At 43.8% G+C, this 67,213-nt stretch overlaps 2 protein-coding genes across 2 annotated transcripts in view; both read left to right on the plus strand.

The window, feature by feature from the left end:
* LOC104014113 (myosin-1B) overlaps positions 1–3,738 on the plus strand; it is a 20,012-nt gene extending 16,274 nt beyond the window's left edge. Inside the window, exons 31-38 of the mRNA XM_087751345.1 lie at positions 78–202; positions 408–716; positions 817–1,020; positions 1,942–2,067; positions 2,163–2,333; positions 2,420–2,524; positions 2,796–2,891; positions 3,585–3,738. Of these exons, the coding sequence (XP_087607471.1) occupies positions 78–202; positions 408–716; positions 817–1,020; positions 1,942–2,067; positions 2,163–2,333; positions 2,420–2,524; positions 2,796–2,891; positions 3,585–3,737 (1,289 nt within the window). The 3' untranslated portion in view covers position 3,738. The remainder of the gene's footprint in view (positions 1–77; positions 203–407; positions 717–816; positions 1,021–1,941; positions 2,068–2,162; positions 2,334–2,419; positions 2,525–2,795; positions 2,892–3,584) is intronic.
* A 21,816-nt stretch (positions 3,739–25,554) lies between these two features.
* Positions 25,555–60,154, plus strand: LOC104018848 (myosin-4). The gene is made up of 39 exons (XM_087750438.1): positions 25,555–25,758; positions 25,856–25,999; positions 26,093–26,249; positions 26,828–26,855; positions 26,942–27,053; positions 29,815–29,907; positions 30,004–30,067; positions 30,157–30,255; positions 30,352–30,455; positions 30,650–30,788; positions 31,201–31,319; positions 31,420–31,569; positions 31,647–31,817; positions 33,815–34,124; positions 35,590–35,663; positions 36,215–36,302; positions 38,410–38,527; positions 39,967–40,090; positions 40,947–41,083; positions 42,393–42,648; positions 44,540–44,782; positions 46,478–46,654; positions 47,340–47,485; positions 47,572–47,662; positions 48,450–48,839; positions 48,931–49,057; positions 49,476–49,594; positions 50,304–50,500; positions 51,010–51,193; positions 52,111–52,276; positions 53,071–53,195; positions 55,122–55,430; positions 55,517–55,720; positions 55,805–55,930; positions 57,093–57,263; positions 58,862–58,966; positions 59,046–59,141; positions 59,592–59,726; positions 60,092–60,154. Exons 1-39 carry the CDS (start codon positions 25,555–25,557, stop codon positions 60,104–60,106), a joined length of 5,817 nt encoding a protein of 1,938 aa, XP_087606564.1. The 3' UTR covers positions 60,107–60,154.
* The last annotated feature ends 7,059 nt before the right edge of the window (positions 60,155–67,213 follow it).

Here is a 67,213-nt window from a genome sequence, read left to right on the forward strand (position 1 = left end):
GCCTTTTACGTTGGTGTGGCAGGGCCCTTCCCATTCTGCTCTGTGCCTGACCATGCCCTTGGTCTTTGTTCCCACAGAGGAGATTTCTGACCTCACGGAGCAGATTGCTGAGGGAGGAAAGGCGATTCATGAGCTGGAGAAAGTCAAGAAGCAGATGGAGCAGGAGAAATCTGAACTCCAAGCCTCTCTAGAGGAAGCTGAGGTACACAGAATTATTTATTGCTCTCTTACACCACTTGGATCTCTCTCTCATTATTCAGTGTTGTGATGTCATTCTCACACACAACAAGAAAACAGTGTTTGTATTAAAGTGTAGAGATATTATCTAAACATGGCACTCCTTTTTATTCAGAGCTTCAGGTTCAACACTTGTCACATAAAAAGTATTCTAATTTATTCTTGTCCAGGCCTCCCTGGAACACGAAGAGGGGAAGATCCTGCGCCTCCAGCTTGAGCTCAACCAGGTGAAGTCTGAGATTGACAGGAAGATAGCAGAGAAAGATGAGGAGATCGACCAGATGAAGAGAAACCACCTCAGAATTGTGGAGTCGATGCAGAGCACCCTGGATGCTGAGATCAGGAGCAGGAATGAAGCCCTGCGGCTGAAGAAGAAGATGGAGGGAGACCTGAATGAAATGGAGATCCAGCTGAGCCATGCCAACCGCGTGGCTGCAGAGGCACAAAAGAACCTGAGAAACACACAGGGAGTGCTCAAGGTCCATTAAACTAAAGTTGCTACAGAGAAATATCTTAGCTGATATTTTTAGTGCCAAACAGCTTTGAATCTGCTTATAATTTTTTTCAATGGCTCTACAGGATACCCAGCTACACTTGGACGATGCTCTAAGGACACAGGAGGACCTGAAGGAGCAGGTGGCCATGGTGGAGCGCAGAGCAAACCTGCTGCAGGCTGAAATTGAGGAGCTACGGGCAGCACTAGAACAAACAGAGAGGTGTAGAAAGGTGGCTGAGCAGGAACTGATGGATACAAGTGAGCGAGTGCAGCTGCTCCATACCCAGGTGAGGTCACTTGGTGAGAAATGGCACTCTTGGTAAGTAGGACAATGCTTGTATGCTTAATTCCAGTTACCATTGCAGGCTCGACTTCAAAGACAAGAGTTTTCTTGTCTGAAGTAATCATCATGATACTAAAAGCGATCTTTGCTGAAATAGTGTGTACAATGGCTGTGTTCCCAGCTTGCATTCAATGAAACCGATGCTTCTTCTCATGCATCTTAACATAATCTCCAGAGGAAAGATACTTAGTTACAGGGATCAGATTTTTCAGTCACACATGCCAAATGGTCTGCCATGTGAGTAGTCAGGCACTGAAACTCTGAGACAACAGCAACATTCATTCTTTGCTCAGTTGGAATGTAGCACTATGAAATCCTCATATTCCTTCAAAATGTGCTTGTCCACTCTAGCAAAAAAGTGGAGATGAACTCCTGATGTAGCCCAGGTCAAGTAGACTTTGACAAGAGCTACATGTCATAACAGTTATCCAGCAGTTAAGTGCTGAAATCTATAGAAAGTGTTTGGTTTCAAATGCTGAAAAGATTCTGGAAGGAATCCATCCTATCCAGATTACAAATTTTTCTCTTTTCAGTTGATGAGAGTGGATTACTCTTCCCTAATTATGTTGAAGAGAAAGCATTTCACTCACTTCCCTCACTCTATTTTTTTTCCATTTTTTTCCTGTGCCAGCCTGTGTGGATGAGATGTGGCACAGATTATATTTCTAAGTACTCTTTTTCAAATTAATAAAATTAATTGTTGTAGAAAAAACAAAGCATTGTTCCCCAGTGATAAGAAATTTTACAGAAAAATCTGTGGTATTGATTTTTCACATAATTATGTCTGAAATGATGTCAAATCCTGTAACGTTCTTGATTTGAAAAAATGAGCTAACAAAAAGAAACCTCTGATGCTTCTCAACAGAACACCAGCTTGATCAACACCAAGAAGAAGCTGGAAACAGACATTGCCCAAATTCAAAGTGAAATGGAGGATACGATCCAGGAAGCCCGCAATGCTGAAGAGAAGGCCAAGAAGGCCATCACAGATGTGAGTTGGAAGCTTCTTCCATTACTGATGGTGGGTGTATTCTCCCCCAAAATGTCTGCAGCCCCAAAATGGCTTTGACCCTTTGCTCTCATCAGGCAGCCATGATGGCAGAAGAGCTGAAGAAGGAGCAGGACACCAGCGCCCACCTGGAGAGGATGAAGAAGAACCTGGACCAGACCGTGAAGGACCTGCAGCACCGTCTGGATGAGGCTGAGCAGTTGGCACTGAAGGGAGGCAAGAAGCAAATCCAGAAGCTGGAAGCAAGAGTGCGTAGGGCTGCTATTTGTGCATGAGTGAACATGTCACATAAGCAGCCAGCAGAGAAGCTCCAAAGATGGGCTTTTCATTGCAGGTGCGGGAGCTGGAAGGGGAGGTTGATGCTGAGCAGAAGCGCAGCGCTGAAGCCGTGAAGGGTGTGCGCAAGTACGAGAGGAGGGTGAAGGAACTGACCTACCAGGTAAGGCAGGAGGCCTCCTTGGGCTGACACACCCTTCTTGCAGGAAACCAAAATGTAACCGTTAGGGATTTCTTTCTGTCCTGAGTCACACAGTTAAAAGCGAGAAGACTGAGAGCATCAGAAGAAATTATCTTTCTGGTCTTGTTAGGAATATCCAGCTTATCATCACCTCTGTCTTACTGGACAGCAATGGTCTATAATCTGTTTCATATAGAGGGCACTTAAAGAGGAGGGGCAAAGAGGTGCTTCTATTTCTTGTCCTTCTCTTTAGTCTGAAGAAGACAGGAAGAACGTTCTCAGGCTCCAGGACCTGGTGGACAAGCTTCAAATGAAAGTGAAATCGTACAAGAGACAAGCTGAGGAGGCTGTAAGTATTACTGTGTGCAGAGTCAGTCTCCATCCAGGTGGAGGTGGAATTCTGTGTTCATGTTTTCCTCTGCGTAGCTATGTTCGAACCCTTAACTTTTTTTCTCACTGTGCACTCAGGAATGCACAGCTGAACAGTTGTTCTGTCTGAACAGCTCAGGGGTCTAGAGGGATGTCGAATACATTTTTTGTGAGCATTATTGCATCACTGGGAAAAGCAGTGAAGGTTCAGGTCAACATTGTGGGAGTAGACAGCCACACAGGCTTAACTTCTACAAGAAACCCCCACATCTGCTTTCTTTCACTTTCTTTATTTCATATTTCTGCCTAGGAGAAAAAAAAATTACCTTCAAAAATTGTAATACATAATTTTATAGCAGTAAATAAATTGAAAATGATTTAATGGAAGTAACTGTAATTATATATAATCAATCAAAAATTACAAAGTGCATTAGCAATTCATATCCAGAGAGGATTCCTGGTATAGCTTATTAACCATCTAAACTTTTATCATTTAAGCTATTTCTTTGGATTCTCCCTAGAAGTATTAGAAAGAATTACATACTAACTCACAGTCTTCTTGGTTTTTTTTCATGATGTAAGGGCAAAATACCACAGCATGTCCAGTGTGGTGTTACAGTAGAAACATTATTAAACATTTTAAAACCTCTTTTATCTCTCTTCCTATCCCCAGGAGGAGCTGGCCAATGTCAATCTCACAAAGTTTCGCAAGATCCAGCACGAGCTGGAGGAAGCCGAGGAGCGGGCTGACATTGCAGAGTCGCAGATCAACAAGCTCCGAGCAAAGAGCCGTGAAATCGGCAAGAAGGCAGAAAGTGAAGAGTAAATGCCTCCAGTGGTGCGAAATGAAAGAGAATTGCACAAAATGTGAAATTCTATCGCTTTGTTTTTGTAATCACTGCTTAGTCCTTCATCAATCTCTAGATAATTAATGCCTAGATAATAAAAATTGTAGAGATTTTCCCATGGAAATAATGAGAAGTTTACTGTTGTATTTTAATCATTATCCTGAATTCTTATAAGGTTCACATTTTTCCTTACTTACTTAAATTCATTCCATTAAAAGTCTTGCTTCAGGTATTTTGAAAGTGTTTCAGCCACTGTTAAAGTGGTCTAATCAGATATCCTGCTTCTCACCACAGAATTTCATCTAAGACTTCCTTAAGGGAGAAAATCATTATTTCTTTGCAACAGAATGTAATTATCCCTTACAAATTCTGCTTTAGGAAAACAATAGATTTTAACTCAAAGGTTCTGCCCAAAGAATAAGAATGTATTGCTTCTTCCAGTAATCCAGTCTAATCATTGATTATTCTATTAAATCATGTGTCTTATTTCAAGAAGATCTTTTTTCAGGTTAAACTTCTTCAGTCCTTCAAGCCACTTTGAAACACAGGGGACATTTAAACCTAAAATGAGATCTACTTTTAACTTTGGTTCATGAAAGTGATGTGCAAACCAACATTCCAAGGGCAGCACAACCAGCTACCTCATATAGTCGTCCACTGTTTATATTCTGTTCCCCAAAGTCTGCTGAATCTTCTAAGCGGGTCAGGCAGCCACTTAGCTCCTATGTATTCCCCAGGATAATTCAGAGAACTTTGCCTAGGTTGGCCTCACTCAAAATGTGGGTTTTCATTCTTTGTAGGTATCAGGATACATCAGAGAATCCATGGTCACCTCTTTGAAAACAAGGTGAAATAGGTGCCACTTTCTCTGTCATAACCCAGTACTTAGAGCACTTGTCCTTCCGCAGTCTGAAGGAATTTTTTTTCTCAGGATTGTGTCATATTCCACCTGGAAATAAGATAATTGGAGAAGCCAAATCAACCATTCCTATTGAAAATGTCCTGCTATGTCTTCAGGAATAAAAAATAATTATCTACAATGAAAAATGTCAAAACATTCTCTGTAGGATAATAGAGAAAATACTCATCTGGGAAAAGGATGTCTGCATTCCATGGAGGATCAAGGAGCCAGTGAGTGCTGGGAGTTCTTCAAGAATGTTCTCTTGGAAGCACAAAATCAGTTTATCCCCTATAAAAGAAAGGGAAGTAAGCGGAGCAAGAGGCCCCCTTGGCTCAAACATGAGCTCCTGGGTCTGCTTAAAACCAAAAGGCATGCGTACCAGAGATGGAGAAGTGGAAGATTGTCCACTGAGAACTACAAGGGCATTGCCAGAGTGTGCAGAGATGCAGTTAGAAAGGCAAAAGCTCAACTTGAATTTAAACTGGCTAGAGACGTCAAAAATAACAAGAAAGGGTTCTTCCGGTATGTCAGTTGCAAGCAGAAACAGAAGGAAAACATAGGCCCACTGTTAAACACTAGAGGTGAATCAGTCACCAACAATGCTGAAAAGGCAGAGGTTCTCAACACTTTCTTCACCCCTGTCTTTACCAACACTGTTGGATCCCAGGAGTTGGGAATGAAAATCCAGGAGGATCCAAACATAGACCCACCATCAGTGAAGAAAGAGTTAGTATGTGAATTATTACAGGAGCTTGACCCCTACAAATCGATGGGCCCTGACACCATCCGCCCGAGGTGTTGGCTGATGTCATTGCGGGGCTACTCTCTATAATCTTCGAGAAGTTGTGGAGATTGGGGGATGTCCCAGAGGACTGGAGGAAGGCAAATGTTATCCCTATCTACAAGAAGGGCTCAAGGGAGGATCCGGGTAACTATAGGCCCATCAGTTTTACTTCAATCCCCAGGAAAGTTATGGAACGGATCCTCCTGGGGGCCATCACAAGTCAAATGAAGCATGCGATTGGGAAAAGCCAACACAGCTTCACCAGGGGCAGATCATGCCTGACAAATCTGGTGGCCTTCTATGATAAAGTGACCTGCTCGGTTGACATGGAGCAAGCAGTCAACGTTGTCTACTTGGACTTCTCCAAGGCTTCCCCACGGCCTCCTCCTGGAGAAATTGATGCATTATGGCCTAGACAAGTGGTCTGTGCAGTGGGTGACGAATTGGCTGATGGGCCGTACCCAAAGGGTGGTGGTAAATAGCTCTTTTTCAAACTGACAACCACAAGTGGGGTCCACCAGGGATCGATACTGGGCTCAACACTATTCAATATCTTCATAAGTGATCTGGATAATGGGATCAAATGTAGCCTGATGAATTTTGCAGATGACACCAAATTGAGTGGGGAAGTAGACACTCTGGAAGGGAGAGCCACCCTGCAGGAAGATCTGGACAGGCTGGAAGAGTGGGCTAACAAGAACCTTATGAAGTTTAACAAAGACAAGTGTAAGGTCTTGCACCTGGGAAAACATAGTCCAGGAGTGCAGCTCAGACTGGGATCCACCTGGCTGGAGAGCAGCTCCTTGGAAAGGGACCTGGGGGTCCTGGTGGACAGGAAGCTCAATATGAGTGAGCAGTGTGTGGCTGCAGCCAAGAAGGCCAATAGGAGGCTGGGTTGCATCAAAAAGGGCATCACCAGCAGAGATATTATCCCACTCTACTCAGTGCTTGTCAGGCCACACCTGGAATATTGTGTACAGTTCTGGTCCCCGCTATACAAAAAAGATGTGGACAGGCTGGAGGGGGTCCAGAGAAGGGCCACCAAGATGATCAAGGGTCTGGGCATCCTGCCACATGAGGATAGGCTGAGAGAGCTGGGCTTGTGCAGCCTTGAGAAAAGGAGGCTTATAGGTGATCTCATCACCATGTACCAATACTTAAAGGGGAGCTACAAAGAAGACGGAGACTCCCTTTTTACAAGGAGTCACATGGTGAGGACAAGGGGTAACGGGTACAAGTTACTCCCAGGGAGATTCCAATTGGACACGAGAGGTAAATTTTTCACTATGAGAACAATCAATCATTGGAATAATCTCCCCAGGGAAGTGGTTGACTCCACTATGCTGAACACATTTAAGACTCAGCTGGACATGGTGCTGGGCCATCTCATCTAGATTGTGCTAGAAAGGTTGGACCAGATGATCCTTGAGGTCCCTTCCAACCTGGTATTCTATGATTCTATGATTCTATGATTTGATAGACCCATCAGCACTACTGAATGCCTGGCAATTCAGTAGTGTTACATGGGCCTGTCCAACTCCTTTTTTGATTGGTATGATGAACCTCATGACTTGTCAGAGTTCCCAAGCACCAAGGAAATTCAATATTAACTTCATTTTGAGTTGGACCGGATCCTAAAACTTTCTTCTTCATCTCTCCCATCTTCTCAGATCTCATATCTTCTTCCTTTCATACCCCAGTGTTAACTGGACAATGAGACTGTGGTGCTATCCTCTGTGTTTTGAAAAAGTCGAAAGCAGAAGGCTATGATAAACAACACTGTAGTTGCTTTCCTCACAGTAGACTTCTGTTTATAGTTTCTTCATTTGGCTTCTTCTGAGTGATCTAGCCCACAACGCATCTGCCATTTGGCATTGAGACACCCTTGTCTCAGACCAATGTTACAGTCATTGTACTTCTCAGTGAACACAGGTTAGACTAAACAATATTGCAGGTCTCAGAACTGATCATCATTCTAAATGGTTTGCCAGTCATTCACAACCCTCCCATTTCCTCTTAAAAAAAATAAAGTTATTAAGCTTCCTAACTGTGGAGTGTTTAGGAAAAGATAGAATTATGACTGGTGTTCAGTCTGCCACAGTCACTTCTGATTATGTATTAGGTTACATAACCTTTAGTTGTTTTCCACAGGTCTGATTCTTAATTTAAGAGACATGAAAGACAGCATTCGGTGACTGAGAGCTATTCAGTAACTTTTCCCCTTTGTTTTCTGTTTAACGAGTATTATTCAAACCAGGCTTGAAAATGAAAATACTAAATTCCTCATATGCTTGCCAAGGTTATGAGATACATGTGTGAAAGATTACATAATAATGTATTTACTGTATGCAATTTATGCATCCATATATATCTCTCTATATATAAACACATACATATATACATGTGTATATATACATACACATATACACACACACACACATATATAAAGTTTCCACAGATATTTTTCCAGCAGCAATCCAGTAACATGAAGGTGTATGTTACTGTTTCATCACTGATATGCAATCAAGGTCAAAAGTAGTCACTATTTTTAGCATTCAATTTCAAGGCTTTGATAAGCATTTTACAGCTTTACGGGACAGCTTCCCGACTGCAGTCCTAGTTGAGTGCCACCATGTCTCCAAACCCATTCCCAGAGGCACACGTCAGACACCTGAGAAATGAAGTCTGTGGCATCGATTGCCACTAAGCTCCTTTTGGAGGAAGAAAAAAGATGACAAATCAGCATGCAGCCTTCATACTATGTAGATAGCCCTATTTTCATGTATGCCACAGAAACAAAAAGAGTAGAAAGCCTCCTTGCTTAGAAACCCCCTTCCCTGCCAAAGAACTGTTCACAGATACAAATATTATATAGTAGCTACCTTCTCTGAAAATAACTTTGCTTGCTTTCCAGTGTAAAGACAGGATTTTGCTTTTACACAGGCTCTTTCCTATCTACTTTGCAGTGTATGCACAGGATGAAACCCTGGATTACAAAACATGGGCTGCAAAAGCCCTCCAAACTCTGCGATCTGTATCAGTTCATTACAGAAACCAAAGCTGACAGGTCCATTTTATCAACCTAACAGGGCAACTCAGCCATGAGGGCGAGTTTCTAAGCCCGCTGGCAGCAGCAGATGACATTATTCCTGTGGGACAGACAACACCTCATCACGCATGGGTATCAGGTCCCTCCCTCCGCGAGACATGTCGTACTACAGCCCGTGCCTGCCAGCTGCCTGCGGCCCAACCCCGCTGCTGTGGTCACCGGGCTGTGCAATGCTGTGGCAAGTACAGCAAACCTCTTCTGACTGTGGAGTGCTGCAGGTCGTATGTACACTTCAGCCGACCATTGCAGTCTGTCCTGTCTTGTTATTAAACTCCTTTCTAGGTCTCTCCTGGGTGCAGGTTCCCTACTCAGTGTGTATGGGGTGTGAGTGCAGCATCTGGAGTCAGACCATGGGCTGGAGGGCCCACGTGTCCATGATGCAACAACTGGACCAAGTGCAGGTGTGTAAGCATGTGTATTTGCTAGTGAAGATCAAGCCAGACCAGCTGGTGAGCAGGTGAGATGGCCTGGGAGCAAGGGGTGAGTGGGTCTCTAAGGGCCAGCCCCAGGTGTGAGAGTGTTCGTATCTTGAGGGGCAAGAGAGTGGGGTTGTCAGCTGCGGGACCAAGGAAGTCCCAGTCAGCTGCATGTGGAGGGGGGGACAGTCTGTACCAGCAACTGGAGTGGGGCTGCAGCGTTAGGGGTCTGTATGTCCAGGTGCCAGCAACTGGGGAGACTGTGATCCAGGAGCAGCTACTGGCCAGACCGAGTGTCTGAGCCCAGCTGCTGGAGGGATCCACCTTGTAGATATGTATTTATATTCTTGCTAGCAGACCCCCATCCTGCTCAGCCAGAGAGAGAGGTAGGATGAGGCTGTTGGTGCTGTCTGTGTTTGTGTAAACACTCTGATTGTCTGTTTGTGATCTGTAGGATCAGTCACATAAATATGTACATAAGTATGTATGTATATATCGATTTATATATGTATAGATGTATTTATGTATGTAAACACATACATGGGGCATATATTTTTGCTCTGTGTGTGTTTGTGCCTCCCGGGAATGCATCTTCAACCTTGCTACAGGGGGCATGGACCAGGGGGCATGGATTTGGAGGCATGGAGCTGCAGCAGCCTTGCCTCTCTCAGGCTGTCAGATCCAGCGTGGTATATTTTCCATTAACATCTGGCATAGCCGGCAGGAGCCAGCTGACCTGTGAGTATTCCCAAAATAGCAGATTCAATATTCGCAATATGGGGAGGGAACCGATCCTTTTGCAAATGTGTTCTATCCGTTAGAATTATTTACCAAACATTTGGAATATTGTGAGGGAAACTCCTGGACTAACCAGGGTGATAGACTGAGAAATACATACACAAAATTGTGTATGTGAAGAGTGGTGTGTAAATTAGCTTTGGGAGTAGAGTTGGTTTCTTTTGAAAAACTGTTAGCCACCATAAACTGAGTCCTAACTATATTGACCATGAAGCAGGTAGAGACCAGAAAGCTAAGGCCAGCTTCTCTGCAAACCATTTGTTGGAAGTTGAGTTGCAAAGGGATATTGACAATTACAAATGAGTGTCCTCAACTCACAGAAGTTTCTGATTTTATGAAGTCTGGTAATAGGGCTCCAGTTCGTACAGGAACACTATGAGCCTTTAGAAGGGATGAAAGGTGCAAATTTCAGCCTCACCTTCCTATTAAGGATTTTGTGCTTTTTGCCTTTTCCCTGCCTCCTTTGTCTCTACACCCTGCCTTTCTCATTCTTTCTTTGAAATGAAACTTGTAGCTGTAAGTACTGTAACTATGGGGACAGTGCATATGTGAATACTGCCAATAATGCGCAGAGCATAGCTGTGTGATTCCCCCGCAGGGTGTATACGTGTGCTCTGTGTGTGCGTGCCTGCCGGGAATACATCTGCAGCCTCAGGCCTGGTTGGACCTGAGGGCATGCAGCTGCAGCAGTCTTGCTGCTCTCAGGCTATCGGATCCAGCATGTTGCATTTTCCTCTAAAATCCTGGGCTTGCTGAACTGCTGTCACAAGAGTATCGAGGAGTTCCTTCAAACGGCTTCAGCTGGGAAGAAGGGGAAGGGAGCTAAAAAGAGTTGGTGCAGCGTCTTCCCTATTAAATATGGAAGAAAAGGACAATGCAGAGTTTTGTTTGTCTGTTTTAAAAACTAGAGAATTACAGCACATTTCACAAATGCCACTGTTTCTTGTATCCATCATCCCAAATATTTCCATAGCAAGGAGAGTAGCAGTGCTTGAGGGAGCTGGATTCAGCTTGCATCCACAAAGATGCCTTGGAGAGCAGCTTTGGAGTGGATGACTGGCCAAGTAGTGCTGAGTGGCCACCAGAAAAGCAGAGCCCTGGGCTCAGTGCAGCTCTGCAGCTGACTGCTGTCACGACTACAGGAGAAAGGTGAGGCAGATATGAGCAATAAGAGGGTAACAGAGAAAAGCAGTCTTGACTGTGTCAGAAGGTCACTTCTCCACTCTGTCTTTACTGCTACTTTGAATAGAAAACAGCTCAAGCAAAGCACAACGTTGATGTCCCAGATGTAGAAAAAGCAGTGGCATACTTAGCACTAGGCAAGATCCTTCTGACACCCTGGTAATCATTACTCAGTACATTAATGACTTAAAATAATGATAGCTGTTTTCTAACCTGCTAGCAGGCTATACAGAGAAGGATAGCAAGGGTATATGGGACAGTGACATTATTTAGGAGGGCTGTGAGGTTACACAAGGAGTGTGAGGACCCAAGGCCCACTGAGGCAGTACCGGGGGGCTGTGCTGGGCTCTAATGCAATATATCTATAAATAGAGTTGCTGGAGTGAGTTTTCCCCCAAGCTGCTCCTGGGATTTGCTTCAGATCAAGCCACTTTGGACACTCAGAGACCATCCCCAGGGGCACTCATGTGTCTGCAGTAATAATTATCGGCCTGTCCTTGTCCAGGATCACGTCTCAGAACTATCTCATATAACAACACAGACACACACTTAGCTTCTTTAAGAAAGGTGATATACCTTCTCACATGGCTTTTAGATATTCATTAAGGCAATACCAGCTGGTTCTCCCACCTATCCACCTTTTTTTGATTTTCCACTAGTTTTGTGGAATATGACTTCCCTTTACAAACACTATTTTTCTCAGTATGTTATGTTTACCAGTGTGTCCTCAAATTCTACTCATTATTAGCTTCTACTCTTTTCCCAGTACAGGCACCAGGCTTACTGGGCCACAGTTCCCTGAAACTCTTTTTAAAAATTAGCATTGTACCAGACAACTTCCAGATCTCCAAAAGCAAGGCAGTTTTAGTAAGAGCTCACACACAACAGTTCAGCTGTTTCATCCCCGCGACTTTCTGGAATCTTGTGTAAATCCCATCTGGTCTTGGCCACTTGTTACTATTCATTTTGTCTATTTGGCAACAGGGAGAATGTACAATCATCATAATTTTATTAGCTGAACAATTCTGACATGGAAGTCAAGCTGTTTTTCTCCCAACACCGTTTTTTTTCTCTGCTGCTACTAGACAACATCCCAAATAAGCAACATAATTTGCTCTTGTACAAGGAGACAGCACAGGTGTGAGACCAGCTCTAAGTGGGATCAAACAATCTGTATTGTTTCAATTGCTCCTGCCTCTACTTCTACTCTTGCTGCCAGAATTGCCTGGGAAAAAAGTGGTGTGTTGCCTTCACAATGCCAAGGTACAAATGATGGCCTGGTAATGAATCGCTTTCTAGTTTGGTTGCCTCAGGAAGGGCAGAAGGAAGCAGAAGACCTGTCATTTATGGTGAAAGAGCCCCACAGGCCACCAGGTAATAAGTAGTTCTTGTCAGTAACTTGCACAGAATATGGATTGCTGCCAACTTTATAACTGCTGAAACAACCTGAAGATGTGATCATATCACTGCTTTATGCTGGAAAAAAAAAGTTAGAACAATGAATTTAGGATAGTGATCATGTTTCCCCCAAAGTACACAATATTGTGTTCTTTGATCGTTGATCATTGACCATTTTGCAGTGTTCAGTAGTTAGCTGAAAGACATCTTCAATGCCGATGTTCCAGTATTATAACAGTACCTCTTCTAGACTGGGGGTAGTTGACAGCTGTGAAAAAAGCTTGCAAATATATTTTTAGAAAGGAATCCCTCAAAGATTATCATTAATTCTATTTGGCCTTGGTGCAGTGTCAAACTCATGCTCAGTGATGCAGAAAATCTGCATGCAGTATCATACACTTTTGACAAGTTTAGATTAACTTTCTTTTCCCTTTACATAAATTATCTTTCAACTTTCATTAGAAAAGAGTGTCATTTAAAGTCAGGCTGAGAAGATGAACTTTTAGTACATATTTTCACAGCTCAATACATTTCTATTAAATGCAGGAACACTTGCTGAGTTCAAAAAACATATTTGAAGAGACATCTTTCCATGAACATGCATTTATTCTCCCATCACTGATCCTCTGAGCCTAAAAATCATTCTGTCTAATCTGAGAAGAGCTATGGAGGAATTCTTACTCTTCTGCCCATGGAATAGGAGACTGTATGCCAAAAAGCTTTCAATAAACAGGACATCACCAAATGAAACTCTGGGGTTACCACGGCATTAAATTGCAGTGAGTCATGTCACAGTTCTGCAACTTGTGGATGGTGTTTCTTTTCCTCCTTTTCTCCAGAACCAGTCCCACATAACTTTGCAACCACATAATTTAAAGCACAGGGAACAGGCTTTATTCCATAATGAACTCTAATAATGTATATGATAGAGTATATCTTTGTGGTTTTCAGAGACCTGCATGAACAGGTAAGCATACAGGCCAAACTTATAGAACTTCTAGTGCAGATTAAGGATCTTAAAGACCAGGCAACTTTGCATCACTAAAGATGTAATGGAAGAATCCTACATGAAGGCTAAAGCCACAAAAAATTATATTTTCAGAAGCTGTTCAAATTGATGGGGGATAACAAGAAGTTAGTTGCCTCTCTTCCCCTTTCATTCTTCCTGGTGTACTGCAATAACAGCAAAACAATAACCTGTTAAGATGCAGCGATAAAAGGTCTGAAAGGTGGATGGTATGAGGAACAAATATGCATCTGTTTAAAGGCCTAGGAAAAGGGGCTTGAGTATGAAACATGAGAATAGCTACATTAGTTCAGATCAAAATGTCCATCTGTCCCAACGGTGCCAAACAGTTGCAGATACAGCTACTTATCAATTAGTAGTTTGGGGACTTAGTGTAGGCAGGCTTACTTCACTGGCCACTTGCACTAGGAAAATTCTCTCTTCATAGGCATCCAATGGAAAAGATACTGGGTAACTGTAACAGGATCAAAGCTATTTAGTGCTATGAGCAGGTGTGGTGTTGCACCCCACAGTAAATGCAAGGAACTGAGGAGTCCTGCCAGAAGCACAGGAACAGAGAAAACAAACACTCTTTTATCCACAAAGAGCAAAGAATTTATAAGATAATCAAATGCACAAATTTATATATTGCTGTAAAAGACTCAAGCCATATTTACGCTTTTGACAAATTCATATCTGCATATACCATGTGAAAATGAGTAGTATGAACAACGCATCAGTCAAGATGGACATCACATCAATATCATATCTATATCTGCATAGATATATACGGTACTTCTAGAACTTACCTGGTATGTTTACCTGAATTGACTTAAAATGTACTTTCAACAAATCTTCCTGGTACATGATGTTTTCTGAGTCTTTACATGCCTTCTTTACATTATCTTCTTGTGGCCATTTTGGACAAATGCCTCTGCACTCTGGCTTCTTCTCTCTCTCCCTGAGGGACTTTTCTGGTTTCCCTGCTGTTCATGCAGGTTTTCAGAGGAGACTGTACCTGAGACAAAGATACAGAAGATACAATGTACCCTGAAGATGGTATGGACCTGTCTCCACCATTCTAGTTTGGTGGAAGCAATGATGTTTTATCTTCAGTATTCCAGAGGCATAATAAATGGTGTGCAGAGGGCTGCTTTACAGATATTTGGGATTTCCTGAGGGAGGCAGTGTCAGACTTCATTACCTGTTAAGAAAAGAGAATGAATTTTTGTCAAAATAAAAGAGAGGTTCTGGCTAAAAGTTCTTTGTATCTGCTAGCAGCAATCGCAAATCTGGGACTGTCATCACCCCTAAGGGTATTTCCTTTTGGCTGGGGAGATATGCACAGTCTGGACATGGTTTGCTAGTATTCCTGAAACTCATCATCTTCACCACCTGCAGTCCCTTGTTTCTCATGAGCCCAGGTCCTCCCCTAATAACTTGTGAATTCCCAGTCATGCTGGAAGATTATCCTTATTGCTTCTCCTTTATTCTAGAGGTCCTCCTTTGGGGTAGTCATTCTCATTGACCCTTGCAGTCAGATGCCTTCCATAGGTGCCATCCATTATGCCTTCTGCCAACGAATTACATCTCCTTTCATCTCTTTTGAACCATCATCCTGCTATTTTCATCTGCTGTTGCATAGTTCTTACATAAAAGAGACACTGAATACATCTATGACACTCTGGATTTTTTAGGTAATATAGATATCATAGAATCATAGAATCATAGAATCGTCAAGGTTGGAAAAGACCCTTAAGATCATCGAGTCCAACCGTTAACCCAGCACTGCCAAGCCCATCTATACCATGTCCTCAAGCACCACATCTATCCGTTCTTTAAATACCTCCAGGGATGGAGACTCAACCCCTTCCCTGGGCAGCCTGTTCCAATGCTTGACCACCCTTTCGGTGAAGAATTTTTTCCTAATATCCAAGCTAAACCTCCCCTGGTGCAGCTTGAGGCCATTTCCTCTCGTCCTATCACTCGTTACTAGGGAGAAAAGACCGACCCCCACCTCGCTACAGCCTCCTTTCAGGTAGTTGTAGAGAGCAATAAGGTCTCGTCTCAGCCTCCTCTTCTCCAGACTAAACCTATATTACCTATATTGCCCGTATTACCTTCTCCACTGAATCTTTTTCAAGCTGGAGATTCAAAGTCTACTTAGTCATTCCTCAGGTGGAAGTTACTCCATACCAGTCATTTTCTTCTTTCCTTCCGCATGTGTCTTCTGATTTAACTTGTTCTGACAATCTGGCAAGCAGACATTATATTTCAAAAGCATCATTAATACTGATTTTCAATAATTCTTGAAATATTGGGGAACCCCCAGAGGGCAGGTAGTAATTTAAAATTCTGTAAATATTATCAATGTTTGTAACACTTACAATAGTGTTGTAAATAATAGACTAATCATATTGGTACTGATTTGAGGCAACCACTGGAATACTTGATATGCCAAACTAAATACAGTCATTTGTACTGTCTTTCTAAGGTAGCTTAAATTGTGTTGATATTTATGAGTTTATATACTTTCTTGTTAAAAGCAACAATACTAATAGCACATAGATCTGTTACCAGTTTGCATTTGTATGTATTTTGGTAAGCCAGCACACCACAAAACCAGAGCAGTACACAGTATATAGATTAAAAATTGCTTAATTGACAGGTGTCAAAACGATTCTGTCTGTGTAGGGTCACCAGTGGGTGGGTGTGCTTTTGGAAAGGATTGGTTCTTCACCAAAAACTGTTTTAACAAAAAAATGACCCAGGAGAAAATGCAAAATCACTTTTATTACCAAAGAATTAGATGAGTCAGATATAAAAGACAAAACAGTCTCTGACAAAGAGTAATCATGGTTCCATTATCCCTATGGTTAAGCTAAAGATGCACATAATTAAAATGCAAATGTAAGTGCATACAGCAAATAATGAAGAATGCAGCCTGTAATACAGATGGGGGAGGACGGGTACCAAAACCAGGTCCTGAGACTGCTAAAATGTAAAAAGTGCATGCAAGTTCGGTGCTGCAACCAGCACAGCTAATTTAAATCTTTGATACATAGCAATCGGTCAAAGAAAAATACAGTAATAATATTATCTCCACATCTGAGTAGTTATCTTTGTCATTTCATGCAATGTCTGTGCTCACACTTCAGGCCAGACTGCGACAGACTGGCAACAACTCTGATTTAAAAAAAAAACAGTGTAATAAAAGCATTGAAAAAACATACTAAAAAAGACTCAAGAAGCAAGAGAAAAGGCCTAAATAGGACACAGCTCAACACTGCATGTTGCAATGCCAGACTTGAAGGAGTCCATTTTCTGTAACAGAATCCAATATACCGTCTTAGATGCCTTTACTTCCTATACAGCGTACCGAAATAGCAGGCAGCCAATGAGAACAGTGTAAATGCACCACGGACATTCCCTGGATTGAACCAACATGAAGCAATGACAACAATGCATCTGAAAATCCATCTCTTTCTGGATAAGGATCTGGGTCAATTTTATAAAGAGGTGATAAGATTTCATGTCCTCTAAAGTTTAAATCAAATATTTCTTCTGTCTTTAAAATAAAGAAAAGATGAGGCAATGATGACAAATCTACTTTGCCACCTCAAGTCCTGTATAAAATAATCCAATGGTAAGAGGATTTATGCAAGCTATGAGAGATCTGAAATCAACTCAGTGTAATTTGTGGAATTCAGATTCCAAGCTCTCATTCCCATAGCTATACAGCTCTCAGCAAGCTCACAGCGTGTGCATAGGCCCATGTGGGAATGGATTAACATTCTCAACATTCCTTCTGAAGTTCTACTCTTCAAGAGAAAAGAAAAAAAAAAAAAAGTCTACAGGAGCGATTGGGACACAGGCAGAGAAGTAGGGATGACTTCCAACCGGTTAGGAAATCCATCTGTTTAATCTACATGATAAACCTTATTCAAAGGCTTCTTCATATATTTTATAGCAAGCAACCACTGATTAAATAGTATAAATGGACACTTCCTTGCTGGTGATCCTACAGAGCTGTGGTTATCTCCGGCTTGCTCATGTTTGTTCTAACTCAGCACACTTTGAAATTTTTCTTCATATCAGAGCAGCTTCAAGAGAAAGGATGGAGAGTTTCATTCCTTGCTTTCCTCATTGTAATTCAGTGATAAAGCTGCAGACTAAATTAATAATAATAAATGTGAAATGATGCCCATGAGAAAAACGTAATCCCATTTTTACACACAGAAATGGGTTCTAAGATGACCATCACTACTCAGAAGAGATCACACAGATGCAATAGCTATTCCTCTGAAAACATCAGCTTCTATGCTTGGTAATCGTTCAAAAAGGGAAATCCATTGTTTTACATTATTAGGAAAGGAATAGAGCACAAAGAGGAATTATTACATGAGTGTATAAATAAGTGATGTACTCACAGCTTGAATACTGCATGTAGCTACACATACCCCAAAAGGAGATGAATGAACCAGGGAAGACTTAGAGAAGGATAACAATAGTGAACAAAGCAATATGATCCCTTCTGAATCAGGAATTATTAAGGAGTATAAATGCATGGGTGGAAAAAGAGGGTAGATAGGAAATAATGTTTCACTGTAGATGACACCAATTAATTTTTCAGATGGATGGCTGAGAACAAATAAAAGTGGTTGCTTTTCGTAAGTGTAATTAACTTACAGGATACTGTAAATGCTAAATGCTTACAGGAGTACAAAAATGACTGAATAATTTCATAGAAGAAATCCATTAAGAACTGTTTAATCTAAAGGCATAACATCAGGATCAGGGATTCCTTGAACCATTAGCTTTTGCAGGCTGGGAGAGCACTTTGGGTAAGTAGCACTAAATGTGTACCCTGTTCTTACATTCTTTCCTGCATATCTGTCCTGGCCATGGCTGGGGACAGCACGATGGATTTGAGGGACAAAATATGTCTGTTCTTATGTTTTTGTCCAAAGGTTTTATAGGTTGAAGCGGCCCATGACAGAGGAAGGAATTATATCTAGGTCTCTCACTGAAGAAGAGGAAGGTGGGGGGAAGAAAGCAGCTGATTTTAGGAGTTTTCAGTCCCACCTCCTTTGATGTATAATGCAATTTTGTGCTTTCTCTGACTAATAGCTCATATACTGAGACAAAGGAATAGAGAACAGAAATATGGGATACAATTCATGTGACTAAAAGCAGCCAGCTGACACCATTTCAGACAGCCCTGTGTTTGACAACAATTACTCTCAACTACATCCCATCCCCCAGTCAAAGCTCTTAGAAAATGCTGATCTTCATCCCTATGTGTCAACATCTATGTGCCCAACATAACACCACTTAGACATCTACACTCAGAAGACACGGTTACTTCTACTCCCTACCACCTTCATAACTAATATCCAGTAGCTACCGCTGTTCATAGTCCTGCCAGGACAAAGATAAGGCCAATGAGCACCTCCAGTAAGAGATCTTGAGAGACTGATTAGGCTGTTGCAGAAATGGCAAGCACACACAGACTTGGGAATTGATAGTTTAAACAGGAGAATAGGAGATAAAAAGCAAGCAAACTTTATGACTGATTCCTAGGCTAATCTCAGGCAATGAACAGGCTAGATTAAGTAGGGACTGCAGACTGGAAACTTCATAGTGCCCAGCACTAAGAACCTGAGGAACATCAGGGACAGCACATAGACATGGATAGTTTCGGTTAGAGACAGGTCAGGGTTGAGGACCCAAAGACAGTTAGGGACAGACTTGGGCTAGGGAGCATGGAAGGACTGCAGGTGAACATGGGGAGGGATGTGAACTAGGAATGAGGCTGGAGATAGATATGTGTAGCAAAATCCCAACATGTTTGGAGAAGTGTACATCCATGACTAGAGAGGATGAAAAGAGGAGTGGAGAACACCATCCTATTATAATGTTCTATCCCCACACAGCTTCTTCAAACAAATCAGTGTTGCATTTATGATCAGGTACTGCCACATTATACCTCTTCACCTGTGACAGGCTCAGTTCATAGTATGCTGCCAGTGTGACCATTTCCTTCAAATATGAGTTGGCTGTGCTGTCATCACACTGGTAACCACTTGTTTGTCACATGGCTTACTAATGACTGCCATCAAACAGGAAGTTCAAATGTGGACTGGCTTTGGAAGATGTGGTATGGATAGGTAGTCTGTGCAAAAGATGAAAAAGGGCTTTTATTCAATATATAAACCAAAACTTCAGAGACAACACATAAAACCAAGCATTCATACTTCCTCCTTCTACCTCAGTGAGACATCCTCACTGAGGGAGATGGCAGTGGCGATAACACTTGTCCAAGGATGGGTGCTGCAGTGAAAAATGGTTATAGTGGTTCAAGAGGTCAAGGATGCAGTGGAAGGATGATGGTGAGCTCCCACTGGTGGTACCTTACTGGTACAGGTGGTGAAGTGGGAAGTTCCGGCAGCAGTGACAAAGTGTCAGTTGTGGACAGCCACCTCTGAGGGGCCCATAGTGCTTATCTGGGGACATTCCTTCATTCCTGACAGTGGAATTTCCTCCTCTACACTCATGACTTGGCAGGCAGCACATCCTCAACTCAAAAGCTGTCACCATGTCCAACTAGAGCATTTTTGTGAATGAGGTCTCCACCTACACACTCCTAACACAGGGACCTGGTATGCAGCAGGGCTCCAGTAAATGCTTGTGAAAAACTTTAGTTTCCGACACCTCCTCCCAAAACCATTGCACCTCTGTGATGGAACATGTTAAGTGATGTTAGAACACATGTCCATCTCCTTCAGCCACTCCAGCCCGGTAATCCTGCCTGGCCACTGGAGCCCAGCCTTTTGCCCAGGGACCCAGGGTCTCTGCCCAGGCTGAGGGACGCAGCTGCCACTTTCCCGTTTGTGGGTTCAACCAGTAGCAAAGCTGAACACATGTCCCAAAGACAGACACACAGACACAGAGTCACACACACAGAGGATGCTGACACAAGTGGTCACAGAGACTGCCACAGCCAAGATGCTGCTATCAACAGCACCCACACGGTGCCATCAACAGGACCCACATGACATGAGCACAGACAGACACATCCCCTCCTCCCCTGGGACTGGCGGAGACAGGAGGTCACTGCTGCTGGCACACACACACGCTCACGAGGTTCACAAGCACATGAACATTTTCAGATCCCTCTGTCCTCCCAGCACCTCTGCTCGGACCCCGACCCTCTGACCCACCCCACAGTTACCTACTTGCCAGCTGGTCCAGCTTGATATTTGCAAACACGCAGCACTCACACACTCATCCCTCAGGCACCCCACATTCACAAGTCCCCCTGGGCATACCAGCATAAACTCCCTGCCTGCCTGATATCCCAGCCTGGACCTGAGGCCCCCCTGCTCCTGGTGAATGCACATGCACACACCATGCACACGGGGACTGGGGAAGACACAGGTGCTCAGCTCCCCCCAGCAGCCAGCACCAGGCACAAGGGTTGTTAATTCTGGTCCCACTCCAACCACTGGCACTGAGCCCCTCACTCACCTCACTCACCCCAGTGTCCCCAGTAGCTGGGTTTGGGAACACACCATTACCATCCAAGCAGCTGGAAGCTAAAGACCCCCACTCACTCCAGTAGCTGATGATGAGACCCCACTGGCTCCAGCAGCTGACACCACAGGCCAGGGGTGCCCCCAGCCTAATTCCAGTAGTTGGCACCAATTTTTACTCACACACACACAGAGGCCTCACCAGTGGCTGGCACTTAGTCCATGCATGCATACACATACATGGGACAGGGAGTGAGATTACACAGAGAGCTAGTCAAGAAAAGATTTAATAAGAAGATGTAAGAAGACAGGACAGACTGCGGTGGTCAGGTGCAGGGCTCAGCCAGACAAGCGCACTGACTGGCCCCATTTTACATGCGACCAGTCCCTTATACCCTTTTCTGTTTACCCCCCTCTTCGTTCCTCCCTGCTCCCCCTTCCCCTACACATCCCCTCATGGGTTTGTACAGCTCTGTCAGTTCCTGCACCCACCCCACCCCTGTCTGGGATCTCCCCTGGTTCACAGTCTTATCAGTCATGAAGTCCAGGTTGATCTTCCTGGAAGTGGCACCTGTAGTTTGTTGATAGCCCATCAATTAGTGTGAACCGAGGCTTCTTTCTTCTCATTGTCTCCATCTTTTGTCAGGTCTGTGTCTCTGTATATTGTTTCTTGTTCCCCCTTTTACCTTATTTTCCCAACTGACAAGGTCCCTGATCTGGTAACCTTGCTGGAATAAACATTTTCACACTCTCACATGCCTTCATCAAGTAGTGTGACTGACAGGGTTTGGTTCCCATCACCTCCTTCCTTACCATTTGTCAGTCAGGTTTGTGTCCCAGCACGTTCTTGTTTATGGCTTCCTCCCTTTCTTACTGCCCCTTGTGGTGTAAAAAACGGTCCTTAACCAGATATACTCTTAAAGAAACACTCTCCTTCCACATACCCTTACAGAGCAGGTCAAAGTTATTCTGGTTAGATGTTCAGCCTGCTCCATGACATCCTCTACAGGATAACAGAGTGGCACAGAAGCCAGGCTCCTTCCCGCAGGCTGAGACCTTGAGTATGCCTGCAGGCCTCAGGTATTGTAAACCTACAGCCCAGGACTGCAAGACTGCCTTGTGGTCCTGAAGCTGGCATTTGTCTTACTCTGTCCCAAGCTTGAGGCTGGTTTCAGGCTTGCCAGCACCCCACACAGTGGTATAAAGAAATTTAATGAGAGAAAAATTCTGCCTCACTAAGTCTTCCTCCTTCTCTATCAGCACGTGTGGATAGACAGAGAGGATATGATGGGATCCCTTAAAATCATAGTCCATAAGGAAATAATTGTGCACAATTAGAAAAAAAAAAAACACCTTCTTGTTGGTTAAAGCAAGCTCTTGAAGCCAGGACCCAAGTGTTGCCTTATTTGGCATTATCAGAGCTGTCTTTCGGTTTCTCCATCCTCCATCCTGGCACAGAGCAATGTGAAAAGAACAGGTCAGTGCAGCTGACTCCATACAACCTTAAACCAATCCTGTCTCTGAGTAATTAGCAGAGAGATCAGAGCTTCAACACGTTTACAACTAAAGAGTAAATTATTATTGACCAAAAATAGAGCGCTTGAATGCTGTGTGGGCAGAAGGTTACATATAAAGAGCCACGGCTGAAGGCAACCTTATTCTTTGTTACCTCAGCATCTCACGGTAAGTCCCATCTGCTTGCTTCGTACTCTGACCATGGCACCTCCACAGCTCTGCAAAGAGGTGGAATACATAGGGGCTTTTCCTCTCATTCCCTGCTTTCTGGTCATGCTTTACATGCAATGTCAAGGTTATATGACCCAAACCACTCCAGTGCGGTGGCACAAGCAGAAGCAGAAGAGTCATGCCATGCCATTCCTTGGAGGGGCCTTCTACAAACTTTGCTACTTCCAAGCCCTATGAAAGGCACGGGAAAACTAACTCTGAAGGCAGTTGAAATTGATTGGGAAAATATATGTAATATAGCTGATCTTTTCCTAGACATTAGATTTATTTTCTGCAGATCATGGTAATGTGGGGAAGAACACAAGATTTTCTGTGGGATTTGGCTCTAGCTTAAGAGTTGTAAGGCTCTGTGTACAGCTGTTGGGACAGACCTCACAAGGTTTCTCAATGTTTGATAGAACATATGCTTGAGACAATGGACTGGTTTTGATTTAACTCTCTCTGTCCTTTCTTTAACCATTCCACAGAGATATTGAAAGCAGATTTCCTCCTGGGCTCTCTGAAGGTAAGGGTTTAACAAATAATGTGTAGTTTTGCTAATTGATCCTGAGCAATGAATGAAGCTCACCCAAACAATGGCAAAGGCAGGTGTCAAAAGACCATGCTGCAGAACCAGGTTCACTGAAAAGGATATATATGCTATTTTAATCAATATGAGCATATTCACAGTTCTTGGTAGAAAATATTCCATTTATCGTGCAAGAAAAATGACAGATACTCAGGCTTAGCCAAGAGGACATGAGAGACAGTGACAGTAATATATTTTTGTGGTGTAACCTGAGATTACAGGATTTATAGACAATTAAAATTCACCCCCTGCCATCTGCACAACTGCTGGAAGCCTGAAACTGAGGTTGTGTTCAGAGAGGAGGCTCAAAGTACAATTCAAGAAGGGTCTAAGCTTATCCTGCCTTCAGTTAGTTTTCTCTGGGGTAAGGTCTAGAACATTATATGCTGACTTTGGCTTATCACATAGGTCCTGAAACCAGACAAAGTTCAGGACGATCTTGTCTCCTGTCTGATAGGCAGATGTTTATGTACAAAAAGTTACCTTCACAGAGAACTTAATATGCACCATTCCCTTCTAGGTTTTCTAGGGAAGGTTAGTGATTGAGTGACTGGGAGAGTTCACCAAAGCAACAGAAGGAACCGTCCACACATGTGCCTTCCATCTTAATACCAAAAAACACTCACTGATATTGGAGCTGAAAGGGATGGAAGTACAGGTTATTCTCCCAGAGAATGCCTTCTTCTCTGTTCATGAATGCATAAAGATCTGAATTTTACACTATTCCCACCACAGACATTCAGTAGTTTAACAGACTGTGCCCCTTGAGAAATTTTCTGATAACCTATTGGCATTTTCTGATCCTCTGCTTAACCTTTTCATGGACACTGTGAAATAATTTCTCTCTTTCTTTCATGTTGCTTCCCTTGAGCCACTCAGGGGCAGGATCACATAGGCAAAAATGCTGGCCTCTCTATACATAGAATACCTTCAATGTACATTAAAGGTTCTGGATTCAGTGCTTTGAAATTCCTGCGTATTAAAGGCTCTTAAGAGATGCAGTCCCTCAGAGTCCTGCAAGGTGCATATCCCATAGCAGAAAGGTTTTGCTGAGAGAGAACAGCACTTCTACAGCAATGTGACCAAAAGCAGCATTACAAATGCCTTCAGACTCCTTTCATCGTTTTCTTGCACATAAAATCATTCTGTGTTGATTGATTGTTTCAGTACTGTGATGCCTTGGAATTTGAGTTGTTCAATTCTGTCCTTTTATCTGTTTTAGTACCGCAGTGCATCAGACAGCCCATGAAGTAGCAGGAGTTTAGAATTTTTTTATTTTGTTTTTGCTAGCCTGTATATTAGCTTACCTGGGGAAGAACATTCTGTTTATGCTAGTTCCTGCCTACATTATTTCTGCCTGTGTTATTTCCAGATGATGTTGAATTATCCATGTCAGTCCTTCTGACTGTAGCAACCAATAGCATCTATTTGTGTTGAAGAATTTTTACTAGATATTGCTAAAAATGTAAAATAAAACCAAGCATAAAGCAGTTTTCTGAAATATTTCTACTAGACAAATCCCTAACTGAATGATTGGTACACATTAATTGTCTTTTAATGATTCATAACCAATATTAGTCTATATAATACGTTAAAGCTAAAAAGTACTTTGTAATTAAAGTTCATTGAAATGTTATATCAAGTACTGATTTACCTAGATAATACTATGCTATTCATTATTACCTTCAATATAATTATATTCCTTTATTAACTAATTTTGTCACAGATCTAAAAGGATATTTTATATTTGATTCATATGATAAATATGTTTGGCTTTAGATAGGTGATGATTGACGCTCGCAATTTGTTCCAGTGCTTGGTACAGACAGAAGCTAGTTGAAATTTCCCTGCTTGGTATTAAAAGATAGAAAACAGAAGGGTGGAAATAATACCTCCACTTAGAAATTATGTGTGAGAGCTAATCTGCTTAACTTATGGATCTTACTTGTGTCTAAATTTTTAGATGTCTAATGAGACAAGCTATCTGAGTGGCTATGTGTATGCGGCTTTGAGAAGTATGTGGCTGTGCAGCTGGGTGAATAGCAGGTGAAGGTACAGCAGGAGAGGCTTCTGAAGACTTCTAGCTTAATATTCTCTCTGCCCTCACTTGGGCACACAGGCATCCCGTTTAAGGGGGATATCTTCAAAGACACCTCTGTCTACAAAAGGGACTTTCTTTATTAGGACTTCTTCAGTGGGTACTTAAAATTGAGGCAGAAGTTAAGTGCCTGACGTTGGTTAGTCCTCTTCTTCCTTTTAGTCATTGAGCATGATCACTTTCTGGATAAATATAAATTACAAATGCACAGGTTCTCTGAAACTTCTCTGCATTCCTCCAGAGCAACTCCAGCCATGAGTTCAGATGCAGAGATGGCAATCTTTGGAGAAGCTGCTCCCTATTTACGGAAGCCTGAGAAGGAGAGAATTGAAGCCCAGAATCGCCCATTTGATGCTAAGGCAGCCTGTTTTGTAGTGGATGAAAAGCAAATGTATGTGAAAGGTACCATACAGAGTAGAGAAGGTGGCAAAGTCACAGTTAAAACATATGATGATACAGTAAGTGATACCAGCTGTTACTCATACATGATCCTCCAGTTCAGGCAGTTCCCTGGCTTAGATTCCTTCTCCTGTTGTTCCCTTCTGGTTTTGTCAGACTGTGACTGTAAAGGATGATGAAGTCTTTCCCATGAATCCTCCCAAATTTGATAAAATTGAGGACATGGCCATGATGACACACCTCCATGAACCCGCTGTGCTGTACAACCTCAAAGAGCGTTATGCAGCCTGGATGATCTACGTAAGTACCAGCAGCAGTCTTCCTTTGGGCGGCTAGGTGGAACTGCTCTGCCAGGCTAAGTGGAAGCCAACGTGCTGTCTCCCTTCCTCGCAGACCTACTCGGGACTCTTCTGTGTCACTGTCAACCCCTACAAGTGGCTGCCGGTGTACAACCCGGAGGTGGTAGCTGGCTACCGAGGCAAGAAGCGCCAGGAGGCCCCTCCACACATCTTCTCCATCTCTGACAACGCCTATCAGTTCATGCTAACTGGTGAGTCATTTGGCAAGAATGGGAAACCCTGACATATGCAGGGCTGGCTGCTTGGTCAAGGAACACTTGACAGTTCAGGCATCTTAGGTGTTATTCTACTCAGTGCCTGATGGCAACAGCTCCCATAGCCCTCTGGCAGAAGTCAAGATTAGTCTGCCCGTGGCACCTTAATGACCTCTGCGCTGTCAGATAATGAAGGAAAGGCAGTAGCTAGCTATATGGCTTTGTGCCCACTCTCCTAGTACGGAATTTAAAGAAACAGTAAGGAAGAAACACAGCAGAGAATCTGATTCCAATTAAACAATATTTAAACTGAGGTCTGTACATAAAAGAAAACAAATAGTAAGTGGGAAGCCTTATAAAGAACCACCACTTGGAGTTAGATTTTGGGCTGCTCCATCCCTCTTTGTCCAAAAAAAATCCACATGCAGACTAATGCAGAATTTACCTTATCTGGCTACAAAGTGATAAATACAGTTACAATATAGTTCTTTCCCTTGAAGTCAGTTAGTGATGTCTGAGGAACAAAAGCTCTCCACATCTCATTTGAACAGCTCTTTCTGTGACTTTGTTTTCAGATCGTAACAATCAGTCAATCCTTATCACGTGAGTACATTTTGGTATGTGTGACAAAGCTGACAGAGAAGCAAAAATGTTTCCTGTTTCCTGTAACAATATTTTCATTTCAACAGCGGGGAATCCGGTGCAGGGAAGACTGTGAATACAAAGCGTGTCATCCAGTACTTTGCAACAATTGCAGTTACTGGTGAGAAGAAGAAAGACCAACAGCCTGGCAAAATGCAGGTATGTCATTGGCTCCCCCTTCCAGTGTTTGACCAAGACTGTGCCTGCAGAGCAGAAATAATGAATGCATATTTTTGGGCTGCAGGACTATCAAAAGGCAGAAAGTGTAGCACAACTGAGGAGACAGTCAGGATGCACAGTCCAAGCACACCCACACTCGTTTACCCCTGCTACCTGGCCTCCTTCCCTCCCTTAGAGGAACTTTACTTAAAGAAACATTTTCTTACTGGCCCAAGACTCAGTTTCTCTCCAGTTTCCATTTACACAGGGGAAGTCTTAAACAGGGAGAGGAAGATAATATAAGACAGCAGTTTTCTCTGTGCCGACTGTCTGTCTATGCATCTATCCATTAGTATTCTACGAGATCAGCCACATCCACAGCACCTGAGTGCCTGCAAGTGTAAAGAGAGCAGTTGGTTCCCACGGCACGTGGTTGTGCCATTCCTATTCCTTGTTTCATATCTGTTGACAGGGGAAGTGCAGGAACTCTGAACTCCAGAGTGATTGTGCTGAAGTTAAGAGTCATTTCAATTGCATCAGGTAGTAGTTTGCACCGGCTTGTTCTCCTGCCTGTGATGAACGTAACAGCCCTGAGGGGCAGCATAAGAAAAGGGACTGACTTGGGACAGCTGGGACCACTTGCCTGACAGTTAGAAAGTAACCTCAGAAAGGATCCTTCCAGGGAAGAAAGCACATGCTCTGATGCCCCTTTCTGCTGAGCAGCCCAGCTGCTGCAATTTGAGCCCACTGGTGCATTTGCAAGGCGTGGGCTTCATTCCCTAGCACAGAGCAAGCAACAAACATCCTTGTGGCACAAGTGTATGTCACCACGGTCTGTGAGATGGTATGTGCATCAAAGTGGGTGACACGTGTCAGTGTGTTATTTGAGTACACAAGGGCACAGCAGAACCTAAGGAGATTCCAAGGCTGAATATTCTTTTCGCACTCAGAGGCAGGTGTTTGTGATTGATGGATTGTTATGGCCAAGGAGAGTTCATCACAAGCACTCTTTCCATCAGCACCATTTCAGAATCTCCTGGGCTCAGCTTTCACCAGCTGCTCACTATGCTGGGACTGATCTCAGAAAAACTTTGAGACAGCTGAGACATGTACTGACCATGTTTGATATAAGGAAAATCACCTGGCTCTCAGACGGACAACCACCTGTTCTGTCCTCTTCCAAGTTTATTCACAGAATACTCTATTTTTTTAGTATTCAGATCTCTGTAACAGTAGTATGTGCCCCTTCATAAGAACATTAAATAAAACACTCAGGTTATAGTTCTGTCTTGCCCAGCATCCTATCTCAGATGCCGGCTGAAATCAGATGCCAGGCAAGAGTATATGAATAAGGGAAGCACGTAACAGCATTTCCCCAGAATACTGTCTCAGCCTCCAGCACTTTGTCACCCAGCCTGTAGACAGGAATCCAGAATGAACTTGTGTAAAGAACTGCCATGTCTTCTTCCATGCTGTTCTGCATGCATGGTGCTCCCTTGTGAGTTTCTTGGTCACAGTGGGGCACTAAAAAGGTGTGGGGTTGGTGTAGTCAGCTGCACTCACACACATCTCCTCTCAAATGAGGAAGTTCATTTAGAAAGCTGAAAGATACACGTGAGAGGGCATTACTCTAGAGATTTGGGATTTTTTATTTATATATATATATAACTTTATATGCTACTGTGTTGCCTTAATTAAAAAAAAAAAAAGACAGAGCTTCATATGCTCCTGTGTTCCCTTAATTTTATAGGGTCCATCTTCATGGTGGACTAATAAAAACTAATTTAAGCCCGTTGTGCCATCTGCAGACAGTGTTGGGAACGGCACTCCCTTGCTCTCCAAGATGTTAAAGGCTGCACCACGTACAAAGATGCAGCAACTTGAGCATCTTTCATCTAGATAAAACCTGATTTTTTGTGCTGGAAATTATCCCTGGCAACACTTTCATGCCCTGACTACTTAGGGATCAATCATGACTTTGCTACAAGCCTTGAGAAAAGCTTTGCTCTACCATTCCAAAAAAGCACACAGCGACTCTGCTTCCTGCACAGAAAAGGAGAGGCATAAAGTCACAGAAGCTTCATTCCTCTCATATTTTTGCAGTTAAAAAGAGTGATACAATATCGAAACTTTACATGTTGATCATTCCTTCTGCAGTCATGCAGCAAAAAACTCAGAGAGTTTCTGTTCTCTGCTTTTTTAAGTTTGGTTTCTGAGTCTCAAGCTTTGTCCATGTCCCACTCTTTGAAGCATGTCTGGAGATGTATTTCTGCATTCTGAAAGGCTGCTGGTTGTTTGAATGCAATTGCAAAACTTTACATTCTCCCTTGCTAGGTGCTTCCTACTAAAGGCTGTACCTCTCTCTGTGTCCTGGGCTGGAGTAACCTCCAGAAAAAAATCCCAGAATTTTCACATTTTCTTTAGCTGCCATGGCCTTTGTGAATAGGAATGTGGAGGCACCTCTCTTGTACAGATTTCAAGCTCCCTGAGCTCCACTGTAGTGACTCTGTATATGGTACCTGGTATATCACAGCGGGTACGAGAAGGAAACAAAATACAGATCTGTCTTTCAGCACTCTTCCTTTTGAAACCAATGGCAATATTCATAAGTGATGGCTGATGAGTGCTTAAAAACTCTGCTAAATTTTAGGTTAAAATCACATATGAACTGTAAAAATGATCTGTTTGTAATACCTCTTTTGCAATATTTGTTATTAACCTGTAGTGGAGTTCGATAAGAAGCTTTTTTTCCTGTAACTAGGGAACTCTGGAGGATCAGATCATCCAGGCCAACCCATTGCTGGAGGCCTTTGGCAATGCCAAGACCGTGAGGAATGACAACTCCTCACGCTTTGTGAGTTCATTTCAGATTTGTCGGAATGCAGACATCTAATACATGGCTCATTCATTGACCACTATAACCAGTGGGTTGATCTGTACTGTTTGGTAGGGAAAATTCATCCGGATTCACTTTGGAACAACTGGCAAGCTGGCCTCTGCGGATATCGAAACCTGTGAGTTGGAGCAAGTCAGTGTATGCAGAATTTGTGCATTTATGATCTCAAGTTTACCAGGAGACGAACGGCATCTCTCTTTTGGTTAGATCTTCTGGAGAAATCCAGAGTGACTTTTCAGCTGCCCAGTGAAAGGAGCTATCATATTTTTTACCAGATAATGTCCAACAAAAAGCCAGAGCTCATTGGTGAGTGTCAGCAGTACTGGGCTTGGCCCAGCGAGCGCTTTCCCTTTCCACTGTGACCTGCCCCGGTGTCATCAAAGGTGCCTCATCTACCTGCAGATCTCCTCCTTATCTCCACCAACCCCTACGACTTCCCCTACGTGAGCCAAGGAGAAGTCACTGTTGCCAGTATTGACGACAGCGAGGAGCTGCTGGCGACGGACGTGAGTACAGCAGAGCCCCCGTGGCGGCCGCGGGGCCGGGCTGGTGCTGCACACCCTTGGTGCGGGCAAGGCGGCGGGGAGGCAGGGGGAGAAACCCCACCTTCCCATGGCATCACACATGGCTGTTAACAGCACCTTGTGCTTCAGCCCTTGCTCTTCTCTGACCTGCCCCAACTTGCCTGTTGCCTCTGCAGCGCGCCGTGGACATCCTGGGCTTCAGCCCCGATGAGAAGGTGGGGATGTACAAGCTGACGGGGGCCGTCATGCATTACGGGAACATGAAGTTCAAGCAGAAGCAGCGGGAGGAGCAGGCAGAGCCAGACAGCACAGAAGGTAGCGTTGACTGCAGAGTTTGCTTGTGAACTGCACCAGGAGACAAGCTAGCAACCCTGTCCCATGAAGCGCCCAACACTTTGAGAATGATTTTCCCTTCCAGAAACTAAATTCTTTAAGTTTGTTGCAAGTTCCACAAAGTCAATGATTTAATTTATGCTCCGAAAGGAAACAGAAACATAAAGACAAAGCCTTGCTGCAGCCCTCCAGATGTGGAAGAGGAGCGTGCTGCAGCTGAGACGCTGCCTCTCTTGGGGGGAAAACATTCTCCATGACATTGGAGAGGAGCTTCCCTTGACAATAGGTGCATTTGAGTAGCACTGAAAGTAAGCTCCTTGTAACAGAAACATCCTAGAGGACCAGGACACCTTTCTTTGTCTCTTTTGAACTCGTTTGCTGTCTCTTATCCTAGTGGCTGACAAAGCTGGCTACCTGATGGGTCTGAATTCTGCTGATATGCTCAAAGCTTTATGCTATCCCAGGGTGAAAGTCGGGAATGAATATGTAACTAAAGGACAAAATGTCCAACAGGTACCTAGAGAGCTGATCAGCTTTTCATTTTGTTCAGACAGTTCTTTCAACTTTAAAGCTAACTCAACTTTCATTACTGTCATGGCTGTGTTTCTTACAGGTATACAATTCAGTGGGTGCATTGGCTAAATCAGTCTATGAGAAGATGTTCCTATGGATGGTTGTTCGAATCAACCAACAGCTGGATACCAAGCAGCCCAGACAGCATTTCATTGGTGTCCTGGACATTGCTGGCTTTGAGATCTTTGATGTGAGTTACAGTAGGTATGCTTGCCCATTGATGACTTTTTCAAACTAACTGGCATTTTTTTATATTTGAATTTGCAGTTCAACAGCCTGGAGCAGCTGTGCATCAACTTCACCAATGAGAAACTGCAACAGTTTTTCAACCACCACATGTTCGTGCTGGAGCAGGAGGAGTACAAGAAGGAGGGAATTGAATGGGAGTTCATTGACTTTGGGATGGACCTGGCTGCCTGCATTGAGCTCATTGAGAAGGTAGAGGAAATCTTTTCATTTTAGGAGAGCACATTTCTTTCATGGTCATTTATTTTAGTCCAGTCATTCTTAATAAATTGATACATTACTGTTGAATGGCCCTCTCATATAAGAAGAGGCAGTTCATAAAACCAAAGCTTTTGGAGTGACAGGCTGCCTCTGCACAAACAATGATGTCCTGACCAACATGGGTGGGGTAGAAGGGAGAGGGGGTGCATGGTGTTAATTTGGTGCCTTTAACAAGACTGCCTTTAACAGTAAGGTGAACCTCGAGTCTTACTCTTTGCAGTAATGGATAGAATTAAGTTCTTTTTTCTAGCAACACAGCTCTTTCTGGCCCCTCTGTCGCTGCCCCCTGCTACTGCACTGGGGATCTTAGTGCAAATTAACCCCTCACTGCTATGTTACAAGCCAGTGTCCAGTGGTTGTGCACAGCACCTACACATCATGTGCAAATCCAATATGCACACACCCAAACATCTTCCTTCTCAGGAGCATGCAGGTATCTGCTCCCAGCGCTATCATTCATGCCAAGTGCCCAGTGACTGATTCAGCCATCCCACATGCATGTTCACTGCTTAACTTTCATACCCATGGGTTAAGCCTTTGCACGTGAGCCTCACATTTCTTGCTAACCTCCAACACTTCCCACCACATAGCAGCATCTACAGGCAGCGCTACCATTCATAGCTAGTGCCTGTTGCCTATTGCTATATTTAACACCCAAAATCCATACTTACTCTTCAGTGTCCACACATTTTGTGTCCCATATTTATGCAATACAGAGTATTAGAGCCAGAGGAATCAGAACATCTACACTGATCTAATGCTGTAGTCTCTTTTGTAATGACAGGAAAGAAGTAGACACTTCTAGGATGCAAATCATCTCCTTATAAAGCATATTCTGTTAGTGATTCTGTGAAATGTCTTTATAATGCTTCCATTACAGAAGAGCAATCTGGACAGCCAACTCAGATCTAGATTCTGTTTTATAGACACCTACAGTTAGGCAAGATGAATGCTAACCCCAGAGCTCTCACACAGCAGCCACACCTAGAGGGCAAAATCTTCATTCAAAGCACAACATTCCTGCCCAACATCCACCTCCTGTGGTTGCTGCTGCTCTGGAGGATCCCTGATTCTAGATCTGGCAGCTATCTAGCTGAAATCAGATGTAAGCATCTAATGGCATCTTATTAACTTTTTTTTAAAAAAAAGGTTCATACAAAGACGGAACTCCTAGAATTCTCTCTAGGCCAATGAAGTGCAGGTCACACCAGTGCCTCCAGCAAAATCAGACAACGTGCTTATCTGCACTATCAGAAGATATCTAATGTAGCTCAGATGAAAGCTCTGATGTCGCTGAGAATGTGCCTACATCTCTGTACTGAAGTACTTCCAATTTTAAATACAATGCTGAGACAAATTAAAGGTCTATGGGTATTCTAAAGTGCCAGATTATTGCCATTTACACTCCATATAAGGTGAGGAAAATCTGATCCATCATGCACATTCACTGGAGACAGGAGTTGTTAGATATTAGTTATCTATGCACATTCCTGAGGAGCCACCAAATTAAGTCCACATTGACAATTACAACCTGATGGCTTGTAACAGACATACACAACAGCATCAGTCCCACAAACAGGATGCTGAAACCTACTTCCTAACGATGTAGGGTAAAGATGATCGAAACAATTGATTATATTATATATTATATTATTATTATTGATTATAATATGCGTATATATGTATATATAGCCTTTCATTCAAAGATGCACGTAAACAGTATTGTCGAGTTGCCATGTTCATGGGTAGCAGCTTGAGCAACACAAACTAATTATAGGTTGCCTGATTATTATAATAACTAGTAATGTATTAAGAACTTCTGCAGTACAAATTACAGTCACTGAAACAAGCCACAAATCATATGCAAGGTGACATTTTATTTACTTTTTTTCTCCCCACCACTTACTTTCTTCATCTATTTCTCTCAGCCCATGGGCATCTTCTCCATCCTGGAAGAGGAGTGCATGTTCCCCAAGGCAACTGACACCTCTTTCAAGAACAAGCTCTATGACCAGCATCTGGGCAAGTCCAACAACTTCCAGAAGCCCAAGCCTGTCAAAGGCAAGGCTGAGGCCCACTTCTCCCTGGTGCACTATGCTGGCACGGTGGACTACAACATCTCTGGCTGGCTTGACAAGAACAAGGATCCCTTGAATGAAACTGTTGTGGGACTGTACCAGAAATCATCCCTGAAGCTGCTGTCTTTCCTTTTCTCTAACTATGCTGGTGCAGAAACAAGTAAGTGCGTTTTCAGTGATGATCAATAAGGCAAGAATCAACTAAAGTCTACTTCTGCTTCTCCTCTCTGTGGTATACTCTAGACTCTCCATCATCCCCTAATGTGACCTTGTTCTTGTGTGCATCCAGATATGCCAAAACTAAGATACCAACATGCAGAACTGCTGAAAACACCACATTCATGTGGTGCAGAGAAGTGAAACTCAGCAAGTCCAAAAAACAGTGACAGGAGGTGTATGTTTCCTGACTTATTGTGTTGTGAAACATGTGCATGCTTACTCATCCTCTAGACAGGTGCCAAATATACCTGCAAAGTGAAAGCACTTTATAGTCTTTGGGGACAGAGTTTTGTTTCTTGAGATGAACTGGAAGAACTAAAAGGAGACCATGGAACTATTTCATGTCCAGCTGAGCAGTCCTGGTGTTGCAAGGGAAAATGAGAGAGACAGAGAATATAATTTAGAAGTCCTCTAAGGGCATCAGAGAGCAGTCCAATCTCTTGCCCTTTTTTGTGGCTGAAGCCATCAAGTTGGACAGTCAATAGGTCTCCGTTACCAAGATTCTGACCACACAGATTTCTACCAAAAAACCTAATGTTCTGGCAGCCTGGATGCTGGGCAAAAAGAAGAGGCAGTATAGTGTAGTAGTCATCTCAGCCATCAGGCATATGGACAGCAAGGTTTGAGGCTCAAGAGAGTACTGCATGGGGACTTCCCCGCAGTTCAGTTTGGCTGACATAACAACATGTCTGAGCAAGCTCCTAGGAAATACTGGGGATGAGTCAGCTGTGGTCCTTGCAGATATCATCAATACAAGGAAGGCGAGATGAAAAGGTTGTGGGGATAAAATTTTGGATAAGGCATGAAGTTCGGAGCACAAAGACTCCCTTGAAGTCTTGATGTAATTGGCTTCAACAGTGCAGCAAATATGAAAAGGCACTGAGCTGCTTGGACTTGTATTCCTGAGACTATAATTTGCTTCCTGCCTTGGGGCTGCCATAACTCAGAATAGATCTCTATTCTTCACCTGGAACATTGGATTAAGAGATTTTTCTAAAGAAGACTTCACTGCATTGATAAACGAATGTCCACTGCTGAGCCACATTCTTGTGGCCTTTCACCTAATTAAAAAATAATAAAAAATGGGAGTATGTCTCTAAGTAAAAGCAATGTGAGGAGTAGCACAAAGTACACTGTTATGAAACTTACATCAGGCCATAGTGTTCCATACCACCAAAGCAATATACATTATGATGCAACCTAAATCATGCATCTGAGACCAAATATACCATACACTGATCAACAACCAGCTAGCAGCAGTTCACTAAAACTCTCATGAAGCAGCGAGTCAGTATTTAAAATTAAAAATTAATTATTTTATTGGCCCATGACCAAAGAAAGGAAGGTGAGGGCTAAAAAACATACTGCTTACTCTAACTGTTCACCTCTTATCTACTTCTTCCAAGGTGATAGTGGTGGTGGCAAGAAAGGTGCTAAGAAGAAGGGAGGCTCTTTCCAGACAGTGTCTGCTGTGTTCAGGGTATGTGAATTTCCTTTTAAATGAGCCATGCTTCCACAAAAATGATCCGAGGGCTGGAACAACTCTCCTATGAAGAAAGGTTGAGAGAGTTGGGGTTGTTCAGCCTGGGGAAGAGAAGGCTGCAGGGAGACCTTGTTGCAGCCTTTCAATATATAAAGAAGCCTTATCAGAAAGACAGAGGAAGACTTTTTACCAGGGCCTGTAGTGACAGGACAAGAGACAACGGTTTTAAACTGAAAGAGGGTAGGTTTAGAGTGGACGTAAGGAAGAAATTTTTTTACCATGAGGGTTGTGAGACACTGGAACAGGTTGCCCACAGAAGTTGTGGATGCCCCATCGTTGGAAGTGTTCAAGCTCAGGTTGGACGGGGCTTGGAGCAACCTGATCTAGTGAAAAATGTCCCTGCCCATGGCAGGGATGTTGGACTCGATGATCTTCAAAGGCCCCTTCCAATCCAAACCATTCTGTGATTCTATATCTCCTTGACATTTGAATAAAAATGCAAAAGCTTTGTAGCTCAAAGCTCAAACCCATATTTTGTTCTATCACAGGAAAATCTAAACAAGTTGATGACTAACCTGAGAAGTACCCATCCTCACTTTGTGCGCTGCCTGATTCCTAATGAGACCAAGACACCTGGTAAGTCCGGTGTTATACTCTGAGGACACAGGACTGAGTTGGCCTGCTTAGTTTCCACACCAGCTTCTTCCAGAACAGCTCCCTTTGCATGTGAAGTTCTTGTGGGGGCTGGCCTGTGGGACAGTGCCCAAGTAAACCTTCTTGTATTGTTTACCATGACTGTAAAATTTTGAGCATTACACGGTCCACAACACTTACCCATCTTTGCTTAATTTGTGTACAGAGCTGAAGATGATAAAGATGGGGTTGATTACAGCTCATGAAATTGTCTGTTGTGGGTAACAGCATTAGCAAATCCCTAACAAATGCCTGGTTTTAAGAACCACTGTGTCATTCAGAACTGTTGGGTTCAGCCCAAGATCACTTACCACTTTCTAAATATTCAGTGTAAAGATCTGATTCACTGAGCTGGAGGAATGTCAAAGAAAGCATATATCGTTTGTAGAATTCCGTGTAATTCTGGGTGCTGCTAGCACTTGGAAAACATTTTGATATAAAGTTACTTTTTTTCCTTTATTTAATTAAATATTAAACTCTCACAAAGAGTTTAGTCTCTGAGAACAGTCAAGTTTGGGAGTATTTTCACATGGCCATTAAATTAAAGTACTTGGGGAGAGACTTGCCTGTGGGGGTTTCAGGAGTCTAATCATCATGAGGTCTGGCACTGGTAGAATGATAAGGCAGATACTGGTAGAATGCCATGGATGCAACAGGAGTACCAGGACATGGGAGCTTAGCATCTGTTTAATCTGCTCAGGAAACAAAAGACCAATTTCAGAACATTTCTCACCTTTCTTGTTTATGTCTCTCTGTGTAACCCTGAAGACCACAAGCAGGATTTAAGCAACACACATATGTATGACATTCACATTTAGGCTATTCATCTAAACTCCTTTTATATTCAGTGGAGAGAAGCTGGCATTTTAAGGTATGACTCATCTGGCCCCTTTTATACATCTATCTTAGGACGAGATGAATCACGTCCTAGAAGAAACTGTTTCACTCCACTGACTATAAATGAAGCCCAAATGGAAATGACCACACTTCATATCCTAAAGTGAAGAAAGAGGAATCCCACTGGGGTCTTGACAGTCGAGAAGGTGTAAGGGGGCAATTAAGGAAACCTACTAAAATAGAAAAGGATATTTGAATGAATGATTTTGCCAGATATGGCTGTCATTTTAATGTTCATTTGATTGTTTTGACAGAGGTGACTCAGAGGAAATCCTGACATTTTGCCTTTTAAGGAAAACTAAAGTAGTACTGTGTGAGCAAAATTAAGGATGGTGAAGTGAAGGAAGAGAAACTAGACATCTTCTGATTTTTAGCTGGGTTTAGGCTGTTTATGCTCAACTTTTCTAACAATTCCTTTGGGTACACCTTTATTGATCACACTGAAAAGACAAAATTAGGCGTATGGACCATTCTGTACTAATTAATGTCTCTAGCAGCTGATGGAAATTTCTGCATTGCAAAGTGATTCCAAGAGGGTTTTATTCTGCCAGTTGTACTTTGTTTGTAATACTTGGGAATAAGACTTAGAAATACTGTTGATTATTATATCCAATAGATATTTTAGGAGGAGAAAGATAATTCTTCCAGTTTTAATCAACTGTCCTTTACAGGGAGACTGAGAGCTTTAGGCAACCTGTTTATCCACTCCGGTGTTGGAGTCTATCTAGCTATCAAATCTAATCAAGTTTGAGTATAGTCAATACTTGCATTGGAGATCCAAGGTAAAATCTTACATAACGTGAAGAGCTGATTGTCTAGATGGTACTACATTCTACATTGCACCACCTCTACCTGCATCCAATGAGGATGCTGATGAAGATTTTTCATCTGGTCTCCTAAAGCACTCTCTGGCTATTTTTAAGTAATGTGTCCTTATGCCTTTTGGCCATTGGCAACTCACAAGCACTGCCAGCCCTAGCATTCTTTGTAAATCTCAGCTCACTGAAGCAGCTCTCTGCCACTTGTATGAATTGAAGGCATGTTCTGTCTGGTTGAATTTTATCAAAAAAAAGGGAGGTCATTCTGGAATGCTAATACATATGGAGATTCTTTGGAAGAAAAGGAGAGTCATGATGGACGTATTTTGTTTAAGGTGAAATGGACCATTACTTGGTGATGCATCAGCTGCGGTGCAATGGGGTTCTAGAAGGCATCCGAATTTGCAGGAAGGGGTTTCCAAGCAGAATTCTTTATGCAGACTTTAAGCAACGGTAAGTCTTCAGTTATTACTGTCTGTTAATATAAGGCTTCAGTAAACCCACAACTCGGGTGACAAGGCTGGTGACATCATGGAGAGACACCCTCTGAATCGGACTAGATTAGTGGCATTTGAGAGAACCAAGTCATTAATACTGTGTTAGGTCACTCCAGTCTTTCCCTCTTTGATCAGAACAGAGATTTCTTGATTCATCAGAACCAGTATCATTTCTAAACTGTAGTCAATGCCCGATGAGCCAAAGAGATGCAAAATGCTTGTAGTGTAATGAATTAAGTGGCATTATAGACGTTGTAAGTCTCCCAGAGTACAGATACAAAAACAATACACGTCAGCACAGCCTCCTTACGGTTCACTGACTAAGCATTCAAAAATCCAAGGTGCTCTGTCACTGGCCTGTATCCTGTGCCTTGTTTTCCTCATCTTTAAAACTGAGACAATTAAACTGGTTCATGTGAGCTCAGTTGCTATAAAGTGCTGAATCAGAATTGGCTGCTATTATAATTAAATGTAACAGTAGCATCTTCCATGCTGAACTGGTGTGAAAAGGACCCAAGACCTCTCTGAAAATGCCCTGCAACCTGATGTTCAGTAAGGCATTAGCTGTTCTCAGTTGTTAAATCATAATTTGATGTGACAGCTGAAGGAATCTATCCATAATGGCCATGGTCCAGAACCACAAAGTGCTTCATAGTTCAAAGGAAATGTGCTGAAGTTCAGGAGGAACTACAATGGAAGCCTAAAATAGAGAATAAATTCACTGCACCATTATCACTGTCTTGATTTTACATATTCTCTTTCAAGGCAGACGTGAGAATAAGAAATGGTCCAGTGTACAGTCACACAGCCTCACTGATGTATCTGAAGAAACTCCTTTAGAAAGATTAGGTGGTCCTGTCCATGACACAGGATTACCTTAACCGTTAAGTTACCTTGCAAAACGCTAAGACTGCTGTTAGCATTTACAGAATAATACCATGCCATTTTTAGTCCAAACTCAAGGATTCAGTGATACAACTTGTAGAGCCTGTGAGCTGTGCAAGATCTGTATTCCCTTTGGAATATAGCTGATTTTTGTTATTAGTTTTAATTCATCTTGAACTTTAATTTGAGTAGCGTTCCTCTGATCAATGAAACAAGATAAGAGGAGGTTGACAGGTTCTCACTATGTTCTTCCTAATTCCTGGACGTGCAGACACTCTTAAGTATGCACATTAATTTTATATGTAACAACATACTGTGTTGTTACACAGCCAACAGATTCCTCTGAAGAGTAGACATGTCCTCTTGTCATCACATTCTGTTCAGCCAAGACTGTCTAGATTTCAGATGGCATATTCAGATAGCTCAGCTTCTGTATATTTTATGATATACGATGGATCCTATTTTCCTCACCCTGTTTGCAACCAGTCCTTGCAACCTGTGTTACCATAGGTACAAGATCCTTAATGCCTCAGCCATTCCAGAAGGCCAATTCATTGACAGCAAAAAGGCTTCGGAAAAGCTTCTTTCCTCCATTGATGTTGACCACAACCAATACAGATTTGGCCACACCAAGGTAAAGTCCTTGTGGAAGAGTGGGTATAATCAATAGCAAAAAATTTTGTTCATTGAAAGTATTTCTTACATATGAAATCAGCCTTCATGATGATTAGAAATTAAGTGCCCCACTAGCAAGGAGTACAGAAAACTTGTCTGGTTCCGGGGATATGTGTGAGGGGTAGCACTGTCAGCCCTGGTAACACCACACTACCAGAATGACCCAGCGTGGCTGCAACTAGAACTAGTGCTGCCCCTTTCTCCTGCCAGTTGAACTCATTTATATCAGTGCGTGTTAGACAGGCTCAGACAAGTTTGGACTGTCAGACTTTTCAGGGGATTTAGGCACACACACAAGTCTGTCTTCCATATCCAAAGCAGTGTTAGGTGGGACACTGATTCTCTGATCAGCACAACCAAGGCAGCACTATCTCTGGACAAAAACCCCATCGCCTACACTACTGAACAGACATCATCATATATGCTTCTCAAGCCATCTCTAAGTCAGTTTACAGAGCAAATCTTGAGCCTGATGTAGAAGGGTAGAGTACAGCGAAGAGACAGAGTAGGATATAGTACTAAGTTGAAAGTTAACTCTTTGTTTTAATAACTACTAATGAGCTAGATCTTCCACAACCTATGCTGGAGCAGGTATCAAATAACACTGCAATAATGTGATTAGATCATACATAGTGTGACTTGTCATGAATCACAGGAACACCGAGGACAGGAATAATAACACAAAATTTGTCTAGCTATTAAACCTTTACTCTGCAGATATTTTTCCAAAACTGCCTTGTACTACCCTGCATCAGCTGCCAATGGTTGTGCATCTGCTTAAGCCTCAAACTATTTGACCCTCTTTTACGTTCTAGGTGTTCTTCAAGGCAGGTCTCCTGGGACTCCTAGAAGAGATGAGAGATGAGAAGCTTGTAAGCCTCATCACTCATACACAAGCTATGTGCAGAGGGTATCTCATGAGAACTGAATTTAAAAAGATGAATGAAAGAAGGTAATGTAAGAAAATACTAAAAATCTTATTGTGTCAGACCGAAAGTCCAGCAATGCAGTGTACTGTCTCAGGCAAAAAACTGTCATCAGGAAAGACCCTAGGAAAGACTAGGGAAACAGAGCAAGCACAAACTAATAGTTTCTCTGTTATAGCCTCCCAAATTCTGGCAATGGCTATTTAGCAACTGGACTATGCAGCTGAACTATGATATTTAGTATTTAACAGTGAACGTTTTCTCCAGGAATGCACTTACCATTTTCAACCTTTAAAGAACCCTGTGATGGAGATAGCCAACTGAACAAGTGCTAAGGTTTGTCTGTTTTGAACATGTTGTCTGATAATATCATTGGATCACATTGGTTTTGTAAGGAATGGCATATAATCACTCTCTGCTCTCCTTCTCTTTAATTTTCTTTCATGGCTCCATTGTCTAAGATGAACAATTCTAGCTTGTACAGAGAAGGCACTCCGTACTTTCAACCATCCAGATACCTTTCCCATTTCAGCTCTCTCCCTTTGGGATGGAATAAATCACGCAAAATTTAGAACGTAAGAGTGGCAGCACTGGGCAAGCCAAGGAAACTTTCTCAAATGTTGTTGACAAGTGAAAGCTTTAGGGGGAGCAGGGATTGCATAAATGTATAGGATGCTCTGCCAACCAGCTGCTTTTATTTGTACTACTCTGCAGTATATATTTAGTTCAGGGGCTTCCTGAGCCAGGGATAGTTTCTAAGAATTCAATAACTCTTACTGGATTTCTCTGCAAGGAATTGTCTAATCTCCCCTTGAACTATGGGCATCAACAACATCCTTTTGCATTCAATACCATAAAAAGACTTCATTTTTGTTTTCTGTCTTAATAATTTCTAATATGGTATTTGCTATTTTGAGTGACCCAAAAAGCATGAAGCTGCTGTTTCCACAAGTGACAGTAACTCCCAGATTTGTAATCTCAGCAGCGGTAGGATGTCAGTTTTCACTCTGGTATTCACCTGAGCACTTGCACTTTCTTTGAGACTGAGGAAAGTCTCAGAGAGGAAATTCTCAGAGATTCCCAGGCAACACGCCAGAGAAGTTTGGAGTATTTCTCCCTCTTCTGTCCAGACATAGTTATTGTTCATGCTACTGAACCAGCCATTCTGCAATTAAGAGCCTAGAAATTACTCTAATAAAAGCTAGGGAGGTGAGGAAAAAAGTCTCATGCAAAAGTCCCTTGAAGAAAATGCTGATGTTGTATGGCCAATAATGAGAGTCTGTTTCCAACCGAAGTCTCACCAGCCTCATAAACTGTGTTTTCATGTGCTTTCAGAGAATCCATTTATATCATCCAATACAATGTCAGAGCATTCATGAATGTCAAGCACTGGCCCTGGATGAAGCTATACTTCAAGATGAAGCCCTTGCTGAAGAGTGCAGAATCTGAGAAGGAGATGGCCAACATGAAGGAGGAGTTTGAGAAAACCAAGGAAGAGCTTGCAAAGTCTGAGGCAAAAAGGAAAGAGCTGGAGGAGAAAATGGTGACCCTGTTGCAAGAGAAAAATGACTTGCAGCTTCAGGTTCAATCTGTGCGTAACCTCCATTTTCAGATTCACTCCATTTCCTCTTATTCTGCTGCTGTTTCCCTTCTCTTTTCCATTGTCCTTCATAAACAGACATGTAACAGGGGCAAATTCTCCACTGCTTTGTATCTGGTCTTGTCATTTACACCTAAGCAAATTAAGTGCGAAGCACACATAAAACATTACGACCACTAGGAATACAGGAAATTCTGACTGGGCTCCCGTGTAAACCCACTTTATTATTAATCCACTTTATTATTAAGCAATCACCTGTGGAAGAATCAGATGTTTCATAGTATATATAATGTGCTCCTAACAATAGTATCTGATTCTGGATGAAATACAGGCTGTTTCCACATCTGCTGACCATTCTAGTATGGAGCCAGGGCAGGGGTGCTTTTCTGTCAGAGACAGGATTCAAACTGTGGAACAAAGACTGATGCTTTTCTCTGGAATACTGCCAAGCAGAGACTGAAATTGCATAAGACAGGAATACTGTCAGGTTTCAAAAGGTAATAAAATACTACATGGCCAAGGGCAGTTTGGTGCAAGTGGACCTCTCACTTGTTTCCTTGTGCTTTCGAACCAGTTAGGTTTTGACAAGAGTCCTGTATTGTTTCAAGCACTGAGGCTGTAACTGTGCGTGCTGAAGATCAGATTCATTACCTGAATCCTTCTTCAAAACTTCAACTTAACCTCACCCAGTTTTCTGAGTTTCCTTGTACCCTTCTTGGTACTTAATGCTCTGTTCTCCAGAACCCACCTAGTTTACAAGCATTTGGGGTGTCACTTTAACCTCTTCATGGATGGTAAGCCAAAAAACCCGAGAAGCCCAGGTTAACTAAATTCCAGGTTAGGATGCCTTTCAAAGCAATCAGATTTCAGATTTTAAAATATAAAAGAACTCCTATGGTATCATCATTGCTCTCAAGTCTGCTGTCTGACGCTTTCTTGATTCCCAGTTTCTCACTGTTTCAGTACTGCAAAAGTCCTTTCTGTCTTCTCGCTAAGTCCCATTTTCCTGGGGAATTTCTATCAACCCTGCTTGAAAGATTCCTCAAGCACCACCTTCTCCAAGTTTGTCCTCAGAAGATGCACACTCATGAGCCATGATTTTCAGTACGCTATGGGTTTCAGTCAGAATCTGAGAGAGAATTAAACATACCATCTTCTGTTACTGAAGTGATGGCTTTCAGCCATAACTCTTCTGGGAGGCAATAGATACCTTTTCTGGTATTCTGCCTAGAATACACTATAGTAGCATTAATTTAGACAAAATTTTATCTGTTAATCATGTCTCTCAAAATGTTAGTTATCGTAAAAGTCGCAGGCTACAATTTAGGTCGTGCTTGACCCTGTCTTGGCTGAGAGAGAGGTTAGAGAATGATGGGAGCAAGGTTAGCCTCGTGTGAATAAAGTGGGAGAAGTTTGGGGAGAGATGGGCTGACCTGTGTCATTAGAATTGGAGGAGCTTATTAAGGATAGAATCATCCAACACCCTATGAAAGATGACTTCAGAATGTTATATGTTTTACAAATCCACATCTAAGATCATGCTTCCATGAAATCCAGTTTGCTACCCACCTCTTTATCTCACTAATCCCTTGCAGGCTGCTTGCTATGACTGAACCCTGTGAGTCTATTGCACAGTATTGTATTCAAACCATCTGACCAGATGAAAGGAAGTGTCTCTACCATGGGATTATGGCCCACTTTCCTAGCCATGACTGATCAGGACAACTTCCTCATGATCGAATCGTGTGCCTTACTGTGATTTGTATAGGAAATTCTGCCCTGACTTGTGTAATCAGTTTCCTGGAGATGCCACTTGAACAACATATGTTGCCTTTTGTCATTTTTATGATAAATATAATGTGCCTTCAATATGTTCTGACAGGAGAGTGAAAATCTAGCTGATGCTGAAGAGAGATGTGAAGGACTCATCAAAAGTAAAATCCAGCTGGAAGCTAAAATTAAAGAACTAAGTGAAAGAATGGAGGATGAAGAAGAGACGAATGCTGAACTGACAGCAAAGAAGAGGAAACTTGAAGACGAGTGCTCTGAGCTGAAGAAAGATATTGATGATCTTGAACTGACTCTGGCCAAAGTGGAAAAGGAGAAGCATGCAACAGAGAATAAGGTGACAGAGGAATCAGGGAATTATTCTTCCCAGACAGTTTTCAGTTTTGTGAAAGTTGTGGTCATTCCTAAGTGCTGTGAATGGAAGTCATATGTGCCCAAGGCATAGGAGAGAGGTATTGCCATTTAATCACCTGTGACAGAAAATTTTTTCTTAAAATTATAACTTCCTCTTAGGAAAAATATATTTTCTATGACAGTTCAAAAACAGTTAAGAGGTTGCTATGGTGCTTGGTAGAGAATTTCCATATTTGGCTATTTGCAGTCATAAGGAACCAGTCTATTTGTGTCTCTTGTGGATAATGGAGGACTAGTATGCTTGTGAGTAGCTCAGCATGGAATGGCGATGCTGGTTCTTTCTCACATGCATTAGGAAAACTGATTTTGCAGATGTCAAATGTTTTCTTGTAATTCTTTTATATTTAAGAAGACCAGGTCTCAGCTAGGATGGACATCCTTTCCTTCCATTGACTTAGAATCATAGAATGTCCTGAGTTGGAAGGGACCCACAAGGATCATCGAGTCCAACTCCTGACTTGACGATACAATGAGAGTTCTTCCTGACTTCTAAGGTTCAGACTGTCAGTGTAGCAAGGAGAGTCTATATCAGGTAGTCATTAACTCATTTATCTCCCAGTAAAAGCACAGTCTCTTCACAGACATCTTAACAATCAATGTGAAGAGACAGAATTGAGATATATACATTAGAATTCAAAAGCCCACATCTGTGGTGACAGTGTTCAGTCCTGCTGTGGAAACAATACCAGCAGAGATGTAATAACAACCTTGAGGTTCCCTTCACTGCCATCACTGAGAACAATACTGGATCCTAAGTTTGCCATTACAGATATGTTGGACATTTCTATACTAATGCTTAGAGGAAATCTAGCTGGTGCTGGGTATTAAGATGAGGGAGTGTCTTATCAGATATCAGGGCCATACAGCTAAAGCACTTAGCAGAGTGGACTTCCCTTTTCCCTACTGTCAGGCTTTCCCATCCGAATGAGACAAATGGGAAGCAAGGGTCAGGCAGGCTAATGCACAGCGCCTGATGTGTTTGAGATAAGGTTGCTGGTGTGCAATGCTCCATTGAAGTACAAGGAATAAGTTTCCAAGACAAAGCTAGCAGAGCTGGTATGTCCAGCAGCCCAGTAAGAAGCTCCTGTCCTAAATTCATGATCACCTGTTCCACTGGCCTAAGGTTCTTTGTCATGTTACCGTGTTCCTTTCACTTTTATGGAAAACTTAATGTAGCTTTGGCTATGCTTGGCACTTGAAAATATCTTTTTAAAGAACCTCACTTGCTGAGAATTTACAGCTGTTTGCCTAGCAAATATATCACATGCAAGAAATACATTTTTTGAGCAAGAGTAACTCAGAGGCCTTTTGTAAATCCCAGTGGCAAAAGCTTGCAGAGGCAAGTGAAGATCTAGCACATGTTCCACTACAGAATTCAGCAGGATAGGGCTGGTAGTCAAAAACAACTAAAGCAAGAATTCCTATCATTGCAGGACCAGAGAGGTGTGACTGTCAGGCATGACACTTGTTGCTACCCTCATCATGAACGATATAGACCTTCTGTGGGGAGCATTTTGACTACATCCATGCAAGATTTTGCAAGGATGCACTCACTGTGTTCTCAGTCTGTCATTTCTCAAGGCACCCGCTCATAGTATGGATGTTGGCTGTCTAACAGGTTAAGAATCTTACTGAAGAGATGGCAGCTCTGGATGAAAATATTTCTAAACTCACTAAGGAGAAAAAGGCCCTCCAAGAAGCCCACCAGCAGACACTGGATGACGTGCAAGCTGAGGAAGACAAAGTCAGCACACTCACCAAAACCAAGACCAAACTGGAGCAGCAAGTAGATGATGTAAGAAAAAGTTTTTGGGTTGTGTAGGTGGACGCTCTGATGGATTAGAAGAGACTAGAAATCTGTAGTTGGGAGTATAAGCAACACCTAAAGCAGCCAAGCCATCTCTAATAATTTCAGCTAACAAATCATTGCCAGTTGACAGGGTATCGTGGAATCTAGTACATCTTTCATCTTTCCCTGTCTATTTAAACTATGTTCATCACTGGGTATCTCAGCCTTGTAGACTTCTGCACCCCATTTTAACCAATTAGCTAGAGCAGTATATCTGTGGCAGTTTGAATTTGCTGCAGAGTTATTTGTGGTCTCTTACTGAGCAGTGTGGATATACTCCAGGAAGCTGGGAACACTGGGAATTTGTCAATATTTAGCAGTCTGTATGCTAGGAACTGCAGCCACTGGAAAATTTCAATTTCTATATTTTTCAAAAACTTCTATTTCAACTCCAAAAATTTGCATTTCAACTGTGCACAGCCAAGCTGTGGACAGCTTAATATCTGAAACCAAATCATAATGTCAGCTCTCTTGCAGCAAGAGTGTAACACAGGCGGAGATGAGAAGTACATACAGGATCTGATTGTTTTCTCTATTCATCAATTTCCAACTCTAGTTAGATTTTTAAATCAAGAATAGTTACTTTCAATGTATAATTTATGTGTTTCAAAGTATGTTTTATGTGGTTTAGCTTGAAGGATCTCTGGAACAAGAGAAGAAACTGCGACTGGACCTTGAGAGAGCAAAGAGAAAACTGGAGGGAGATCTGAAAATGTCTCAGGATTCCATCATGGATCTGGAAAATGATAAGCAACAGATGGATAACAGGCTAAAAAAGTATAGCACTGACTTTTTCTGATCTAAATTCTGAAATTCAGATTTTATCTGAACTGTATTGAATTTGTATTCTTGTTCTTTAACAGAAAGGATTTTGAAATAAGCCAGTTGCAAAGTAAAATTGAAGATGAGCAGGCTCAAAGTTCTCAGCTGCAAAAGAAAATTAAGGAGCTTCAGGTAAAGTCTAAAAGTTATTGACATTTTTAGTAGCCAAACTACTAAAAGTTCCTTAGAATTAATTGGAATTTATTAGACTGTTCTACAAAAATATTTTTGTACACATGAATAAAACAATTAACATGGATGCTGGGTGCTCTTCCCATCTCAGGGCACTTTTACAGAAGCTCTGGCCTCTAATCATACATAACTATGTAAGAAATTTCTTAAGTGAAGCTTGTAGCAGGCTTTGAAAATGGATCAGATACTGAGTTATAACAGTAGTGAAGCCACCAATAATTACTTTTCTAAGAAAAAAATAGGATGTGACATAATCTGTCATAATCAGGACAGAGATTACCTTCTAAATGCAGAGCCTGGAAGACAGTTCTCTTCAGTGCTGTTATCCCATGGTTGCTCATCTCAAGGTTCCTTCTATCTTGTTTGCCGATGGAGAGAGGACTGCTTTGTTTTCGCCTGACCTTTGGGAAATTTCTAAGAAACTCGCATTCCTTTACATTTTCCAGTGACACATCCACTACTTCTTCAGAAAAGTCCAATACTAGATCCTTCATAACATAACAAATCCATTCTGAACTATAACATAAAATGAAATATCAGATTTTACATTCACTGTTGTTCCAAAACTAAATATTGCATGTCCTAGGACACAATTCAATGAAATTTCTAGTGGTGCTTCACACTCTGTGCTGCTATAAATGGATGTGAATGTTTGCTCTTTATTCCTTAATGATAATTTCAAATCTGCCTATTCAGAAGTTCTCGTTTAACCAATTAACTTTCACAGGCTCGAACAGAGGAATTGGAGGAAGAAATTGAGGCTGAACGTGCAATCCGTGCAAAGACTGAAAAGCAGCGAGTTGACCTCTCGCGGGAGCTAGAGGAGATCAGCGAGCGCCTGGAAGAAGCAGGAGGGGCTACCGCAGCTCAGATCGAGATGAACAAGAAGCGTGAGGCAGAATTTCAGAAGATGCGTCGCGACCTCGAAGAGGCCACGCTGCAGCACGAAGCCACGGCTGCCGCCCTGCGGAAGAAGCATGCGGACAGCACAGCTGAGCTTGGGGAGCAGATCGACAACCTGCAACGAGTGAAGCAGAAGCTGGAGAAGGAGAAGAGCGAGCTGAAGATGGAGATTGACGACTTGGCCAGTAACATGGAGTCTGTCTCCAAAGCCAAGGTTGCTGCACAGAAAGAAACATTTCTCATCACTACCATTGTTCTTCTGAACAATTAGATGAGTGAAGGATATGCTTTCTATCTCTTAACAGAGCAATCTGGAAAAGATGTGCCGAGCTCTCGAAGACCAGTTCAGTGAAGTCAGAACCAAAGATGATGAACATGTGCGACTAATTAATGATCTGAACACACAGAAAACACGTCTACAGACTGAGAATGGTGTGTCCCTAGATGAACTGTAATAGTCCTGTGCCAAGTACTTAAATATGCTGTCTGAATGCCTGTGTATTTTGTAATATATTCATCACTGGGTGATCTGAACAAATCTCAGACTGTAGAATTTCCTCCTGGTGGCAGTCATAGAAACTCCACCCAAGGAAACATAAAACCAAATCAAAAGAAGCACTGTCAATCAAAACGAATGTGTGAGTTTGTGGTCAGTTCATCCCCTTTCCTTTGATGCCAGCACAACATTTCTCTTCAATAGCTTTTTCCTACTGGTGGGAATGAAATGGCTACTCTCCTTTCATTTTACCACATTATATCTTGTAATCACTTTCCATATGGCTAGCTCTTCTCATTCATATGTTTTATGTCTCATATCTCTATCTAAAAAAAATAAATGTTTTCTCGTTAGGTGAACTTACTCGGCAACTGGAGGAGAAGGAGTCCTTGATTTCTCAGTTGACTCGAGGCAAACATGCTTTCACTCAGCAGACTGAAGAGCTGAAGAGGCAACTAGAGGAAGAAAATAAGGTGACTTGTTTTAATTTGGACCACGAAATTGTAAAATAAATCAATGAGCTAAAACAATAAATGAGATTTCTCCTCAGAGAAAGGTGGAGACATCAAAACAGTGAAACTTTTGAACTTTGCCTTGGAGTATAACACAGAGAAGAGACATTAGAAATTAAATAAGGAAGACAGTTTAAGTCCTTCTCATCATGCTTTCTGAAGTTCAAAAACATGAAAGAAGTGAATGAAAATAGCTCTGTGTGCATACCTTACTGCTACAGGAAATCCCTGAGGCAAAGAAAACAGCAGCAGCCAAAAAAAGGAAAGAGAGCAGGAGTGCAGGCATTCCCAGGGTTAGACATGACAAAACAGTTTAAAATTTCTTCTTCAGATAAACACCAGGCTCTACCTGAAAAGCTTACAGGGAAACTTCTTGAGAGAGAATTTCCACCTTGTCTGTTGCTGGATTTCTTGTGTCTTTGCCTGAAGCATTTGGTGCAGATGTGTTTGAGATGTAGTATGCCAGAGAAGAGGGACAAGTGTCTGATCTTGTTTAACAACATCAAGTCTGAAACACAGATTCCCTAATGTTATTCACTTTGCTCCTTCTGTTACTCTAGCAACTGTTGCACATGGGCAGTGAGATGTGGAGTTTTTATCAAAATATAGTAAAAAACTCCAGTCACAAATTGTTAATGTTTTAAAAATTTGTATAATTTTAACTACCAAGGCCAAGAACGCCCTGGCCCACGCCTTGCAGTCTGCTCGCCACGACTGTGACTTGCTCCGGGAGCAATATGAGGAGGAGCAGGAAGCCAAGGGGGAGCTGCAGCGTGCCCTGTCCAAGGCCAACAGCGAAGTGGCCCAGTGGAGAACCAAATACGAGACGGACGCTATTCAGCGCACGGAGGAGCTAGAGGAGGCCAAGTACGTGGAGGGATGGTCTGGAGCAAGTAGAAGGATATTTAAGTATAAATGTGAGAAGGAAGTGCAGGAAACCAGAATATGCTTGTAGTAGAAATATGCAGAGCAGTGTGCTTTGTAATGTGTTAGGAGTGAAAAGGGGAGTGAATAGAGGTTTAAAGGAGGAGAAGGAGTAGATGCTTGGGAGTGTCTACAGAAAGGAGAGTTCCGGTGCGTTAACTATGGAGTTAATCATAGTAGTTGAAAAATCACATTCTTTACACTGCCCATATTGAAAGTGTGTTTCTGGTTCCTCTCCATGTTGTCACAGTTTACCCCTTGGGTAAGTACCCTCCCAGCCTACCACTCTAGCATGCTCTGTCATTGCAGGCTCCTGTCAATGCTCTCTGTTCACACCACCACAGCTTTCTATGTTGCTCTCTCTGCCCATCTCTTCCATGCCAAACCCCCTGTCCATTTTCTGAGAATGTCAGAATTTTCCTTCTCTCAGCACTGATTGTCTCGTCCTGCAGAAAGAAGCTTGCTCAGCGCCTGCAGGAGTCAGAGGAGCAGATTGAGGCTGTCAACTCAAAGTGTGCTTCACTGGAGAAGACAAAGCAGAGGCTGCAGGGGGAAGTGGATGACCTCATGATTGACGTGGAGAGGTTGAATGCAGCCTGTGCAGCATTTGATAAAAAGCAGAAGAATTTTGACAAGGTTCATTCAAAGAGCCTGCCAGATCTGAAATCGTTAGACATCTGATAGGCCAGGCCAGATTCTGAAATTATGAAAGTTCTGCACTCACAGTAAGATAAATTACGTTTTATCCAAAGCAAAGCTATGGTAAGGAGCACATAACGGGACATATAGTAATGATAACGTCACAGTGTGAGTAACCTGAGATGACCACAGCAAACGATAAAGTAGCTTTCTGATAGTTTTAAAAAGCATGAAGTCTTTGCAAGGCAGGTTGGGAGGATCCATATCTAGTCTTTGATCAAGCAGACTGAGCAAGTACTCACATGCAAGCTAACAAGCCCTGACTTTCACCTTGTGCTAGTCTGCCAGCCTTGTATTTGGGTTAGGCAGAGCCTCAGACTCCTTTACGTAGTTCCAGCCTTTGCTGCCTTTAATAACATTTAAAAGAACCAACACTGTTTGACCAAGTGCCAAGTGATGTTGCACAGCCCTGTGCCTTGGCACAGCCTTGTGTGAGTGAATTAGGTGACTGTGCTAAAAAAGATGCCCTGCAGGGCTGTGGTATCAAACTCAGGAGACAATCCGTAGAACCTGATCTTTTTTTGTGGGCTGAGTGAAAGACCACTGGCTCCTGCAATAATGAAAAGGCTTACACAGCCTCATTCAGACTAACCACATTGTGTCCAGGCTGGTGTCAAACCAAACTCCTGCCTGAGAGCTTGGGGTATGCACTAGTGCTGGCTGAAGAAGATAATTTAAGTAGCTTCCACCAAAACAGCCAGAGTATGTATCACAGTGAATTGATTGTCACAAGCAGAGAACAGTCCAAAGCAAAAGATCGTAAGACAGGCCTTGCCTCTTGGGTTCTTGTCCTGTAAACGTGCAGAGACAGGAGTGTTGCAGAATGGGTCATTCTTATGCTCCTGTCACTCCAGGTCCTGGCTGAATGGAAGCAGAAGTACCAGGAGAGTCAGGCTGAGCTGGAAGCTTCCCAGAAGGAGTCTCGGTCTCTTAGCACTGAGATCTTCCGGATGAAGAATGCCTATGAAGAAATGCTTGACCAGGCTGAGACTGTCAGACGGGAGAACAAGAACCTCCAGCGTAAGTTCAGATCTCTATCAGCTGGGATCCACCAAGTCCTAAGATGATTCCATGTTTCTGGGCTACCAGAGCTCTGCCTCTTCCCAGAGTTTTGTTCTTTATGATTTTCCCACAAAGCTCAGGTTAGGTGACTTTCTTTCCTGTTCAGCTGATCACAAAGTCACCTGTAAGCACACGCCTACAGGTCATTACAGCATCCTACTTCCTCATGGTATTCCTCTTCTTCCACACCATCATAATCCCATTCATGGATAGGGACCAAATTAACTGAATGGACAGAAATGATGATGAAACCAGGTACTCACTTTTTTCAGATTACTTCAGTCACTGCCATTAGAAAAAATCTGGAGGGCTGTTGTCTATCTCCTGATTATTAGAGGACCATGCAGTTGTGGCACAATGGATTGGCATTTAATAAGCAAAGTAACTGTATAAAGGAAGCACAACTCAGTTCTTTTTTTGAGCTGAATGATCCCTGGGGAGTATCTGAGGATAAAGAGAGCAATCAAACAGGACTGTGTCTGGAGATGTAATTTCACTGTGCAGAGGAAGTTGACATTACTCTCTGAGCTCACTCCAGTTGGTCCCTCTCATTTTCAAATTGCACACTGAACTGGAAATAGCTGGTAATCAGAAATAAAGATTGCACACGAGACCAGACCTATTATTTCTCCTCACTGCTGCACCACATTACCTCATTATCTCTTCTGTCACTCCCATTGTCAAACAGTAACTGCAGGTGCCACTGACAACATTATCTAAGATGAATCGAGTGTGTGTTTTCTGTGTTGCAGAGGAAATTTCTGACCTGACTGAACAAATTGCTGAATCTGGAAAAGCTAATCATGGTCTGGAGAAAGCAAAGAAGCAAATTGAGCAAGAAAAGTGTGACCTTCAAGCAGCATTAGAAGAAGCAGAGGCAAGTGTCCTCAATGAGGAGGCTTGTGTTTAGAGAGATCATGAATGGAGAAAATTTGGAGATTATATATTCCTGTTTATCCTGATACTGTCACAAACGTGCAGTATGACAGCATGAGCAGACCAAATAGCATAGGGACTGCTCCTGTCCTGTACCAATGTGGTATTCCTTGCTGTGCTATCATGCACAAAAAAACTCAGTCCCAGACTAAAATTGAGCTCATTTTGCACCACCTGTTTGAATTTGCTCCTGTGAAAGGCTGAAGAAAGGTCATTTGTATTTCAAAACTCTGACAATTTTTGTTTTCTAGTCAAATTAATCAAGGATGTTTTCAGAGCAGGTCTAATCCATACTTAAAAGTCTTCTCAATGTCACCTCCTGTTCAAAGAAAGCTGAATGTTGAAGAGATTTTAAATTATATTTCTTCAGTTCCTTCGCTTTCAATGAATGGGAGTCAGTAAGACATTCAAAGAGGAGTCAGTTCACAAGACATGGGTTCTGGTGAACATGGAGAGGTTTCTGGGGATCAGTTGAATCTTAGAGGTGCCACTGGTACGCTAACATGTTTTGCTGACACAGGCTGCGTACCAGGTCCCTCAATTCCATGATTTCTGTCTTCCTTACTGTCTTTGGCTATCCCTCAGCTCTTCATAACTTTAAATCTTACTTTTTTCCCAATCCGTGCCAGATTGCAGCTCCTTCAGTTCCCTCTTGTCTGGGTTCTGCCTTTTGTTCCCTATCTGCCCTGACTGCCTCTTGGAAAAGCTTTTATTACTTCTGTATGACCGTATCTGGTTCTCCACAAAATGTCTTTGAGAGCATTTCATGGAGCTGCCCATGGTATACCTAGGGCATAGCTCAGACACAGAATTAAATCAGGTTGGAAAGGATCTCTGGAGGTCTTTAGTCCAACCTCCTGCTCAAAGCAGGGCTAACTTCAAACTTACATTAGGTTGCTCAAAGCCTTGTCTAACTGGTCTTTATAATTTCTGAGGATGGAGATTTCATAGTATTACTGGACAAGCTTTTCCAGTGTGGCATCATTCTCATGGGAAAACATTTTTATCCTTATATGCAATCAGGATTTCACTTGTATCAACTTTTCACTGTTGCCTTTTGTCTTTTTGCTGTCCACTACCGAGAAGAGCCTCACCTTATTTTCTCTGTAACTCCCCTTAGGTAGAAAAAGAAGTAAAAAACAACTGACACATCTCTAATCTTTAGATCTCATGAGACGGGCGGGCAGTAGGAGCAAGAGTTATAGTGGCCATGCAAATCCATCTACTCTAATTTATGCGTCTAAATGTCATCAGTCTAATCCTGAATTAGTCACCATAGGCTCATTCTAGAATCAAAAAGGAGAAATACGCATCTCTGGAGGGTCTGTTTCGTTCTCTGGATGTGCTTATTTCTGTCCACTGGTTGCAAAGACGCAGCTTCAGGCTTTTAACTCTTAGACATCTGAAGCTAGATGATGAGTATCAGAGTGAAAAGGCTGTATGGAAGGGCAACATGCCCACAGTCACGGGGGTGGGACTAAGTGCAGAGTCGGTAAGCAGAATTCAGCAGGGAGATACAAGAGAAGGCAAGCTGCTTCTGAGCATGAGGCTTGGCTGTCCTATTTCATGTTTTCAGGTTTTGTTATCTCTGCAGTGTCAACACAGCCCTCAGTGCCCAGACCTTGTGGTATTGGAGGCATTTTCCTAAGGAGTCTTATCCCTAAATTACTGATTAATATCCAACTGAGGTATAATTACGCTTATGTATGGGAATAGCAGTCAGATTTTTCAGTGCTAGGCCTTTTCTAAAGGTCCACAGTAAGGCAAATATATCTGTGTTACTGGCTGCAAAGTGTCAAAATTCTGCAGGGGCGTTTCCCAGTAATAGACACTAGAGAGACAAATTATATTATTTCAACCCTGCCAGGGCTCTTTAGAACATGAAGAGGGAAAAATCTTACGTGTTCAGCTGGAGCTGAACCAGGTGAAGTCAGATGTTGACAGAAGGAGTGCAGAGAAAGATGAGGAAATTCAACAGCTGAAGAGGAATCACCAGAGGGTATTAGAGTCTATGCAGACCACGCTGGATGCTGAGATCAGAAGCAGAAATGATGCTTTAAGGCTGAAAAAGAAGACGGAGGGAGATCTGAATGACATGGAAATACAGCTGAGCCATGCCAACAGTCAGGTGGCAGAGACACAGAAGCACCTCAAAGCCGTGCAAGGGCAACTCAAGGTAGGGACCACAAAGGCTACTGTCCTGCAGGTCTTTGCCGCTCACTCTGCTTGCCTCTGAGTCTCACGGTGCTTTCACCTTCAAAGGATTCCCAGCTCCATTTGGATGATGCTTTGAGAGAGAACGATGACCTGAAGGAGCAGCTTGCTATGGTAGAGCGTAGGAACAATCTGATGACAACAGAAATGGAGGAGATGCGAGCTGCTATGGAGCAGACCGAGCGAGCCCGGAAGGTTTCTGAGCAGGAGCTGATGGATGCCAGTGAGCGAGTGCAGCTTCTCCGCTCGCAGGTACTCAGTATCTCCTTTACAATAGGCGTGTGGGAGTGGCATGAAATGGGGTGGGAATGACCCGTCTTTGGACTGTCCCAACAGAACACAAGCCTCCTCAACACCAAGAAGAGACTGGAAGTGGACATTACTCATTTACAGAATGAAGTTGAAGACAGCATTCAGGAAGCCAGAAATGTGGAGGAGAAAGCAAAGAAAGCAATCACAGATGTGAGTACTCTTGCTTGCCTCTCTTCCATTTTATACTACTGCAGTCACTTTTACAGTTTAGAAAGGCAACAGTCAGGTGGAGGAGAGCCAATTCTTCAACATAGGAACAGAAAATACCAGTGATACACAATCCCTCCCACGTGGGCCTCACACAGCCTCTGCCCTACTGCTTCCCGTGGAAGACCCCTTCAGTCCAGGCCCTCTACTCACGTTCTGCCAGCAGTCTGTATTGAAGATGCATCCTGTCTCCCCTTCCCCATACCCACATTCACTTTTGCTTCCAGGATAAATGTAATAGACAGGATAGAACAGAGAGTGGCAAAATTGTAATAGGAAAAGTGCAGTCTGAACGAAGTCCTGTTTAGACACAGCACAGAAAAGCAGAAGTTAAGACTAAAATCATACACGCTTCTATACAAATGCTAGACATGTAAGAAATAAAAAGAGAGAATAGATATGTTTCATTTAAACAAGTCTACAGTTCCACAGCATCAGAAGAAACACATCTTAGGACTATCTAGGAAAGGTATACGAAAATGAAACAGAAAATAGTTACACTATTGCATCAAGTCATGGTGCACCTGGGCCTGAAGTGCTGTGTGTAGCTCTGGTCGCCCGCCAGCGGCAGGGCTGCAGGTTCCCCTCTGCCCTCTCTGCCCTGTCACATTGGTGACAGCTATCCATCCCGGGTTCTGAAGATCGCAGCAGGCACAAGCTTTTCATTGTAGTTCAAGACACTTGGGGTCATTTCACTGGCAAAAACTGCTTAGGAGTCTGACTCTGGCAAATTTAGGCACCAGATCACCAGATATTCAAAATAATTTGGGAGCCCAGAGATGCAGAGTGCTAGCTGGTGATACTTCAAGGTGCCCCTAATTTCCACTGACTCCTAACAAATGAAACTTTCGTACTGAGTCATTTGCATGCCTTAGTTATTTTTTTCTTGTCATCAACCCTGCCTGTTCTCCAAGGCAGAGTAGTTTTAGAAATACTGAGAAACAGCGATCCTCTTTATACGAGACCCTTAGCACAGCCATGGGCACTGACTGAGAATGTGGAGAGCCATACACCAACGTGTAGCTGGGCATCGCTCCCGGGGAAAGCGCAGAACCACCAGGGACAGGGGAGGCCTATTCGTAACATAACTGTACACTACAACCAGGCAGCCATGATGGCAGAAGAGCTGAAGAAGGAGCAGGACACCAGCGCCCACCTGGAGAGGATGAAGAGGAATCTGGAACAGACAGTGAAGGACCTGCAGCACCGTCTGGATGAAGCCGAGCAGCTGGCACTGAAGGGTGGAAAGAAGCAACTCCAGAAGCTGGAGGCGAGGGTATGGTGAAAACTAGGGTAGGCTAAGGTCAAGTTCCTGAGTGGGCCCTTGGTTGCTGGAACCTCTTGGGAAGGTTACAACAGGGATAACCCCAGGTATCTCCAGCAGGTTTGATGAGAGTTACACTAAGTAATCGAACATTGCACTGTGGGTGAGGAACTTGAGAATGACCTCATAAAAACCAAGTGGGCAAAAATGGTGGCAGATGAACATCAGGATAGACATATATGGTAACTTATCTAGGGAAAAATAATTTAAAACATACTTACTTGAGGATGAACTTGGAGCTGGCAATTACAGCTCAGTCAGGAGATCTCAGTCTCATCTGTGACAGGCCTCAGAAACTATTTGTTCAATGTGCAGTAGAAGGAAAAACACAAAAGAGAAAAAATTTTGGGCTTCATTAGGGAAGGCACTGAGAACAAGACAGAGAGCATCACTTGCCACTATATTAAATGTACTGTGTGCAGTTCTGGTCTCTGCAGCTCCAGAAGGACCTGACAGTTAGAGAAGCACCCAGCGAATGGCAGCGGAGTGGCTGGAGCCTTAGGAGGAGAGACAAACAAGGCTAGCACTCTCCCGTTTGGAGAGGAGGTGGCTGAGGGGGATGTGATCAGAGTTCACAGAATCATGACAGCAGTGACCAAGATGTATTCTGAATGGTTATTCATGAAAATGCACAACATGAGAAGTAAGGACACATGATGCAGATCAGGGTATCTTCACCTGGAGATCGGTTTAAAAGAAATAAAAGGAAGTACTTTACAGAGTGGGCAGTGAAATTCTAGAACCTGCTGCCATGGGAGGCTGTAGGGGCAGCTGGTAGAAGGTGCAAAAGGGATTAGAAATCAGCAGGTTTATAGACATACGTAAGGGAACAGGCACAGCTATACCACCTTACACCTCTAACCTATCGACTGTGGAAGCTGGACAAGTGTGAGGGGAGTAGATAGCAGCCAGGTTTCCATGCTGTCCCTAAATAGTATATGCTGCTGCCGCTCCCAGAGGCAGAGCATTAGGCTAGATGGACCTTTTGCCTGACCCACTTATTGTGCTCTTCAACTGTTCCTGTTCCAAAATACAGCACAACTGAGTGGGAATTAGGTGCTCTTGGCTTTGAAAGAAGTACCCACACAGAAATAAAAACATTGGTGTCCAGGTTTGACTTATATGCACCGCAGTAGAGGCATGGAGCTACGGGAGGTTGTTAAGGACTATTCATGAGCTGGACTCGAAGATTAAAAATGAGACAGATTTTCCCCACTTACCTGGTGAACATTGACAGACCCTTCCTTTCCCTGTTTCAATTTCCTCTTCTCTGACAGGTTTAAGCCTAATTTTGGTTATAAATGCCCCAGGTATGCACAGCTAAGTTCCTTCTATACGTAACTATGGATTCACACACTATGTCACTACTAACATAGCATGGTGAGCAGTTTTTAGCTAGTCTAGCCCCAAGAAGCAGCTGCCGGGAGCTGCCCTGCACTGCCACTTTCTCTGCCGCTGTAGTCTGCAGAACCCTGGTTCCCAGGATCCTGCAGCAGGATCAGCAGCCATTCTTGGCAGCTTGCTGTCTTCACCATGATACTGTGTTTCAGATTAATGAGTTAGAAAATGAGCTTGATGCTGAGCAGAAACGAGGAATAGAATCACTGAAAGGTGCTCGCAAGTATGAACGAAGGCTGAAGGAGCTCACTTATCAGGTATTTCAAATCCTCTGCCCTCTTACATGCAACACCTCAGTCCATCTTCCGAGGCTGATTTGATTTTCACTTCCCACAGTCCGAAGAGGATAAGAAAAATATTCTCCGGCTCCAGGACCTGGTGGACAAGCTGCAGTTAAAAGTGAAAGCATACAAGAAACAGGCTGAGGAAGCTGTGAGTGCAGGACTCTTTAAATCTTCGTGGGCCCTGGGTGGAGATTTCCAAAAGGTCTAGGCTCCCAAGTTCATTAAAATAATTGAATACTCAGTTTGATAGGGCAGCTATGGCCACTGCCTTTGAATATTCCTTACCTTGTAAAGACTTACGGCTCACAACAGAGCAGGCGCAGCTGTAGTTATCCTGGAGTTGTTGCACTTTTGGAGTCATGCTAGCCGATTTTCCCAGCTGGAACTGAGAGGGACTAATTGTTATGTCCCCAGCTGAGTGCTCGTGTTGTTGACAGCACTAGATAGAAACGCACGGAGTGCTGGCAATGCAAGGGTGTAGCTGTGAGGCTAACTAGTAGGTGATGTTACCGTGGCGCAGCCATAGGGTGTTCGGTTAATGGTAACAGGGCGATGTCAGTTTGTGTCCATGTCACTGATGGCACTGCATGACTTTCAGGAAGAACAGGCAAACACTAATCTCTCACGATGCCGCAAGACCCAGCACGAGCTGGAAGAGGCTGAAGAACGAGCTGATATTGCTGAATGTCAGGTTAACAAGCTGCGAGCCAAAAGTCGTGATATTGGAGGACAGGTGAGTTGGAGGGCTGCAGCGGAGGACGGTTCCTATGCAGCAAGTGCCACAAAGACCTGTGCCCAACCGCCTGGCAGCCACAGCTGTATTCCTCCCGCTCAGGCACTGGAGTGTCCTCACAAAGGAAGGCTGGAAATTGGCACTTATGCAAAACCAGGGGGTTTTGAAAGGCCTTCTGGTGCCTCCCAAGAGGCAGACCAGGTATCATCGACTAAGAATCCAAGTCTTTCAGCAGAATTGGGAGATATTGGTTCTTTGCCAGTAATATAGCAGAACATATGCAACAGCCACAGACCTGAAGCAACCCCACAAATAATTCAATTGTTCCAATAACCTCTACGTTATCTTCCTTTTTTTATATTTAGAAATCAGAGGAATGAGGTCCCTGACCAGAGCTGCGGCAGGCTCCCTTGCAATATAGACTTCTGTGCATCCAACAAAGAGATGAATTACTTGCTTCAAGTAACTAGGTGTGCACGTAACTGTATTTGACCTTTTACCTGACCCTAAGTAGAAGCTGTGAGAAATAAAAATAAACCTGGGAGATGCTCTGGTGACTGTCAGGACTATCAATTTGTTATGAGATTGACAGTGAATGGATGTAGCAGGTACGGCAGCGGTTCCCAAAGTCCAGGTTATGTCCTATGCAGGGAAAAGGGTCCCCAGGGCAATGGGAACGCACTCCCCAGTTGTTCTCCACGGTTTCAACTTTCATGCTTGAGAGAAGCTAACAGTTAAATAGGAAAAAAACAGAAAAGCTCTCTCCATAAGGCTGGAACAGTACCTGCGACCTGGACCGCCCCATTCTTCTGCCTTTGCAGTCCATGGCGTAACTCTGTGAGGGCAGGGAGAGCGTCTCCTCCAGACGGTGCGTGTGCGTGGGGATCTGCCACGAGTGGAAGGAATGGGTGGGGATCAGCACCCCACACTGTGTTGTGTTTGCGGGAGGGAAGGAAAGGAGCGCGGCCCTCCGTGCACTGCGTGGGGGGAATCTGCTCCACGCAGTGTGTGTGGGGGGGGTGTATCTACTCCACGCAGCGTGTGTGTGTGGGCGGGTGGATCTACTCCATGCGGGGGAGGGAGGGGATGGGGGTGTGGATCTGCTCCCCGCAGTGTGGGGGGGGGGAGTGGATCTGCTCCATGCACGGCGGGGGGTTGTGTGGATCTGCTCCCCGCAGCGTGTGTCGCGGGGGGAGTGGATCTGCTCCATGCACGGCGGGGGTGTGTGTGGATCTGCTCCCCGCAGCGTGTGCGCGGAGGGGCTCTGCTCCATGGGGGGGGGGGGGATGCGTCTGCCCAGCCCCGCGGGCCGCGGCGCCGCACGGCCCCGCCCCCGCCCCCGCCTCCGCCCCTCGCAGCCGCGGGCCGCAGCGCGAAGCCCCGCGGGGCCGCAGGGGGGGCGGGGCCCCGCCCAGGCAGCGCTCGGGGCGGGGCCGCCGCAGGGCGCGGGGGCCGTGCCTGCGCCCGGGCGCGGCGGCAGGGGGCGCTGCCGCGCCGCGGCGGGGAGGGCGGCGGGCGGGGCCCGGCCACCCCTGCGCGCCGCGGGGCCCGGGCGCGGGGGGGGGCGGCGGCGGCCTGAGGCGCCGGAGCGGCCGCCGCTGAAGGCTGGGCCGGGCCGCGGTGTTGGGGGCCGCCCGAGCCGGGCCAGCAGCCTCCTCCCGGAGCGGGGCCGGGAGCGGGGCCAGGGCCGAGCCCTCTGCCTGTCCCGGGAGCCCGCCGGGGGGGCCCTGCCCTGGCGCGCTCTCTGCCGGCTCCAGGCTTCTGCCCTCTGAGGCGGCGGGGTTTGCGCTCTTGCCGTCAAGTACCGCTCCGAGGCCCTGGGTTCCGGAGCCCTCCCGGGGGAGCAGAGTCTTCGTATGCAAAGGGAGGGGATGCTCTGGCTCCTTGCCCAGCACAGGTCTTCGCGGAGCTGCTCGTCGTTGTCCAAGTGAAAAAGGACCGTTTCTGAAAAGCAAAAACGTTCTGGAGCACATTCACAGCTTCAGATTTTTCATTTTAAAATGTCTGGATATTCGCTGTCTGTAGGAGCCAGACTTTGCTGGGTGGTCGTGTTCAGCCAGGCGGTCGTGTCCAGGTGCCAGCCAGTGGCTCTGGCCGTTGCCCTCGGTCTCGTTTTCGTCCTCAGGCACAAGTGCCATCACCACACGCCAGCCGGTCACCCCTGTCAGGGTTCCCGCCGCCTCCCGCTTATGTACAGTACTCAGTGGCCTGCTGTTCGCGCTCCCTCGATGCTCCTTCCTTCCATGGCAGTCCTTTCTTGTGCATTCATCTGCGTCAGTTGTTCTTGTACGTTGTGTTCGTTTGGGTGTCTGTCACCCCTCTCCTGTGTTTTATACCCTGCCATCACTGCTGGCTGTATGTAACCCACGTGCCTCCTGACTGGGCATCCTCCCGTTCGCGTTCAGAGTCTTTTGTGCCAGTCACAGCTCTCTGATGTTTTGTCTGCTCACGTCCCATCAGGTGGTGATCTGCCATCGCTGCCTGTCAAGCTGACAAAAATCATCTTATTGTTTCTTCTCCCCTGCTCCATGGCTACCTGCCATCATCGGCTCTAGCTTCCATGTTCTCCAGCATGGCATTTTCTGTTGTGAGAGATGGATATGGACGGCCCGGTCACAAACACAGCAGTCTGTGGCTTGAACTGTCGTCGTGTCAGCCCCCCCAGACTGGCAGGTCCTGCCCGCTCTCCCATGACATGACACGGTTTTCACTGCGCAGCTGTGCACATTGGGACCACGTCTGCCCCAGCCAACAAACAGTGCTGTGATAAGCACAATGCCAGCAGACAAATCAGTAGATTAGCAACATTTATCCTCTTGTTAAGTACAAACCTGTTCTCGGTACTCTTATTTGTACATAAAGGAAGAAAAATTAAAAGAATGAGAAACAGCTCCTGCCTGGGAGTTTTGTTCTGCAGGAGTGGTTTTTAAGGCTATTTTTTCTTTACTATGATGATGGCTGCAAGCGTATTTATAAAGCTGAAAGAAAAGCCTTTGTCTGAAAATTTCTTTGCACTCCCAGAAGCTTCTAGATGTGCTTTGTAGTTGCCATGAGATCTATAGAGCCCTCGGAGTCCTTTGCTTGTCCCAGTGTACGAGGAAGGGAGAGGTAATGGAACGGCCAGACGCATGTGCATTACCCATGAGCCAGCACTGGCTTTTTCTTGACATGCTGGCCAGCAGTAGGGAAGTTCATTTTGTGCGATCACCTGTCTCTCCGTAGGAGTATTTCAGTAAACCAGCCTGTTAGGTGATTAGGCCATTGATTAGCATCACTGGCTTCCTTTTGTGACCACAGAACATGCTCACTCAAGACAGCTCTGGGAAAGAGGCAGAAGAGACAGGGGGAAGGTTAAAGACTCAGTCCAAACTTACGCTATTTGCCTCCTCTGCACAGGGGCAGAGAGCAGTGTCCAAGCTGATGGTTTGAACGATACTCAGGCCAAAGGCTTGAATTGCTCTTACGCTGATGAAAAAAAAACCAGGCCATGCCTTTAATTTAGCTATAAATGTGAAAATGACAGCAAACATCCATGTCATCTGCTCCTCAAAAGTTGTTCACTGTTCAGCTAAGTATCTCCACACAGAGAGAGACTGAGAAGACATGAGAGAGGCATTGAACCTCCAAAGGCTGGCAAGAACTTGAACACAGTCTGTGCTGAGCAGCTCCAGTGGGCAACTCTAGACTATTCCCAGCTCAGAGATTTTGGTATTTCTGTATCTCTCTGCTTAGTACTTGCCGCTAAATTTATAAGATATGCAGGTGCTTATCAGCATTCTGAAGAGAAGCAGACGGTTTCTGGAAAATAGGAGAGGGACTGAGGGGACAAAAAAAAATCCTCCCCCCCAAAAAAAACCCCAGAAAGCTGAAGGAAATTGCAATAGGATAACTGCTAGGTTTTCAAAATAAACTTTATTTATTTCTTTAAGAACAAGAAATGTACTATTTTTCATTTAGTTGAACAAGAGGTAGCGTGAAATAGACTTATGGAAAAAAAAAGGACAGACTCTTTATTTTCCAACAGTAACAAATAAGCTTATTAAGAGAACTGGAGCTGTGTCATACCTCAATGTATACTAAGAATAACTCTTACTAGTTTGCCTATCTATGAAGTCAGAAGGAGGATTAAAATGCTGATTTAAAAACACACCATGCACACACAAAGCTCATCCCTTCTAGGCACGGTGCCTGCTCCGCCTTTGAGGTCTGGGGGGAACGGATGGAAGTGGGATTCATTCCAGTGGCCTACAAGATTCTCTTTCAAGCCTGCAGGGCCTTTTGCTAGGAAAAGGGTAAATTGTGCTGAGAGTTACAGCCCCTTTGCTTATGTCTGTGACCGATATAAGACCTTGTACAGTTCTAAAAACTTTTTGCAGAAAACTGAGATTTCTCAGGTATGAAGTTTCCAGGTGCCCCCGTTGCTCCTTACTTGTATGAGCAGACAGGCTAAGCACGAGAGGACTCAGGGTTTGACCCTTCTCAATCACGTGATAAATTTGGTCTAATTCACCTCATGCGTTTGTTCTAATTCTATGAAATCATAAATCCTCCCTATATTTTCAACCCGGGACAAAACAACTCCATGCATCAGTGCAGGCTGGGGATTTACTGCTAGGGTGCAGCCCTGCAGAAAAGGCCTTGGGATTCTGGTGGAAAAGAAGTTGGACCTGTGTCAGCAGTGCTCCCCTGCAGTAACAATGCTAACCCGTCAAGGGATTGCATTAGTAAGTAGCCAGTGAGCAGCCAGCAGGTGGAGGGATGTGGTTATTCCCCTCTGCCTGGCACTGGTGAGGCTGCATCTGCAATACTGTGGTCAGTTTTGGGAACACCCCCCCATTATATGGGAGGTGTTGGAGAGGATCCCACAAAAGCCCCTAGTGTCAGTCAGCCGGAGCACATGCCATATGAGGAGATGCGAAGTGAATTAGGTTCATTTGGCCTGGAGAAGAGGCGGCTAGCAGGGGATCTAATTGCAGACTAACCCTGCTGAAAAGGGGCTTGTGAATTAAGATGCATCCAAGCTTTTCCTGCACAGTTAAAGGACAAGAGGCAATGGCCTCATGTTGCAAGCCAGGGAAATTCTTTTTCAACAAAAGGAACACATTATTTACCATGAGAGTGGTGCAACCCTGGGACAGGCTGCCTAGAGAGGCTGTGGAATCTCCATCCTCGGGGATTTCCAGGATGCATGTGGACAAGGCCCTGAGCAACTTCATCTAGCCTTGAAGTTAGCCCTGCTTTGAGTAGGAGATTGGACTAAAGACCTTTGATATGCCTTCCAATCTACATTTTTCACTGATTCAGTTGAATGCAGCAGGGAGAAAGTTGCATTTTGCTGTTTGAAGACTGATCAATTCACTGAAAAGGCTGAGGAACACAGAACTGGTACCGGCCACAGGAAGGTCAGGACCATGCAGCTAGCAGGAAGGGTGGTGGTTGGGGAAGGACAGCATGGGAACGAGGCCTCTGTCTCAGGCACCACGCAAGTGAGCCATCAAATCACCTCCTTCAGCCTGTGAGTCCTCAAAGTGATGATTCCAGGGATAAAGTGCCAACCTGTTTTTCCCATGATATATTTACAGCACACATTTGTAATCTCTGTCCTTGGAGATATTTAAAAGCTGTCTGGACATGGTCCTGGGCAACCTGCTCTAGGTGGCCCTGCTTATGCAGGGGTTTTGGACCAGATCACCTCCAGGGTTCCCTTCCAACCTCAACCGCTCTGTGACTCTGATTTTATCTGTTGATTTTAACATTCTGTCCAACTCCAGCCACCCGGCTTCACTCACACTCACAGGAGCGTGTTTCCTTTCATGTATTAGCACCCCTGACCCTTGCTTATCACCTAACATCCTAGAGAAATTTTAAAATCTGAGAATAAAATTTCTCATTAAAATTCTAATCCAATTGAAAAATTGTGTTTATTGTGTGCGTGTTTTCTGGGTATGGTCTACATAGCTGGAGTTGTCTTACATTATTAGGATATGTCACCATTTGTTTTAAACTTTCTTGATCATCGGACTCTGCATCCCCAGAGACTGCTGCCTCTCTGGGGCAGTGGGGAGCATGAGAACCCTGTAACCTTCTCTTTCCACAGTGCTGGACAAGGTGCCACAAAGCAGAACCTTCCCCACTAGCCAGAGAAGCTCACTTGATTTTCAGAAACTCTTCTTTCTGCACTCATTCTGGCCACAGGAGACTTTCTGATAAAATCTTCCGGATATTTCCTTTCTTTCAGCTGTTTCCTAAGTACCCAAACCTTGTTAGATACATGAAGTGAAGATCGTCATGATTTTTTGATACCAATATGGATCACTGCCCCAGATAGTCCCTACGGCCAACTTCACAGTCTTTTGGGCAGCTCAGGATCCGGGTGTAGCTTGCAGGGTGCTGGCAACAGTGACCCTACTTTTTCCCACTCACCCACTGCAGTTGGCAGAGATGCAGAGTAGCCTGGAAATATAAGGGAAAGGGCTAGAGAGAGTCATCCGTGGGGGCTGAGAAGGATGTGGGAGGTGGAAGAGTCACTAGGTGGATCCCCGTTGGAAAACGGAGCGAGAAAAAGGTTGGCCGCGGTGAGCGGTGCTGTGCTGGGTCTTTGTCAGAAGCAAGTGGTGGACTTGCAGTGCCCGTTTGCAGAGACAGTTTACTGCCAACCTGTTGTTTGTAAATGTGTGTCAGCAACAGCAGATTTTAAAGATTAAAGCTGTCAAGGGAAAACTAATGCTGAGTTTCCAAGAGTCTATGGGATTGAATCCTCATCTTCAATACTACTCAGGATGAACATAGTTCTTGCCTAATTCTTAGAGACTTTCCTGTATGAGTCATTGTTCACGAGAGAATAGCAGCTTTATACACAGATGGTTGCAGAACAGAGACACCATTGAGTGGAAAACACTGAGACATCTATGTCCTGCAGATACAGGCACACACATAAACACAGATCAACAACTTTATCCACAGAAAGCAGTCAGTCCTGCTCAGTGTGTTCAGGCAGAATCTCTGCTCTTTCATGACATAAGAAATCCCTGATGGAATTCAAGTAATGAGCAATTCATGCTGAAGAGGGAAGTTTAGTGTCAGTGAAATATCAATGTCCAAGCTAGCACACCCAGAGGGAGTTTGGCTGGAGGACTGCCTAGCTGGATTGCTCTTCTTAGCTGGGCAGAAGCCCAGTTCTCTGTTGGATCAAAAGGAAAGATCAGATGCTCTGGGACCCAGCAAGCTGTTGTAGATGATCTGGCAAGTCCAGATCACACCGCTAAGACTGATACTAAGCCAGAGAGAAGGAGGTTTGAAGGAAGGTTTAGGTGCTTTCATCAGAGTCCCTTTGGGATGTTTTCCTGCTTTTCCAGTGCCTCTCCATGTGATCTTGGATCAAGTCCCTTACGACCTTTAAAGTAGGTGATTCATGTAGGTTCATGCCCACATCTCCACATGCAGGTCACGTTCAGTTCAGTGGTTCAGGTTTGGACACCAGTGCAACT

The sequence above is a fragment of the Nipponia nippon genome, unplaced genomic scaffold, assembly GCF_047370975.1.
Source record: "Nipponia nippon isolate SJK-2023a ecotype South Korea unplaced genomic scaffold, ASM4737097v1 scaffold_14, whole genome shotgun sequence".
Taxonomy (NCBI): domain Eukaryota; kingdom Metazoa; phylum Chordata; class Aves; order Pelecaniformes; family Threskiornithidae; genus Nipponia; species Nipponia nippon.

Excerpts from the sequence above, each read along its gene's own strand:
- LOC104018848 (XM_087750438.1), top strand. The coding sequence starts at position 25,555 with ATGAGTTCAGATGCAGAGATGGCAATCTTTGGAGAAGCTGCTCCCTAT. Across the intron at positions 30,256-30,351 it reads CAAAAAGCCAGAGCTCATTG|ATCTCCTCCTTATCTCCACC; the intron begins GTGAGTGTCAGC and ends ATCTACCTGCAG. Across the intron at positions 48,840-48,930 it reads AGTCTGTCTCCAAAGCCAAG|AGCAATCTGGAAAAGATGTG; the intron begins GTTGCTGCACAG and ends ATCTCTTAACAG.